Here is a 61,402-nt window from a genome sequence, read left to right as displayed (position 1 = left end):
ATAGATAGATAGATAGATAGATAGATAGATAGATAGATAGATAGATAAGATAGATAGATAGATGAATGGATGTAAGGGAAGGTAGATGGTACAGTGGATAGAGCGCCAGGTCTAGAGTCAGAAAGACCTGTACTCAAATCTTGCCTCAGAGTTTTACTGTGTGACCCTGGTAACTACTTAAACCTCGTTGTCTCAGTTTCCTCATTTGTAGTTCCATGAGCTAGAGAAGGAAATTTCAAATCACTTAGCACTTTTGCCAAGAAGGACCCAAAATGACCTTAAGAAGAGTCAGATACAACTAAAATGACTAACTCAAAATATAATTGATGGATAGATATCAGATAAACATATATTATGTTACATATATATGTATACCATATATTACATAAATATATTACTAGTATATGCAATTTCAGGGATATTTTTTGTTTGTAGTAATGGAGAACAATTATGGATAAACTGGAAAGCAGCTTGGAAGTCATCTAGTCCAGTTCCCTCATTTTACCAATAAGGGAACTGAGAGCCAGAAAAAATGAGTGACCTTCCCAAGACTATACAGATAGTAAGTGGCAGAATCAGTATTTGAACCCATGTCTTTCTATTCAAATCCAATATTCTTTACCTTTACAATCCAACTTTTAAAATCTCTACTTTATGTGACCTTGACTTTTAAGCCTTTGTGAATGGATCTATATTAATATCTATAAATATTGTACCTCTTCTTTGCCCTTTGAATAACATTTTTAAATGGCTCATCTTCATGTATACTTTGGAGTTATTTTAGGAGGACCAGAGCACTTAAAAAACAAGACACATTTCTATGAGGAAAACATTTTTATGGATATGCTTCACAGTGGTAAACCAGGATCATTGCAATATTTTTAGAGAAAATAAAACATTACTCCATACAAAGAAAACAATATTCCCTGTGAGGTAGCTTGTAATGCTTGGAATCCATTATATTCTGTCTGCCTTTTCTAGAATGCCAACTACATGCATATTAGTTTAACAATTTCATATTTAAAAAATAATAATTGGAAGGCGGAGCCATGATGTAAGAGTAAAAGCACAAATGGCAATGGGCTCCAGCTGCAACCATTTTCAATACCTGTAAAAAAAAATAATCTAAATAAATTTTAAAATTACAAAACCCACAAAGTGACAGAGAGAGACAAATCTCCCTCTGAAGGCAGCCTGGCAGGGCAGGAAAGGTCTATCACAGCACACTGGGAGCTAAGCACAGTCCCCCTTGAGCCAAGGTTCCAGCCCCAGGGAAGCCCGGACAGGCCAGAGCAGACCCCAGGAGAGGGAATCACCAGCAGCTGTGGCAGTTTCTAGACTTCTCAACCCAAAAATGCCAAAGAGAAAATAAAAAGTCAGTGGGGAACTCTCTTGTAAGGGTAAAAGAACAGTGTGGTCCAGCCCCTGCCCCTGGGACAAGAAGCGGCAGAGGCACAGTGGCTACAGCTGCCGCTGCATCCAGATCTTCTGGCCTGCAGATCGTAAGAGGACCAAGTGACCATTCAGAGGGTAATCGCTCTTGCTTTGACCTGCTTGGATCTAGATCGCAGGCTTGGGTGGTGGTCCTGGAGTGTGTGTCCAGTGCGACAGAGTTTTGGGGGGTTTTGGGGGATTGTAGAGAGGGTGCCCAACTAACAGCTCCAACAGCTACAAAAACCCCAGCAATTTGGGACAAAGCTCTCTACATTCTGGAAGCAGAGTTCAGCCATGGCAAAGAGCTCAAAAGTCAAGTAATTGGCAAGGTGAGCAAGCAGAGAAAACACAATCCTTTTTGGGGGACAAAAAAGATCAAAACATGGAACAAGAAGAAGCCAAAAAAGGCAAAACTCCTGCATCAAAAGTTTCCAAGAAAAATATTAACTGGTCACAGGCCATGGAGGAGCACAAGAAGGATTTTGAAAATCAAGTAAGAAAAGTGGAGGAAAAATTGGGAAGAAAAATGAGAATGATGCAAGAAAATTATGACAAGCAAGTCAATAGCCTGCTAAAGGAGACCCAAAAAAATACTGAAGAAAATAACACATTAAAATGTAGACTAACACAAATGGCAAAAGAGGCCCAAAAAGCCAAATGTGCCAGATGGAAAAGGAATTTCAAAAACTCACTGAAGATAATAATTTCTTCAAAATTAGATTGGAGCAATTGCAAGCTAGTGACTTTATGAGAAATCAAGATATTATAAAACATATCCAGACAAATGAAAAAATTAGAAGGCAATCTGAAATATCTCCTTGGAAAAACCACTGACCTAGAAAATAGACCCAGGAGAGATAATTTTAAAATTATTGGACAACCTGGGGTGGCCAGGTAGCACAACGAGTAAGAGCACCGGCTCCAGTGTTGAGAAGACCTGGAGATCGAATCCCGGGCTCAGACACTTAGCACCCACCCAGAAACACCTGGCCATGTAACCTTGAGCAAGTTACTTAACCCCAATTGCTTAGGGGCGGCCAGGTGGCTCAGCGAGTAAGAGCACTGGCTCCAGTGTCAGGATGACCTGTATCAAATCCGGACTCAGATACTCAGCACCACACCCAGAAATAACTGGCCGTGTAACCTTGAGCAAATTACTTAACCCCGATTGCTTTAAAAAAAATTATTGGACAACCTGAAAGTCATGATCAACAAAGAGCCTAGACATCATCTTTCAAGAAATTATCCAGCAAAATTGCCCTGATATTCTAGAACCAGAGGGCAAAATAGAAATTGAAAAAATTCACCGATTGCCTCTTGAAAAAGATCCCAAAAAGAAACTACCAGTAATATTATAGCCATATTCCAGAGTTCCCAGGTCAGGGAGAAAATACTCCAAGTAGTCAGGAAGAAGCAATTCAAGTAAAGCATCAAAGGGCATAGAATATGATATTCAGGAGGTCAAAGGAGCTAGGATTAAAACCAAGAATCACCTACTACAAGAATATACACAAAACTGAGTATAATGCTTCAGGGGAAAATATGGTTATTCAATGAAATAGAGGATTTTCTTGATGAAAAAACCAGAGCTGAACAGAAAATTTTACTTTCAAATACAAGAAGCAAGAGAAGCATGAGAAAGAAGGTAAACATGAAAAAGAAATAATAAGGAACATATTAAAGTCAAACTATTTACCTTTCTACGAGGAAAAACAATAATTGTAACTCATGAGACTTTTCTCAATATGAAGAGAGTTGAAGGGAATATAAATGTATATATATATATATATATATATATATATGTATCTATGGGAGGGTGTATGTGTATATAAATATATATGTGCAATATGTGTACATATATACATAGAGGGCACAGGATGAGTTGAAGATGAGGGGATATCTAAAAAATAAAATTGAGAGGTGAGAGAGGAATATATTGGGAGAAGGAGAAAGGGAGACATAGATTAGGGTAAATTATCTCATATAAAAGAGGCAAGAGAATACCGTTACAATGGAGGGGAATGGCAGGAAGGTGAAAGGGAATGGGTCAACCTTACACTCATTGAATTTGGCTTAAGGAGGGAATAACATACACATTCAATTGGGTATCTTACCCTACAGGAAAGAATTGGGGAAAGGGATAAGAGGGGGGATGATAGAAGGGAGGGCACATTGGGGGAGAGGTAGTTAGAAGCAAACACTTTTGAAAAGGGACAGGGTTAAAATAGAAAATAGAATAGGTTGGGGTGGCATAGGATGGAGAAAAATATAGTATTTCACAATATAACTACTATAGAAATGTTTTATGTAACTACACATGTAAAACCTATATTGAATTGCTTGTCTTCCCAGTGAGGGTGGGTGAAAAGGGAAGAAGAGAAATACTCTGGGACTGAAAGTTTCAAAAATAATTGTTAAAAAAATTGTTTTTTACATGCAACTGGGAAATAAGATATACAGGCACTGGGATATAGAGATCCATCTTGCTCTACTAGAAAGTTTGGAGGAGGGATGAGGAGGATGGAAAAGAGAACAGATTGGGGGAAAGGGTATTCAGTAGGCTTGCTATTTTGGGGTGGAGTAGGGGAAAGACAAGGAGAAAAATTTGTAGCTCAAAATCTTGTGGAAATGAATGTTTAAAACTAAAAATAAATAAATAGGAAAAATAAAGAAATAGTAATTGGAGCAGGTAGGTGTCATAGTGAATAGAGCAACAGCCCTAAAGTCAGGAGGATCTGAGTCCTCAGGCACTTGACCTCAGGCTCTTGACACTTAACTAGTGGTGTGACTTTGGGCAAGTCATTTAACCACAATTGCCTTGACTTCCTCCCTCCAAAAAAAGAAAAAGAAAAGAAATAGTAATTAAAAACCTAGTATATTCACAGCTTACAAAGATTAAATTGGACACTGTTCCTGCCCTCACAGAATTCCCATTCTAGTAGGAAAGTAATAAAAAAAATGATAGAAGGAAAGAACAAGTTCATTGTAAACCAATAGCTTAAAGAGGGAGAGGAAAATAGTTAACAGACTCAATGTTACCAGAAGTCTTCATGGAAGAGGTCATTTGAATGAGTAATGGGAATGGATAGGTGGGAATGTAGAGTATGGTATTGTAAATGGAGGGAGAAGTGTGAGAAAAGACACAGCAGAGGGGAACTGCAGGATGTATATAAAGGATAGCAAAATTTTGCACTTGACTGTGTCATTTTACCTATGAAGGTAAATAGCATAAGGTAAATGTGGAAAACTAGGGAATTGTCAGATTGTAGACTTGTATAGTAGTGCCAAGGAATATGAATATGACTTAGGAAACAACAGAAAGTCATTAAAAGATTTTGAACAGAGAAAGGACATGATAAAATCCATTAATAAAGAAAGGCTAATTAAGCACCAGTATGGAGACTTGATAGGAAATGGCAGGGAGGAGGGTTTAGAAATGGGAAAAACAGTGAGGAAGCTATTGTAATATACAAATAGATTACTGATAGCCATAGTAAGATAATAGCAATGGAAATAGAAAGGAGACAATTGTGAAAGATATTCATCCACAAGAAACTGAGGCCCAGAGAAATTTAAAGACTCTTTCAAAGTTTTTCAGGTAGAAAGTAGCTATCAGGGAAGGGTGAGGGGAAGCAACCATTTATGTAGTGCTTACTATGTGCCAAGAACTGTGCAGGTACTTTACAAATATTATCTCATTTGATCTTCACAGAAACCCTGAGAGGTAGGTGTTGTTCCTATACTCATTTTAGATTTAAAGAAACTAAGGTAGATAGAAGTCATGACTTATTTAGAGTCACAAAGCTAGAAATGTGAGGACAGATTTGAATTCGGGTTTTTCCCAATTGCAGGCCAAATGCTCTATTCGCTGCACCTCCCACCCGTCTCTGACAGAATTAATAAGATATTCTACCTCCAGGAGCCAAGATGGCAGAGTAAGCAGGAAATAGCCATAACTCTCCCATATCCATCTCCAAACAAACCTAAAACAGTGCACCAAAACAAATCCTAGAATAGCAAATCCTGCAAAAAAGATGAGGTGAAACAATCTTTTAACCCAAGAAACTTGGAAGGTCAGCAGAAAGGTCTGTCTCATTCTGGTAAAAGGAGAGTGTAGTCCAGGACTAGAAGCATCCCATCATGTCCCACCTATGGTGGAGCAGGAAAATGTCAACACCAGGACCCTATGTACTTAGCATTGTGAAGGGAACTGGAAGATGCCAGCCCTGAGATCCACCATGTTCTTCAGCATAGCCCCAGGAAAATAGGTAAGCACCAACACTGGGACTGTACTAAGCAAATGGGCAGACACAAGCATGGGTACCCAGCTCAGCATCAGGTAAACTGCCAGAACCCTATGGCCTCCAGTGGCACCAGCTGCCCCCCTCCCCCCTGCCACACACACCCTTACTCCTTCAAGGCAGTATCAGATATGAGGGTACCCCTTCGGCCTCAGGACAACATCAAGGCTAGTACCCAGTAAATTGTCAGGACCTACAGCCCCTGGAATGAGAAACCCAGGACAGTGTGTTCCCTTGACCCCTAGAGCAGAGCAGCACAAACTTAAAAGTAAGAGAAAAGCCTGAAAAAGGTGAGTAGAAAACAAGAAAAAAAGAATCTGACCATAGAAAGCTATTATGGTGACAGAGAAGATCAAGACACAAACTCAGAAGAGAACAACAATGTCAAAATACCTATGAGCAAAACCCCAAAGACAAATGGGAAGTGGAAAAGGAGTCAAGATGGCAGGGTAGAAGCAGGACCTCCCCATGGCTCGGGCTTCCACTTTCCTCAATCCATGTAAAAAGGGGACTCTGAACAAAATTTGGAGCTGCACAACCCACAAAATGACATAGAGAAGCTAACCTCCCGCTGAGGACAGCCCAGCAGGCTGGCAAGAATGGGCCAGTGCAGCTCTCTGGGAGCCAAGCCCAGCCCCACACCAAGGCTTTAGCCCCGGGGTGGGCCTGACCACCCTCTGGCCAGAGGGACTCCAGATCACCAGCAGCTGTGGCCATTTCTGGATTTATCAACACATCGATGCAAAGGACAAAGTGAGAGGTCAGTGCAGTCTGGATTTTGGGACCCAGGAAGTGGGACTGCTTGGCTTTTGCCCCCAGGGTGAGAAGCTGCTGAGATGCCAGCACAGCCAGCCAGTGCCACGTGGAAGCTTCAGCTCCTGGCCTGCAGAGTGTAGGGGGACCAAGCACCAGTCTGAGGGGTAATCGCTCTTGCTTTAACCTGCTTGGATCTGGATTGCAGTCTAGGGTGGAGGTCCTAGAGTGTGTGTCTAGCTTGCCAGAGCATGTGGAGACCTCAGAAAGGGCATCCATCTAATAACTCCAGCAGCTGAGAAAACCCCAGCATTTGGAACAAAAGCTCCTCTGTCTAGTGGCAGAGTCCTACTGTGGCAAAAAGCCCAGGGGTCAAGAGACTGAGGGGCGACATGACCATGCAAAGTAAACAAAGCAGACAGAAGATTCCAACATTAGACTCCTATTTTGGGGACAAAAAGGAGCAAAGCACGGAACAGGAGAAAGACAGTGAAGTCAGAACTCCTGCACCAAAAGCTTCAAAGGAAAATATGAGCTGGTTACAGGCCATAGAGAACCTTAAAAAGCAGATGAGAGAAGTGGAGGAAAAATTGGGGAGAGAAATGAGAATAATGCAAGAAAATTATGGAATGAGCATCAACAGCCTGACTGGGGAAAATCACACCTTAAAAAAATAGAGTAACTCAAATGGCAAAAGAGGCTCAAAAAAGCAATGAGGAGTAGAATACCTTAAAAAGATGAATTTGCCAGATGGAAAAAGAATCTCAAAAGCTCAATGAGGAAAATCATTGCTTCAGAATTACATTGGAGGAAAAAGGAAGTTAATGACTTTATGAGAAATCAAGATGCTGTTAAAAAAATCCAAACAAAAAAGAATAGAAGGCAATGTGAAATATCTCATGGAAAAAACCACTGACCTGGAAAATAGATCCAGGAGAGATAATTGAAAAGTTATTGGACTACCTGAAAGCCAGGTATGATCAAAGTAAGAACCTAGAAATCATCCTCCAGGAAGTTCTCAAAGAAAACTGCCTTGATGTTTTAGAACCTGAGGGCAAAATAGAGGTTGAAAGAATCCACAGACCACCTCCTTAAAAAGATCCCCAAAAGAAAACTCCTAGGAATATTATAGCCAGGTTCTGGAATTCCTAGATTAAGGAGAGAATATTACAAGCAGCCAGAAAGGAACAATTTGAATATTGTGTAAACACAATCAGGATACCCAGGATCTGGCAGTTTCTACACTGAGGGATGGAAAGGCTTGGAATATGATATTCCGGAGGGCAAAGGAGCTGGGATTAAAACCAAAAGTCACCTAACCAGCAAAACTGAGTATCATGTTTCAGGCAAAATATGGTCATTCAGTGAAATAGAGGACTTTCAAGCATTCTTGCTGAAAATACCAGAGTTGAATAGAAAATTTGACATTCAGATACAAGAACCAAGAGAAGAATGAGAAGGTAAACAGGGAAAAAAAATCATAAGAAACTTATCAAAGTTGAACTATTAACATTCCTACATGGAAAAACAATAATTGTAACTTATGAAACTTTTCTCAGTAGTTAGAGGGAATATATATATATACATATATATATATATAATGTCTATTTATGAGGGTATATGGGCATATGAATACATATGTGAATGTGTGTATATATGTTTACAGGTATACATAGATAGAGGGCACAGGACCAATGTAACAGGAAGGAATGATATTTAAAAGGTGAAATTAAGAGGTGAGAGAGGAATATAATGAGAGGAGATGGGGAGAGACAGATTAGGGTAAACTATCTCATATAGAGGAGGCAAGGGAAAATGGTTAACATGGAGGGGAAGAATAGGAAGGCAAAAGGGAATGGGACAACCTTATTCCCATTGAATTTGGCTTGAGGAGGGAATGAAATACACACTAAATAGGGTATCTCACCCTCCAGGAGAGTAGGGGGGAAGGGGATGAGAGGGGGAGTGATGGAAGGGAGGGTAGGCTGCGGGAGAGGGAAGCTGGAAGCACCCACTTTTGAAAAGGGGTGGGATCAAATGTGAGGTGGGATAGGAGGGAGGGAAATGTAGTCAGTCGTTTACAATATATTTACTGTTATTATTTTGCATTAGCCACACATGTAAAACCTATATTGAACTGCTTATCTTCCCAGTAAGGGTGGGAGAAAAGGGAGGATGGGAATGAATCTGGAATTCAAAATTTTAAAATAAAATATTCATATATATATATAATTAATACTATTTTACATGTAATTGGGAAATAAGATATACAGGCCCTGGGGCATAGAGATCCACTGGAAAAGTCGAAAGGGGTATGGGAGAAAATATGGGAGAGAGCAGATTAGGAGAATTATGTATAAGTATTATGAAAAAAATCAACATCTTGGAAAAAGAAAACCACTCCTTAAAAAGTAGAATTAACCAAATGGAAAAGGAGATACAAAAATCCACTTAAGAAAACAACTCCTTAAAAAGTAAAATTGGCCAAATAGAAATGGAAGTACAAAAGCAAAGGAAGGCAACTCCTTAAAAGTTAAAATTGAGTAAGTGAAAGCTAATGATTCCATCAAGAATTAATCAAACCAAATTATAAGAAGGAATAAATAGAAGAAAATGCAAAATACCTCATTGGAAAAATGACTGACCTAGAAAACAGATCACAGAGAAATACTGTCAGAAACATTGGACTATCTGAAATCCATAACCAAAAGCAGGATCTGGATAGCATCTTTCAGAATTATTAAGACATGATAACTGATTAGTTATATAGTAGATGTGAGGTGAGGAAGGAGAAGTTGATAACAACACCAAGGATTCAAACATGGTTCCTGGGTGAATCGTGGTATCACTGGCAAAAGTAGGGAAGTCAGAGAAGGTAGATCAATTTGAGGAAAATAGACAACCTGATTATTTTGGGGATATGTTGAATTCATGGTGTCATCGAGATATCAAAGTTAAAAAAGCAACTTGGTGATATCGTGGTTGGATCACTATGCCTGTAGTCAGGAAAACCTAAGTACAAAATCTGCCTCAGACACGTATTAGTTATATGATCCTGGGTAAGTCATATGGCCTCTATCTGTCTCAGTTTTCTCATCAGTGGGGACATTTTAGCACCTACCTCTCAGGGCTTTGTGATGGTTAAATGAAATCATATTTATAAGGTACTTTGCAAATCTTAAAGCACTATTCAGTTATCCCTACTACATCGTGACTTTCCCCATTGCAGTTTTGCTATATTATGTGTTGGCATAGAAATTAAGTGGAAATTGTGGGGGGGGGGGTGTTACAGAAGATGCCAATGACACAGAAAAAGTTTGGAAACTCAGAAATGCATAAAATATATGTATGGTATTGTATAATATCAACATATTTTATCTTTTAATATCATAATAATTCAACTTATTCTCTGGTATGAAGGGAGGGCAAAACAATCATGTAGATTTTCCAGATAACAGGGTGTGAGGGTTGGGGAGGGTGCCACATCCTTAACTCCTACGATATGGAAGGAATACCTGTACAAATATGGGCTATTATTGTGATCATAATGATGATGATGGCAATAACAATGACGATGATGATGATGTAATGTGGGTATTTTGAGATGTACATCTGAAAAAATAGGATAATGTCTAGAGTTGGAGAAATAGATTGGGAGTTAGTTAATGACAGTTAATAGAAATTGATAGTTATTATAGAGGCATAAGGGTGAGAAAAATTGACAAGGGAGAGAGTATAGTGAGAGGGAATACAAATGCCTGTCCATATAATGTGCTAAAAAGAAAAAAAATTATGAACAATTAGAACTCTTAGAATAAAGAGAAGAGTAAATTCTTCCCTTCGCCCCTACTATAGATCTTTTGCTACAAGCTGTACGACCACTTACCGAGTAAATTGTATAGTGTATTCTTGTATGTCACCTTTAACTAGGTGTTTTCTAAGGTACCTTCCAATTCTGAGATGCTGTATGATTACATGAAATATATATATATATATATATATATATATATATATATATATTAAGGAGTCAGGTAGAGAAATTAATGAAGAAGACAGAGTCAATAGAGGAATGTTTATTTGGTGGGGTAGAATCACATCAAAGATAGAATAATCTGCACAGAAATAAAGGATGCTGAAGACAGAAGCAGCCTTTGTAGTTAATGACAAGGAGGGAAATTATCAGCTACATTTGAGAAAATCATTTCCATTTTTTGTTCATTTATTTTTTTACTTTTATTTTACAACATTTGGTTCCACAGTCCCTTGAGTTTCAAATTTTCTCCCCCTCTCGCTCCTTCTCCCCCATCATGGCGGCATGCACTCAAATATAGGATCTACAAATATCTTCACATTAATCATCAGTCAGGTTATACAGAGGGATTATAACTGATGGAATGATCAGTGGGAAAGAGGAAACACAACAAAACAAGAGAAAGAGAGCAAGTAATTTGTTTCACTCTTCACTCAGACTCCACATCTCTTTCTCTGGATGTGGGTATCTCTTTCAACGATGAGTCTTTTAGAGTTGTCTTATAAATTTATATTGCTGAAAGGGACCCATTATATTGAAGTTAGTTGTCACACATATGTTGTGTCTGTGATTGTGTAGAGATTTCTCCTGGTTCTGCTCTTCTTGCTCAGCATCAGTTTATATAAGTCTCTCCAGGTTTTTGTGAAGTCCGTCTGCTCCTCATTTCTTATAACACAGTAGTATTCTATTACATTCATATACCACAAGTTGTTCAGTCATTCACCAATTGATGGGCATCTCCTTGATTTGCAATACTTTGACACCATAAAAAGAGCTGCTGTAACTATGTTTTTTCAGATGGGTCATCCACTTCTTTGTTCTTTTTGGTATACAACCCTAGGAGTGGTATCGCTGGGTCAAAGGGTATGCACTTATTTGTAGTCTTTTGGGCATTGTTCCAAATTGTTCCCCAGAATGGCTTGATCAGTTCACAACTCCACCAAAAATGCATTAGTGTTCCAATTTTTCTACATCTTCTCTAGCATTTATCATTTTCCTTTTTTGTCATCTTAGCCAATCTGGCCAGTGAGATGTGGTACCTAAGAGTTGTTTTGATTTGCATTTCTCTAATCACTAGTGATTTAGAACATTTTTTCATATGGTTATAGATATCTTTAATTTCTTTCCTGAAAACTGCCTGTTCATACCCTTTGACCATTAATCAGTTGGGGAGTGGCTTGTATTCTTGTAGACTTTTGGGATTTTTTTTTGTTTTTTTTTTCAATTAACAAACATTTATTTTTCTCTCTCTCTCCCATGTATCTCCCCCTCCCATTTAAAAGAAAAAAATTCCCAAAAGGCCCTTGTAACAAACACACATAGCCAAAAGAAACAAATCCTGATATTGCCCAAGTACAAAACGTGTCTCCTTCTGCATCGTGGGTCTGTCATCTCTGTCCCAGGGTGGGGTGGTTCAGCATCTATCCCCTTGGATGATAATAACAACAATAGTAAGCATCGATATAACAACTCAAGGTTTTTGCGATGCTTTACAAGGATGATCTCGTTTTATCCTCACAACAACCCTGCTAGGCAATTGTTATCATCATGCCCATTTTACAGATGAGGAACCTGAGGCTGAGCGTCCCACAGTTAGTCATTGTCTGAGGCTGGACTGTGAGCTCAGGTCTTCTTGACCCCTAGCCAGATGCTCTATTCACTACCCTCCCTAGCTGGGTGATCTTTGTTTTGATCAGAGTTTTTAAATTCCTCAAAGATTCTTGTCTTCACAATGTTGTTCTTATTGTACACATTGTTCTCTGTTTTGTTGCTGCTGTTTTTCCTTTGTCCTTCGTTCTTTTTTTTTTTAATTTTTTTAATGCTTTATTAACTTCTGATTTACATCATTTGTTTCCTCCAGATTTTGAGTTACAAATTTTCTCCCCATTTTTCCCCTACCCACTGCCCCAAAATAGCAGTCCCTCTAGATATCCCCTCCTCCAATCTGCTCTCCCATACCCCTTTCTACTTTTCCAGTAGATCTCTATGCCTCATTGCCTGTATATCTTATTTCCCAATTACATGTATGCATATATATATAAATATAAATATATATATATATATATTTGAATACTTGATTTTAAAACTTTCAATTCCAGATTCATTCCCTTCCTTCCTTGTCACCCACCCTTACTGGGAAGATACGCAGTTCAGTATATGTTGTACATGTGTGGCTAATGCAAAACAATAACATAGTAGATATGTTGTAAAAGACTGACTATATTTCCCTCCCTCCTATCCCACCTCACATTTGTTCTATTCTCTACTTTGATCCCGTCTATTTTCAAAAGTGAGTGCTTCCAACTTCCCTCCCCCCCAGGCTTCCTTCCCTTCTATCATCCCCCCTCTCATCCCCTTCCCCCCCCATTCTCCTGGAGGGTGAGATACCCTATTTAGTGTGTATTTCACTCCCTTCTCAAACCAAATTCAATGAGAATTAGGTTGACCCATTCCCTTTTGCCTTCCTATTCTTCCCCTCCATTGTAACCATTTTCCCTTGCCTCTTCTGAGATAGTTTAGATAGTTTAGCCCAATCAGTCTCTCCCCATCTCCTCTCATTATATTCCTCTCACCTCTTAATTACACCTTTTAAGTGTCATTCTTTCCTGTTAAATAGGTCCTGTGCCCTCTATCTATGTATACCTGTAAACATATATGCACACATTCACATGTGTTCATATGCCCATATACCCTCATATATAGACAAATATATATATATGTATATATATATATATTTCTAATCCCCTCAACTACTGAAAAGTTTCATAAGTTACAATTATTATTTTCCATGTAGGAATGTTAATAGTTCAACTTTGATAAGTTCCTTGTGATTCCTTTTCACTGTTTACCTTCTCATGCTTCTCTTGGTTCTTGTATCTGAATGTCAAATTTTCTATTCAACTCTGGTTTTTTCAGCAAAAATGCTTGAAAGTCCTCTATTCCACTGAATGACCATACTTTCCCCTGAAACATGATACTCAGTTTTGCTGGGTAAGCAACTCTTGGTTTTAATCCCAGCTCCTTTGCCTTCCGCAATATCATATTCCAAGCCCTTTGATCTCTCAGTGTAGAAGCTGCCAGATCCTGGGTTATCCTGATTGTGCTTCCACAATATTCAAATTGTTTCTTCTTGGCTGCTTGTAATATTCTCTCCTTAATCTGGGAATTCTGGAATCTGGCTATAATATTCCTAGGAGTTTTCTTTGGGGGATCTTTTTCAGGAGGTGATCAGTGGATTCTTTCAACCTCTACTTTGCCCTCTAGTTCTAAAACATCAGGGCAGTTTTCTTTGAGATCTTCCTGGAGGATGATTTCTAGGTTCTTACTTTGGTCATGGCTTTCAGGCAGTCCAGTAATTTTAAATTATCTATCCTGGATCTATTTTCCAGGTCAGTGGTTTTTCCCATGAGATATTTCACATTGCCTTCTATGTTTTCATTTGTTTGGATCTGTTTAACAGTATCTTGATTTCTCATAAAGTCATTAGCTTCCATTTGCTCCAAACTAATTTTGAAGCAATGATTCTCCTCATTGATTTTTTGAGATTCTTTTTCCATCAGGCAAATTTGGCTTCTTAAGGCATTCTTCTCCTCATTGCCTTTTTGGGCCTCCTTTGCCACTTAAGTCAATCTGTTTTTTAAGGTATTATTTTCCTCAGTCAGGCTGTTGACTCTCATTTCATAATTTTCTTGCATTGTTCTCATTTCTCTTCCCAATTTTTTCCTCCACTTCTCTTATTGGGTTTTCAAAATCTTTCTTAAAGTCCTCTATGGCCTGTAACCAGCTTGTAGTTTCCTTTGAAGGTTTTGGTGCAGGAGTTCTGACTTCACTGTTTTCCTCCTGTTCCATGCTTTGCTCCTTTTTGTCCCCAAAATAGGAGTGTATTGTTGGAATCTTCTGTCTGCTTTGTTTCCTTTGCCTGCTCATTTTGACACTCAATTACTTGACTTTTGGGCTTTTTGCCACAGTAGTACTCTGCCACCAGACAGGGGAGCTTTCGTCCCAAACGCTGAGGTTTTCTCAGCTGCCAGAGGTATAAGATGGGTGTCCTCTCTGAGGTCTCTGCACCCTCTGGCAAGCTGGACACACACCCCAGAACCTCCACCCTAGACTGCAATCCAGATCCAAGCAGGTTAAAGCAAGTGTGATTACCCCCCAGACTGGTGCTTGGTCCCCCACACTCTACAGGCCACGAGCTGAATCTGCCACAGGGCGCTGGCTGGCTATGCTGGCGTCTCAGTGGCTTTTCGCCTTGGGGGTAAAAGCCACACACTCCCACTTACTGTTCCCAATGTCCAGAATGTACTGACCTCTCACTTTGTCCTTTGTGTCTATGTGTTGATAAATCTGGAAAAGCCACAGCTGCTGCTGATCTGGAGTCCCTCTGGCTAGGGGCTGGTCAGGCCTGCCCTGAGGCTAAAACCTCTGCATGGGGCTGGGCTCAGCTCCCAGAGCCCTGTGCTGGATTCCTGCAGGCCTGCCGGGCTGTCCTCAGTGGGAGGTTAGCTTCTGTGTCATATTGTGGTTTCTGCAGCTCCAAAGTTTTTTTAGAGTCTCCTTTTTTACATGGATTGCGGAGGGTGGAAGCTGGAGCTGCAGGAAGGTCATGCTTCTACTCCACCATCTTGGCTCCGCCCCCCATTTTTTTTTAATTTTACTATTAATTTCTTTGTTTACCTTTAGTTTGCAAGATTCAATCCCACAATTCCTTGAGTTTCAAATTCTGTCCCTCTCCCTCCCTTTCACCCCCATAGTGGCATACAATCAAGTACAGGATCTGCAAATACTTTCACTTTATACATTAGTCAGGTTATGAAGAAAGATTTTATCAGATGGAATGAAAAATGGTAAAGAGGAAATAAAACCAAACAAGAAAAAGAACAGGTAGTTTGCTTCAATCTGGATTCAAACTCAATTCTTTCTAGTTCTTTCTCTGGATGTAGACATCTCTCTCCATCATGAGTGTTTCGGGATTGACTTATATCACTGCCTTGCTCAGAAGAGTCCAGTCTGTCAAAGTTAGTCATCACACATACATTGTGTCTGTAACTGTACACATTTCTCCTCAGTCTAATCTTCTCACTCAGCATCAGTTCATATAAATCTCTTCAGGTAACTGTGAAGTCCATCTCTCCTCATATCTTATAGCACAATAGTATTACATTACATGCACATACCACAAATTGTTCAGCCATTCCCCAATTGATGGGCACCCCTTTAATTTCTAATTTTTTGCAAGCACAAAAAGAGCTGCTAGAAATATTTTTGTACATATGGGTCTTCCTCCCACTTCTATGATCTCTTTGGGATATAAACCTAGAAGTGGTATTGCTGGGTCAAAGGGTATGAAATTATTTATAGCCCTTTGGGCATAATTCCAGATTGCTCTCCAGAAAGGTTGGATTAGTTCACAACTCCACCAGCAATGCATTAGTGTTCCAATTTGCCCACATCCTCTACAGCATTTGTCATTTCCCTGTTTTGTCATCTTAGCCTCTGGCTGCTGAGATGTGGTACCTCAGAGTTGTTTTGATTTGCATTTCCCTAATCAATAGTGATTTAGAGCATTTCTTCATATGGTTAGAGATATCTTTAATTTCTTTCCTGAGAGCTGCCTATTCATATCCTTTGACCATTTATCAATTAGGGAATGACTTGTATTCTTATAGATTTGACTCAATTTTCTGCATATTTCAGAAATAAATCCTTTATCAGAGACATAGATTGTAAAAATTCTTTCTCAATTTCCCACCTCCCTGTTAATCTTGGTTCCATTGGCTTTGTTTGTACAGATGCTTTTCAATTTAATGTAATCAGAATTTTCCATTTTGCATTTCATAATGTTCTCTAATTCTTGTTTGGTCATAAAGTCTTTCCCTCTCCACATGTCTGATAGGTAAACTATTCCTTGTTTTAGGAGGCTGCTTACAGTATCAACCTTTATACCTAGATCATGCACCCATTTAGACTTGATTTTGGTATATGGTGTTATATAATGGTCTATGCCCAGTTTCTGCCGTAATATATTTCAGTTTCCCCAGCAGTTTTTGTCAAGTAGTGAGTTCTTATCCCAAAAACCAGGGTCTGGAGGTTTCTCAAACAATACATTACTATAGTCATTGTCTTCTGAATCTTGTGTGCTTCATCTATTCCATTGATCCACTCCTCAGCCAGTACCAAGTAGTTTTGATTTCTGCTGCTTTATAATACAGATTGAAATCTGGTAAAGCTAGTCCACCTTCCCTAGCATTTCTTTTCATTAATTCCCTTGATATTCTGGACTGTTTATTCTTCCAAATGAATTTTGTTACTATTTTGTCTAGGTCTATAAAGTACTTTTTTGGTAAATTAATTGGTATGGCACTAAATATATAATTTAATTTAGGTAAAATTGTCATTTTTATTATATTAGTTCGACCTAGCCACGAGCAATTGATATTTTTCCAATTAGTTAGATCTGACTTTATTTGTGTGAAAAGTGTTTTGTAGTTATGATCATACAGGTCCTGGGTTTGTTTTGGTAGGTAGATTCCCAAATATTTTATAATGTCTACAGTAACTTTAAATGGGATTTCTCTTTCTATCTCTTGCTGTTGAATTTCATTGGAAATATATAGGAATGCCGAGGATTAATGTGGGTTTATTTTATATCCTGAAACTTTGCCAAATTTATTTATTGCCTCAAGTAGTTTTTTACTTGATTCTCTAGGATTCTCTAAGTATATCATCATATCATCTGCAAAGAGTGATAGCTTGGTCTCTTCTTTGCCTAATTTGATTCCTTTGATTTCTTTTTCTTCTCTAATTGCTACTGCTCACATTTCTAGTGCCAGATTGAATAAGACGAACGATAATGGACACCCTTGTTTCCCCCCTGATCTTATTGGAAATGCTTCTAGCTTATCCCCATTACATATAATACTTGCTGATGGTTTTAAATAGATGCTAACTATTATTTTAATGAAGGCTAGCTCCATTTATTCCTATACTTTCTAGTGTTTTTAATAGGAATGGATGTTGTATTTTGTCAAAAGCTTTTTCTGCATCTATTGAGATAATCATGTGGTTTCTGCTAGTTTTTTTTTTAAGTAATTGGGGTTAAGTAACTTGCTCAAGGTAACACGGCCAGTTATTATTTCTGGGTGTGGTGCTGAGTATCTGAGCCCGGATTTGATCCAGGTCATCCTGACACTGGAGCCGATGCTCTTACTCGCTGAGCCACCTGGCTGCCCCTAAGCAATTGGGGTTAAGTAACTTGATCAAGGTTACACAGCCAGGTGTTTCTGGGTGGGTGCTAAGTGTCTGAGCCCGGGATTTAATCTCCAGGTGTTCTCAACACTGGAGCCGGTACTCTTACTCGCTGTGCTACCTGGCTGCCCCGGTTTCTGCTAGTTTTATTGTTAATATGATCAATTATAATGATGGTTTTCCTAATATTAAACCATCCTTTTATTCCTGGAATAAATCCTATCTGATCAAAGTGTATTATACTTGACATAAATTGCTGTAGTCTTTTAGCTAATATTTTATTTAAAATTTTTGCATATATATCATGAGGGAAATTGGTCTATAATTTTCTTTCTGTTTTATCTCTTCCTGATTTAGGTATCAGTACCATATTTGTGTCATAAAAAGAATTGACTTAATTCTTTATATGTTTAAGAAATGAGGCCTTTATCAGAGACAATGGTTTTAAAAATTCTTTCCCAGTTTTCCACTTCCCTCTTAATCTTGGTGACATTGGCTTTATTTGTACAGAAGCTGAGAAAAACATTTCCAAAGAATGGTGGAAGTAGAAGTTAGATTGCCAGGAGTTGAGGAATAATAGGGTGGTTATGAAGGAGAAGTAATGGGTGTAGATTGTTTTAAGAAACACAGCTACGTCTTTATAAGTATGAATATTAAATGCCCTGAGGTAGTCACATTCTTTGAATTTGTACTGCATATTTCCATTAGATTGGAACCAATTCCCATAATTTACATAACTGTAACTTCAAACACTGTGGATTCAAATACATGAAACCATTTTAGGAGAACCATAATTTGCACTAATCAAGAGTGAACTGAATATTGACCTAGTAGCTTTTGTTTTTACATCACTGTCATTTCCAAATGCACACTTACCATACAATATTGGACCTTGCATTCTAATAACAACAAAGTGTTACAAATAACAAAGGCCTCTAACATTCTCTATCTATATAGATATCTATATCTATCTCCAACATTTTACAAGAGAAAGGAAGTGCTTTCTCTGTCTATGTAGATGACTGAGTATGCAATCTAATGAAATCGGAACATAGAGTTGAACATCCAACTTGTGATTATTTCATACTATAAACATATTTTTCTATTGTTTTCTCTCCTTTAACATAAGATGAGTTTCTCAGTCATGCCTTCTTCCCATCTCTCACCTCCTCAAAATCTAGAAAGAAGCCAATCTATCTTGATACCATTTAGACACTATCGGGAGAAAATATCTCATTCACAGCTCTTTCCCTATCTTCCCCTTTCTTCACCCTCAGCAAGATCATTCAAACAATGTGTCCCCCATGTTTTCTTTGTCTTTCACTTCTCAGTGATTAAATAATTGGACCCCTAATTTCTACATATGTGCATATATCCTTTTAAACTCTTTTTTTTTTCCCTTCTCATCCAACTCTTGGGCAGTTAAGACAGAAAAATCTTCCCCAATCCCTTCTTTATCCTTCTCTGCTGTATTTCTTCTCCTATCTCTTTTTATTCTATGTATGAATCCCAAACAACCCCAATAATTGTAAGGATTATGGAAATAATATGTAAAATATTAGGATAAAAGAAAGTCATATCACAAAAGGAAATGAGACATCATAAACAATATGTTTGCCAGAGGTCTCCAAAGATCTTGAAAATGCCCAGAAGCTCACTTAGGTGGTTCATAAAAGTCTCCATACACCTTTCCTCCCTCCTTCAAGTAACTCTGCTTTCCCTCATATATGAGCATTCCAGGGAGGTTTAAAGATAAACTACTCTGTAGGTAATTTTGTGGGTTTTCTGTTTTCATTCCTAGTATTACAACTGTACAGTTTTCTATTATTTTTCATTGCAAATGTATTGTATTTCAGCTACATCATGGGCTAAATAAGCTATTGTGTACTAGTCAGGGATCTGAACTGCAATGTATAACATTATTTCTGTGGGAAAATGCATTCCATGCTCTGAACAACAGACTTATGAATGAACTTTTGGAACACAACTCATTTGTAAGTTGAGACCTGCATATAATCATACCTTGAACTCTAGATGACACCTTTCTTCTAAAGAGAGCAAACTGCTTTCATATGTAATATGCCACTGAGTCTTAAACATTCCAGTGAGGTAGATAAAGGAAGAATTATTATCTTTATATTGGAAATGGAGAAATTTAGGTAACAAAGTATGAACACAAGACATTGAAAAAATTGAAAAAGCCCTTGATCTGGAATCAAAAGCCCTAAGTTCAAATCTTGCCACTACCTACCTTGGTTTCTTTATCAAGTCACTACCATTCTCTGGTATTTACTTTCTCATTTATAACATTATACATTGAATTAGATGAAATCTAAGAACATTTTAAACCTCATACTCTAAGTTGATGCCAGAATTAGTACAAACCTAATTCATACCTGCTTGCTTGTTTATCTAGCCTACTTACATTAGGAATACAAAATGACTGGAAGATTTAGGCTCCCAAATCCAATGTTGTGAATAAGGTTCTGATACCAAATAAAACAACACAAAATTAAATAAAATCCTAGAAGTTCTAGTCTCTGTCATTCAAGCAACTTCCTTAATAGCCACTACTTCATCCAAACATATGCCAATCAGGAAGAACCACATGGTCAAGCATATTAGCACCATATATACAAATCTCATCTTAACCATTTATTCTTTAGGACAAATGATAGGTGCCTATTATTAGAGAGTGGTGTGCTGATAAATGTTTAACAAATGACTCTCTTCACAATGTACCACAGACTTTTAAATTAAATCTATATTATTAACATTTTCTCCATCCTTTTCTCAAGTCTGGACAATTGACAAAACAATGAATCATGACCTGACTTGTAGTTTGCCAACTTCTGACATGTAAAGACCCATAGCAAAATTTTAACTTTCTGGGGTATGAGTTTCTCTAGAACACTCTTTTCATGAGAATCATAGAACCCTAGAATTAAAGGTAGAAGGAATCTTGAGTTTAACTCCTTCACTGTTTAGGGGGATAAGGAAACCAAAGTTTGGAAAGGTCAAGTGACCTACCCACAGGTGACATAGGTAGGATTTAAACCTAGGTCCTCTGAAACCATACCCAGTGTTTTTGTTTGTTTTTTTTGTTTTGTTTTGTTTTGTTTTGTTTACTGTTCTAGGCTACCTGCCATTTCCTAAGAATAATTAGGTGCTTTACACCCTAAGAGCTTATTTCACTCTGACTTACTGAATACAAAGTCAAGTAACCACACAACTCTTCTCTAAAGGACATTTTTTATAGTCTAGCATGTTTTACTGCTTCTAGTCCACACTACAACTGAGACTATTATAAATATATATTTTGTCAAAAAAAATTGAATTCTTAAGGATTTGTTTCAAATTTGCTTAGTCTTATTTCCTCTGCCATGGAAAGAATGCTGTATCTGGAATTTGAGGGCTTGCATTCAAATTCTGATTCTGTTATTTGTGACTTGTGTGTAAAATAAAATATGATATTATCATATTGTTAATGAAGACATCATTTATTGTTTCATTCAAAGTTGATTCACAGCATGTGAAGGCAGTTAGGCAACTCAGTAAGTAGATTGCTGGGCTTGGAGTCAGAAAGATTCATCTTTCTTAGTTTAAATCTGGACACTTACTAGCTGTGTAACCCTGGGCAAGTCACTTAAGCCTTTTTGCTTCAGTTTTCTCATCTGTAAAATGGGCTGGAGAAAGAAATGATAAACCATTCCCATATCTTTGCCAAGAAAACCCCAAGTAGGGTCACAAGGACTCAGACATGACTGAAAACAACTGAACAACAGCAATCACAACATGCATGGCATGTACAGAACATCTCCATAATCCTATTGTATGCTAAAACATTCCCTCATTCATCCCCTGATTTTCTACTCTTCATTAAAGGCCTTGTATTTTTCAAAGTCTACTTTTATAGCACTAAGTCCTATTTCACATGAATATGAAAAGAGGGCACCCATATGATAAATTTCTTAAATAGAGACATTATGCCCATATGTCATGGCAGCAAGGTGATATAATGCATAGAGTGTGGGACCTCGAGTCAGGAATATCTGAGTTCAAATCTGGTCTCAGACAATTTACTAGGTCTATGACCCTGGGCAAATAACTTAAACCTGTTTGTCTCAGCTTCCTCATCTGTCAAATGAGGTAGAGAAGAAAATAACAAACTATCTAGTATCATTACCAAGAAAAGGCCAAATGGAGTCACAAAAAGTCAAACACAACTGAAAGTCTACATAACAACAAATGCTTATATGTTGCAGAATCAGAATCATGGAATCACACAATTTAAGATTTGACAGACAGCTTGGTGAGCTGATTTATGGGACCGTGGGCAAATCGCTTCAAGAATCTGAAGTTCAGACTCTCATCTGCAAAATCAAGAGGTTGGATGAATTGACCTCTATGGTCCCTTTTAATTTTACATCTGATTCTCTTTTTCCTCAACAGAACTGTAAAAATACTATGACTCTTTATCCTAAATGCCACAAGAGGATAAGAGTTTAAAGAAAGATTATTTTTTTTTCTTTTTGTATGGCAATTGGGTTTAAGAAACTTGCCCAAAGTCACAGGGGTAATAAATGTTAAGTGAGGCCGAATTGAACTCAGGTCCTCCTGACTCGAGGGCCAGTACTCTATTCACTCCACCACCTAGCCGCCCAAAGAAATATTATTTTCAAGGCAATTCCAGGTCACATAGTGACAATAGGCAAACTCCACATAAAAGCAATAATGATATCCAATAGATAGGTGCCAGATAAGCAAGTAGGTATAATTTCAAAGGTAGCTATAATTCCAAAATGAAAGTAATTTCATGATATTCTCTGGGGGATCTATGAAACTAAAGGTTTTATTTAGGTTGAGGACCCAATTTAGGAAAAACTGCCAAAAATAATTAAACTCAGATTCTTTTTTTTAACATTTTTATTTTCAACTTTTTGTCTGATTAAAATTGCAAACCTTTGTTGTTTTTCAGTTCTATCTGACTATTCCAAACCCCGTTCAGGGTTTTCTTGGCAAAGCTAATGGAGTGACTTGCCATTTCCTTCTCCAGCTCACTTTACATATGAGGAAATTGAGGTAAACAGGGTTAAGTGGAAGACAACAAGCGATTAAACATTAAAAGGGTTGTCAGATCAAATGGGAGGTGGCCTTCTTCTATTTTGCCTCCATAGGGCAGAGTAAGGAGCAAGAGGTGGAATTTAAGGAGAGATTTAGGATCCTTGAAAAGAAAAAAAAAATTCCTCATAATAGGAGTTATCCAAACCTTGAACAGACAGTCTAGGGAAGTAATAGAGGTCTTTATTATTGGTTATCTTCAAATATAGACTGGATGGCAACACCTCGAGGGAAGTGTTTTAGAGATGATTAGGACTGGAAGAAAAGTCGCTGAATTCTTCCATATCTTCAATTATGTGACTCAATAATACTGATTGTGTGTGTGTGTGTGTGTGTGTGTAGGCATAGTCTACAAGAAACTTTGTATATTTACATAAAATGGGACTTAATAATAATAGCATTTAATAACTCTGTTAAGTAAACAAGTTACCTTACGAATATTACTTCATTCTCCTCTTACAACAACCCTGAGAGATGGATGCTATTTTTATTCCTATTTTTCATAAGAGTAAACTGAGGAAAACAGAGTTAATTGACTTACCAAGGGTCATACAGTAGTGTCTGAGTACTTCAATTCAGATCTTCCAGACTCCAGGTCCACACTATATTTATTGTTCCACTGATTTTGCTTTGAAAATAGTCTACACAAGTTGTCAGCTGACAAAATCAAAAGCAAGGGTAGGTTGTGGCCATATTGGGAGTTTGCTAGTTTCACAATTTACAAATACCAACTTCTGGTGCACAAGGAACAACAAAAAGTCTTTTTTTCCCCTTTGAAACCCATTCCTAATAAGCAAAAAGGGATCGTTCTGGTTTGAGATGGTTATACTAAATATTTCCTATAGCACTAGAAGCACAGTCCCAGTTTGCATTTATTTCTTGGAAGGAGGTGAAAATCTGACAGCTCACAATGAAGTAGAAACTCAAGCTAAAACAGACACCATTTTGTGCCCACTCAGTCTTCATCTTTCCAGGGTCATACATGTGTAAGTAGCTGTTTGTTTATAGTTGAGACCTTCTGTGGGTAAATCTGGCAGGATACCAAAGACATTTAGCATAGATATTTCCTTTTCAATGCATGTGTTTGAATATTCTTTTTTCCTGTTGATGAACTAAGTATAGCAAATGCAAAGTGATTTTCAGGAATTTATTTTAAACCATAAATGCTTCCCCTCCCTTCCTTATGGGAAGGATTCATATTTGGTAGAAAACTGCTTCCTTCCCTCTTATGTATTCAACCCCCATTTCATTCAGTGGTTTAGCAGAATAGAATATTAGATTAAACTAATATTCAACCTCTCTTATCACATCATAACAATAGTTGATAATCAGGAAATAGATCTTAACTATTAGTGTAGCAATTTTAATTCCATATGTAACAAATTCATGTTTTTATTATTTTAAAAATTCATATTGTGTGATTTTTTTTTGTTTTTAAATCACCTTCATTTTTCATTAGATATACTTCAGTAACTTCAGTGAGACAGACAGGTGTTGCAGAATATGAAGAGCTGTGAAATCATGAAGACCCAAGTTCAAATTTTGCCTTAGAAACTTACTAAGTGTGTGACCACAGTCAAGTCATTTAACTTTTCTTGGTCTCTAAATATAGTTATTCAAGCAATCAATCAATAAGTATCTAAAGGCCCAATGCAATGCAAATTCTTCTTGGTGGCAGGAATGAAGAGGTATAGAAAAGTCTTTTTCATTTGAAGCAAGTGAGTATTTATTGTCAAGCCTGGAGGAAAGAAAACTTGAGGAACATGAAAGTCACCTTCAAGTATTAAAAGTGTTGTCAAACAGGAATTATCCTTGTTCTGCATGGCCCCCACAGTGGGGATGTATATAAAATGAGAGGGTAACATTAAAAGGACCCTTCTAGCTCTAACTTAAAAGTCCTATGATTTTCTCCCTCCTCCATCAAGAGAGCCAATATTTATAAAAAGGAAGAAAAAGTATGTTTTTGTCTCCATCATTTATGATAGAGAGGTAGGAAAGCAGGAAGGAAGGAAGGAAGGAAGGAAGGAAGGAAGGAAGGAAGGAAGGAAGGAAGGAAGAAAAAAATAGCAGGAGATGTATTCTTTTATCTCTTCTAAGCTAAGCTTGGTCATTATAATTACACAGCATTACGTTTTATAACTCTTATTCTTTCCATTCAATTTTTTGTAGTCATTGTGGATATATTTTTTCCTAGTTTTGCTTTGTATCACTTCCTATAAGTCTTTCTATGTCTCCCTGATTCCTTATATATGTATCTTTTATAGCACAATATATCCTAGTATACAGGATTTCTTACTCTTGATACATAGCTTTTATAGCACAATAATATTCTGGTACACAGTATTTCTTACTCTGTCAAAAAATAACATAAAATCCCACAAACTCTTTCCAAAATAGTCCTCAAACTCTTTCAGAATCAGCCCTATGAAAATTTGTGAAGACTTGGAATTCTGTCTTGGCATATTTGAGCTTTTCTTCTTAGTACCATTTTTACCTCTCTGTAGTGTATCCATTCCAATCCCATTACCCCTCCAATCCCATTACAGGAGCTGAATGAGACTTTCTCACTTGTCTATTGATCAAAACCTGCTCTCAGAACATGGGACAGTAGTCATCATTAACAAGTTGGTGGGCACTCAAGTCAAGGTGATTCCCCTCCTGTCATTAGAGGTAGAACAAAAAGTCATATGACTCATTTGAAAGGAATTTTAGCTTAGGAAGTAGTCATGACACTATGCCCTTCCTTTTTCAATGCCCCTAAAATCATATCACATGTAATCCATGGCTAAGGCTTGGCCTATTAAAATCTTGGCATACATGCTCCTCACACAAATCAGCTCTGTCCAACAGCAATCAGTGAAGTAAAGAACTGACAACGACATCATCTTGAACATAGGTAATGTCACCAGATAATTCAGAAATAAATGTAACTATTCTGTTTTATCTGGATCAGTTGGTTATATGGCCCAAATTCAGGGGCTATGTGCTAATGCATTTCATATGTACATTTTATATATACATGACCAGAAAGAGAGAAACTAATCCAGAAGAATTAAAATTGAAAGATATACACTGACCTTGTTAGGTCATCACATATTAAGCAGACTAAATGGTATTAAAAGTATTATGTGAATCATTCAGCAGTTATGGGTTTGGGGGGGGGAGTGTTATTTTCATAGCAACACTTTCAGATTACTATTCCACATACATGCCAATATACATATACATACACAAGCACCTCAAAAGGCTATGAAGGAAATCTGGAAAGTGAACCAACAATTTATAAAGAATGAGTAGAAAAATAATGGAAGCAAATTTAATATTTTGCTCTTAATAAAATGTCATCCTCTTATGAATTTTCTTCTTCCCACACAGTTTAAATAGCAATGAGTACATTTCATCTGGCCTTCCAGATCTCTCAGCACATGAAAAAATATATTATTTAAGGCCAATCCTACAACTGTATTTTCTTGGAGAGAGAGCCTGGGGTGGGGAGAGGGATGAGAGAGAGAGAAATTCATCATAGACACATTTGCTGAAAAAGTCTGGCAGATGAACAAAACATGAGTTTTTGAGAGGCTCTGTAATGGATAGTTCTTTTTTCTCACTTATGTACTTATGTGAAACTAGGAAAGATAGTAAAGTGCAAAAAAAAACCCTACCAACTTAAAAAAATACAAAATCTTAGCAGTTTCCACTGTAGCTACTTTTAGATAACTTATCCAAATGCTCTTAAAGCTGCCTTTTTATTTCCTTGAATTTTGACACCATAATATAATGTTTCATTTCTCAGAATTAGAATCAGAATTAGATAGAGATGGCAAATTGATAAATACCACAGCTTTGGCTTCTTTTTCTGCAGGAATAATGATGTGTCACATCTAAAGGTCAAAAACCATTAGCCATAAAATATTAAAATTATTAACTCTAAACATTTCTCTTATGCCTCTCTGCCTTTTTCGTCCATGAACTATGGGAAACCTTATATATTTCTTTCACATGTTAGTGATGGGCTCTTATTTTTGAGAAATTTCAAATAAATATTCTTTTTTCAAGTAGGTTTTACACAATTGAATCAAAATGTAGTTGAGCCAAAGGGCATTGCAAAGATTAATAGTAGGTTGATGTAGGCTGTATTGTATTAGCAATGTTGATTTCCACATTAAAATGGTGTTAAAATCATAACAGATATGTATGCCTGCAAATGGAGGAAAGATGGATAGATTAGATAGAGAGTTAGAGACAGAGAGAGGGAGAGAAAGAGAGACAGAGAGACAGAAAGACAGAGACAGAGACAGAAAGAGAGACAGAGACAGAGAGAGAAGTCAGACAAGGATTTACCATGTACCAGCTATTGTGCTATGTTCTAGGAATAGAAATATAAGCGAGATGGAGAGTATGTACCCTCAAGAAACATTCTAATGAAGGAAGACAATACACAAAAGGGAAGTGATGAAGAATGTGGAGAGGTGGAATGGGAAATGTTAATAATGCCCAGGTTTCTAGCCTGCATGGTGTGGAGACAACCAAGAAAAATGAAGCAAGAATGGACAGCTTGGTGACCACTAACTTTTACAAAAACTAGAGGAGGAGTTCCAATATAACAAAGGTTGCAATGTAATATTGATGAAAGGAAGAGCAAAAGGAGAAGGAAAAGGAAAAGGAAAAAGAAAAAGAAAAGGAAAAGGAAAAAGAAAAGGAAAAGGAAAAAGAGAGGGCCATGTTCTGCTACCAGTGGAATGAATAATCACATTCACGAAATCTCTGGTCTATAAACATACAAATCACAATATTTTATCATGGATATAAACTACATACCAAAATATATTTTAAAATATGTGGGTGAAAACAATCTAACAAAATTATATCATATTTAATAATACTTCCACACCTCTTTTTTTCTTATTCATCTTTTGAATGAACTGTGTGTGAACTGCTGTGAATACTGCTGTGAACAAATACTGTAACACACTGAGGGACACATGATCTCATCAGTGTGGGTATTCTCTCCACTGGGACAGACTGCAGCAATTAATACAACAAAATATAGGGCAAATCTTCACATAATTCCTTAAAATTCAAACTATTTACATCCTGATTAAAATATCCAAAAAGTAATATACATTTCAGCCAGTTAAGAACAATAATGATTTGTTTGTTTTTTCTTTGCATTTTTTTCTGAATATATCTGTGTACTTAAAAAGTTCTGATGGTTTTGCGTTTTCATATTTTTCTGAGCGAACAAAAAATATTATTGCTTTAGGGTGAATACAACTAGTTAATTGCTCTCTTATGCAAGTAAGATGACAATAATAATATTGCCTTCCCAGGTAAAAAAAAAAAGGAGAAAGAGCTTCATTTCAAGGCATCCCTACTTTCTTCTTCCTACTCTGCCACATCTATTTCTCTGTTTCTCAAAGCCTGTGAACCTAGCAGTGAGAAGTAGCACAAAACTGCTAGCAAAAGAGAGAGGTTGTCAGTAATTATGTAAATTTTGGAGGCACCATATGTATGGAGGTGGGGTATTGGGAATGGAATTATAGACCAAACAAGTGATTGTTGAGTCAGCCATGAATTTTGATGATATGTGTGCAGTCAGTGAAAGAACTTGGTGCAGGACATCTTGACAGGCTAGATAGAGCATTGGGCTGAATATGCTCTGATGAAATTTAATTGGAATGGATATAAAGGGTTTTACCTGCATCCAAAATAAATCAGCTTCAGAGGTACTAGGTGGGAGAGGCATGGCTGGACAATATTTTGTAAGAGAAATATGGAGGAGTTTTAAAGGACTGCCAACTAAAAATGAGTCAATAGTGTGATATGACAATAAAAACATTAATTTGCTCAGGATTCATTAAAGAAGCCCAAAGGGATGATAGTTCCTCTCTACTCTGTCCTAGACATATCACATCTGGAATCTGTTATTCAGTTCTAGCCAATAAAAAGTAATAGATCAGGAGGAGAACAATTTAGGGTACTGAATTTTTTGAGTGTATGTCATATAATAGTGAAGATAATAACAATAACTGCATTTCCATTGCACCTTCTTTGCAAAACACTTTTTCATTATTTAATTCTCACAATAATCTTATGAAGTAAGTGATATCATTATAGTCATTTTACAGATGAGGAAACTGAAGCAAAGGCACTTTAAGTGATTTGCCCAGGGTCATAAAGCTACCAAGTGTCTGAGGAAATTAATTTGAACTTGGGCCTTCCTGACTCCCAGTCTAGCACTCTATGTAGTGGCCTGCTGTGAAGACCTACTTAAGAAACTGTGGATGTTTATCATATAGAAGAGAAGACCTAATCATCTCCGTGTATTAGTTTCACATAGAAGGGAGATAACAACATTTATTCTTATTTGTCCCTGAAGACAAAATCAATAACAATATCTAGAAATTTTTTAAATGTCAGAAACAAAAAAACAACTCCTAGCAATCTGAGGTAACCATAGATGAAATGGGCTGCCAGAGCAGTTGGTAAGTTACCTCTCTTTGGACCTCTTCAAGCAGAGATTGGATGACCATTTATCAAATATTTCGTACTGAGTATTCTTTTGAGGGATTGCATTTGACTAGATAGCTACTGATGTAGTATTCAACTTTTAACACCTTGGATGATTTTAAAATCTCAATTAAATCCAGAAATGTTTGCATTGGATAGCACAAATTATATATGTATGTATCTATACATAAATGCATTCAAATGTATATCCATGTGCATATATGAATACATAACACATGTCTGTGCACATATCAACACATCAGAATTACACAATAGACAGAGAGAGAGGTTTTGTGTTGGGAAGACAGCTTCAAGTCCTTTCTAGAATACATGCTATGGGTAAATTTCTTAAACTTTTACTATCACAGTTGACTCTCTTTGATTGTAAGTTACAGAAGTTACCTATCAGCACTATTAGATGGATTTTTCTCACCAGAGAACTCCCTGCATCAATGAAATCATAGGTCTAGATAAAAATAATTAGGTAGATATTCCCATTGGAAAAGCAGCATGGTGCAATGAAAAAAGCATTGGCTGTAGAGTCAAAGGTTCAGATCCTTATTTCACTTGCTATATATGAAATCTTGGGCAAGTCATGGGGATCTATGGGGATCAGTCTCCTTATTCATTAAAAGGGGGAAAGGGTGATGGATTAGATGATCCTTAGGGAAACTTTTAGCTTAAATGCTACAATCCTAAACAACAAACAGAAAGTCCTGGAGTTGGCTGGTTTGAGAGACTGCCTCAGCTCCAGCAATAGGAACTTTTGCCCCAAAATAATGAGGGGAGTTGGGCATCTGAGCCTGGGAAGATTGAGGGAACTTCTGCTAACAAGGAACACCAGAACCAACTTTGCTGCGAAGAGCAGTGGGGATGAGATGGAAATATCACACACCTGGTGAGAACAGAAGCAGTGGAGCAGAAAGCCCCTGGATGTGGGCGCTTATAGGAGGTTGGAGGTTTGGCTTTGGTTCTAGGCTAGAGGGGAGAACTGAAGATCTGGGGCAAAAGGCACTATTTCTTGATACTGCAGGGCTAGAGATGATTGCAAAAATTAAGCTATTAACACAAACAAATGCACAGGCAAAGGAGAAATAATCCAACCATAGGAAGCTATTATGTGAATAGAGATGGCTGGGGTTCATCTTCAGAGGAGGATATTGAAATCCCCAAAGAATAACGTCAAATGGTTACCTGCCCAAAAAGAATTCATAGAAGATTTTTTAAAAGACTTTAAAATCAAATGACAGAGATGGAGGAAAAACTAAAAACGAAAATAAGAATAATCCAAGAAAAATAAGAAGGCTATGAAAGGAAAGTTAACCAATTAGAAAAGGAGATCCAGAATCTTAATGGAAAAATGACATCTTAAAAGCTATGATCCTATTTATCCATAGACGTTTTGTTAATTTATTTCATTTCTGAATTGTCTAAAAGATATCACTGTACAAGGAATTCCCCCTGTACAGTTGTATATGTGCATAATGGATACCTTCACAGCCATGCAAACACAGTCTTCCTCCCCATCCCTTGTATAGGTGTGCTGTGTATGATAACTAAGAAGGCTAGCCAAAAGTCAGACCTTTTCACCTCTCCAACAGGTTGTGACACTCAAAGGTCCCAAGGCATTGATCTCGAAGTGAAAGCTGAGCTCTTTAGGTATAAAATGTCAAAGAATGACTTAGAAACGGTTATTCTCTATCCAACTTTGCATTGGTATTAGGTGATAAAGGCCTGTGATATGAGCCCCCTTCAGAACTAGAACAACCACAAGTTTGGGTACAAGATGAAACCTAGACAGTATTGGCTGACTGTAGATGTTTACATGTGATTACAAGCATTGATATTTCCATGCAAAGCGGACTACTTTGTTCTCACTGCTGTACAAACTTTGGAGGTATAATGGTAATGTAGTTTCAATTTGAAGATCCCTTTGTGTTGGCAAATGTAGCACATACTTAGCACTTAGTAATTGATCAAGCCTCTGCTGGGGAAACAGAAGCTATGAACTCCTGTATCTTGTTGCCAATGTAACAGGAAGGAGTTGGCTGAAACAGGAAGCTAATGTTGCATGTATATAAGAAAAGCACCAGAGAGGCACAGTCAGAATTTCTTGGGACCAGCATCTGGTGGCAGAGCAGCTACAGAAGAGAGAATGGAGAACTGAGCCAGAATTTCCTGAGAACTTGTGGTGGCGGAGCTTCTTCTAAACAGGAGGCCAGGAGCCAGGAGGCCAGGAGCCAAGAGCCCAGGAGCCAGGAGCCCAGGAACCCAGGTGACAGAGGAGCTCAGCCCAGGAGAAGACTGAGGAAGAAGAAGACTGAGGAAGCATGACCAGAATGCAGGGACTTTGTCTGTTTGTGGCTTGGTTGAGCCTTGAATTCCCAGGAGCAGAAATTGTGAAGGATTTGAGATGGACTGGACCCTGTGAACTTCAATGTGGAGCAGGACCTACCCAGGGAGCTGGACAAAGAACTGGGAGTTGTCTGCCATTGAACCCAGGACACAGTCTGCTGAGTCCAGGTAGAATCTGGGACCATGGAAGGGGAGCCAGAGAATCTGAGAACCAGCCCCAAGTCAAGATGAAAAGACCTCTCCCTGGATATTGAGTAATGATGAAATCATAGTTTACTAGTGACCTAGGGGAGGAAGGTTTGTGTATGATACTTAGAAATTGATTGCAGAGTGAGTGACTGATTGAGTTAATCAAGTGTGCCCCATGAGTGGAAGACTTTGACTATTGTATTGAAACAATGGTTCTTTGTTCTAAATATTGTCACCACTTTGATGAAAACTATGTGGTCATTTTAATGATAAGCTATTGTGAATACTATATTGTGATTTTCTGTAATAAGTTGTAATATTGTGAATGCTGTACCTTGATTTTCTGTGGATGTTTGGCTTTGATTTGTTATGAAATAGAGTGTTCACTATACTGTGTAATCAGAACCTTAAAGGCTGGTCACAGTAGCATTCTTCTGGAAAGCTGTTCTTGCATGGCATTACAGGAGGCATGGAATGAGTATTGTATTCCCTCTTTCTGGTACAGTATGAAAGCTAGCTACTTGCCAGCCCCAAACACTACATCTTGTTTCTGGTCACACCAAATTTTCAATTATATATCAAATCTCTTTATAGTGAATACTGAAAGACCATCCAAAATTATTTCCTGTCTTGTAAATTTGCTATATGAACTATGGATGGTGCCAACAAGAGGTCTTTTGATTAGGGCTAGGGAATCTTTTTAAGGTTGCATTGAAATTTTGGTGGTAATGACATTTGTTTTAATAAAATTTGATCTAAGATAGGGCTGTGATTATGTTTATAAATTTTCAGAGCACAGTCATGTAGACTGCTTCGTGTCTATGAAGAAAAGATGATTTTTACCTTCTTAAACCTATGGAGGGATACGATTATCCCTTAGTTATATTTTGATAACAAGCCAACCTCCTTTCCTGGCTATTTCAAGTAAGACAGAATTAAACTGAGAGAAAGAGATTTACTTTTTGAACATAATTATTCCTGCAAGCTCCATAAATCAGATCTACCCCATGAATCTAGTCAAGTCACAGACTTTAAGACCTTTATTCCACATCAAATTAGGTTTTGTTGTAATTAAGAAATCAAATGTGTCCCCCAAATAAGTGACAGTCTCAGAAAAAATCCTAGATGCAATGCTGACTTACAAGTGAAAACATTTATTAAGTGCCTATTATAGAGCACACATTGCAATAAGGGGCAAGGTGAAAAAGACAAAGGAAATCATATTACTTTTTGCTTCCACAGTTTGTAAAATTGTGTGTTGTTAGTGTGTGTGTGTGTGTGTGTGTGTGTGTGTGTGTGTGTGTTTGAAGTTTGGATTTGGGAGATTTCGGAGACCTTGGGTTCAAGTGTTTTTCTAGAAATGCACTATGGGCAAATCACTTAACTACTTGAGATGCTTGCTTCACAACCACCCTGTGAGTTAAGTATTATAAATAATATTATCGTTTTTGAATATTATGAAACTAAATCTCTGAAGAGTAAGATGACTTGTAGTTATCAGTGCCATCTTGACTCCATGTTTAATGCTTTTTATGCTGCATCATGTGGTTTCACGTAAGATAAGTGAAAAGAAAAATTTTTAGGACAGAACAATCATTTCCACCTGGTGCTCAAGTGTGTCTTGGAGGAGGATACTATAACAGAGAGGAAATCTTAGTGGAGGAAGTAGCACTTAAGTTGGGGCTTGAGGAAAGTAGGGCCTTCAATGCACAATACATTCCAGGAATTTACAAAGCTATATGGATAAGAGAAGATAGGGTTGATGCCTCACATATCTTCCATGTGTGTACCAAGACTACATGATTCCCTTGGCTATGCATGCCCACTGGGTATTCTACTCCCAACATGTTCCCCTGGTCACATATTTTCCTGATATATCTCATCTCCTATGGGTGGTACAATACCCTTTACAAAGTATAATGCATATATGGATGGGATGCAATCTTTATCAGAGTGTATTTTATTAGGCTGTTTGTTGTTTGCTTTGAAATAACACAGAAATACATTGGTGAGGGCTTCTGGGCTATAGTATTTGAATACCTGCTGACCTATGATGTGTCTTCAAGTTGATGTGGATTTCAGGCTACTCACATGTAAAGTGAATCCTGGGTGTTAATGAACATAGCCACAAAGAGTTAGAATTTAAGATTTTGAGAATTTCATTCTAGCTATTCATGCTTGATGGAGACACTAAATACATTTTCATTTTATCTGCAAATTTAAGAAAGAACCATACAAATGTATAGGGATGCCTTAAGAAGACACATACAAGAATAGTATGTCATGCAAATGTTCACAATAGTAACAAGGGTAGTATTAAGGCCTATGATTTTTTTTCTTTTGCCAATTAATTTAACATCAGTATTGAATCATTTCAAATACTTCATAACACAACTCTACTAATCACTGACAAGTGTGGCCCAGTTCAGGGAAATCCATATGTCTCTTTAAATCCCAGCTCTGAAATGCACAGCTTTATGAAAAGTACATCCTACTAATGTCCATATGTAGGAAGACAATAATTGGAGTGATTGATTTCATATTCTTTACCTATTTTGCCAATATATGTAACCAACTTTGTGGAAATTAAATATAGTATTTGAAAATCTAAATCAACACAAGTATATGAATGAATATATGTATATATGCACATGTATGTATATACAAAAACACTCAGCACTGGACCTATGATTTCATTGGTATAAGTAATTCTAAATAGAGTTTTCCTTCTACCAATATGAATTGTCACCTGCTCCTCAATTTGTAATCTTAAAGAGTTGACTAGGGGGGCAGCTAGGTGGAGCAGTGAATAGAGGTCCTGGAGTCAGAAGGACTTGAGTTCAAATCCTGACTCAGACACGCAACATTTACAAAATTTGTGACCTTGGGCAACTCACTTAACCCCAATTGCCCTGCCTTCCCCCCTCCAAAAAAAGAAAAAAAAAGTTGATTATAGCACTAAGATTTTAAGTGACTTGCCAAGGTAATGGAATTCGGAGATCCCCCTGTATTGGCTTGGTTTTTGGTTTGTGTTAAAACCCAGAGCTTGTTAATCCCACTTGTGGGATGGACTTGTTGACATGAAAAGATAGGGCTGAACTGGGAGGAGCTGGTGATGTAAATTTAGAGAGACACAAGAAAAGAGAGAGGCAGAAGAACTTTTTGTAATCAGCATCTTGGAGGCAGAGAGAGACTGAGAGGATTGCTGAGGACCACTTTGAATTGCCCAGGACTTTGAGAGCTGCCACCCAGAGCTGCCAAGGACTGAGGAGTCATGGCTGTTATGCTGGTACTTTGTCTGTCAGTTTTGATATTGTTTTGCCAGATTTGTCCACTGGTGAAGGACAGTGCTGTTGTTGCAGAAGTTTTAGAACCTTGCTGTTGGTTCAGAAGCCCTGAAGAAGGATTTTCTTGTTGTATGTTTACAGAAATCTTGGAAGAGGGTTTTGCTAATGTTTTCAGGGGTCCTACAACTGTTCTGCAGACAGAGAACGAATTAATGAAGAGAATGGCAATGTATCTTGTGACCTTGCTAAGCTTTGTCTCCCCAGGAACAAAGATTGCTGAGAACTTGCCTCATGTCAAGATGAAGAAAAGACCTCCATTTGGGTATTAAATGATGTGCTTAAACTTGTTGTAACTCTGGGGTAGATTCTGATCCAAGGGTGGGGAACTTTTGACCTTTTTGTGCTCTGTGATTGAACAAATGAATGTACTTTACTTATGATTGGAAACTAATCTCCATTTGAGAACAGGGGCTTTGTGATGGACTAAATGAATATACAGCCTAGGGGTGGAGTAGTATTTAGAAGAGGGACTTTGTGATTGATTAAATGAATGTAATGTCCAGGGGTGGGGTAGCACTTGATTAAATCACACTTGGGGGTGGTACTTGGAGATTATTGAATCACACTTAGTAAATGCTGTATTTTGAATGATGTCATATTTTGATCTTCTCTGTTCTTAATTTTTCACTGAATAAAATGGAGAGCACCCATGCTGGTATTTTGAACCTTGGGACGTTGATTTTGCTTTGCATTACATTACACAAGGGTCACATATTTCAGAGACAGTCAGTCGATCAATTAGTCAAAAATATTTATTAAGCACTTACCAAATGACAAAGCTAGATTTGAGCCCCTGTCTTCCTAATTCCTAAGACTGGCTCTCTATACACTATGCCATGTTGCCTCTTTAACATATAGATGCAATAAGGATACAGTGCTTCTCTTTTTTTAAGGGTTTCTTAGATTCTGGGCTCTGAATCATGAAACCTGGATTCTCCTGACTGCTTTGTAACTGAATAAGTAGATAGCTATTGGTCAAGTTACTTAAGTGTTTGACTCTCCCAGTCTCAAATTAATAAATATGCAAAACTTTGCCAAAGGAAATATACTATATTAACTGGGGATGTCATTTGTATTTTGATTTCTAACTAGGTATGAGCAGCTTACTTTGTAGCTCCTTAGCAACCATACAATATATAGTGTATCGAAAAGACTAGAAAATTGTGTCCAGGGCACCACATTTTGGAAGAGCATTGAGAAGTGGGAGAGCATCCAAAGGAAGGTTACCAGAGTGGAGAGAGAACTTGAGAATACATTCTAAATGAAATATGGTTGAAAGAACTTAGGGTTCATAGCCTGGAGAACAGAAGACATATGCAGAGGGAGGGGAGGGAATGACAGCCTTTTCAAGCATTCAGAGGATTTTTATATGGAATCAAGACTAGATTTTTTTTTAATTTTGCCCCATATGTAGAACTGGGTGGAAGTGGATAATAGTCAAATTAAGGTTTAATGTAAGGAAAAGCTTTCCAATAATTAGTGTTCTTCAAAAGAAGAATGATACATCAAGTGAGGGACTCCTCTCAATGGAAGTCTTTAAAAAATGGATCATAGAGAGAATAATTTCTTATTCAAGTATGTGTTGAACTAATTATTTAAAATGCTGGGATTGTAGGGTGTTTTTTTTTTTCATTTCTAAGTGTCCTCTGAGACAAGCCAAACTGAAGTTTGTTTTATTTATAATCTTGGGTGGTCTGGGGAACCACTGATCCTTCCCATTAAAGTATATTTAAAAATAACTAAGATGGTTTGAAAAGGACATGTTGGGTATCTCCTAGTAAATAAGGTAGTTGTTAAAATTTCTCTCATCATATAAGAAAAAAACATAAACTGTGATCAAAAATCTATAGGACTATAGCTAGATACAGTTGCAAAAAAAAGATAAAAACACGATGTTCATAGATGTTAACTTTTTCGTTGTGTCCAAACAGTGATTTCCTTTTGGTATACTGAGAAAATAGAAACGTTGGAAAGATTGGCTGTATTTTCTGATTACTAAATGCCCATAAGAGCTGACTGCACAGTGAGACGAGTGTATTTATTTGGCAATGTGTTACACACTATTGATAATGATTTTTCAATTGAAGTTGGTATATTTGTGTCTTGCTTAGTAATGTTATAAAGTTTTTAAATTATCTTTATAAATGAAGAGCAGTGGTTAGTGCTGTTTGTACTCTGTGAACTGATTATAATTATAATAAAAAGTAAAACAGTTATAGAAATGTAGAGTTTAAGAGACTGCCTTGACTGATCTAATCAAACTTACACCCTCATTAAATCTCTACTAAATAATCCATGAAAAGAGGCCTTTTGGACTGTCTTAAAGACCTATAACCAGCCCTAAGGAAACAAATTGTTCTTTTATGGATCACATTAATTTTTAAAACTATTTTTTTCATTTCAATTCTTAGTGTTACCTCAGATTTTTTTCAGATAAATTACTCTCTAACTATGTATGGCAGAAGGAATGTTCTTGGGTAGTCCTTCCTTGTGAGCTTGTCTAGTCCATTTCCTTAAAAGGAATTGAAACTTGAATGATTTCAGGGGAACAGAGGCTAGGACCAATGATGTAGTTTTCTGGTTTCCTGAATATGAAAGTCAGAGTACTGTTTCAGTTCTTCCTTCAAACTTCTGATCATAGACCTATAACAACATGGTATACAGTAGCACAATAAATCTATGCTAACTGAACCAAATCTTTTTTTTCTTCATTTTTTTCATTAATTTATTTTTAGTTTTCAACATTCATTTCCACAAAATTTTGAATTACAGTTTTTTCTCCCTGTCTTTCCCCTACCCCTCACCCCAAAATAGCAAGCCTACTGAATACCCCTTCCCTCAATCTGTTCTCTCTTATATCCTCCCCCATCATCTCCCCCCAACTTTCTAGTAGGGCAAGATGGATTTCTATACCCCAGTGCCTATATATTTTATTTCCCAGTTGCATGTAAAAACCATTTTTTTTCTTTTAAACATTTGTCTAGAACTTTGAATTCCAGATTTTTTTCCTTCTTCCCTCCTCACCCACCCCCACTGGGAAGATAAACAATTCAATATAGGTTGTACAAGTGTAGTTACCCAAATCATTTCCATAATTGTTATATTGTGAAAGACTAACTATATTTCCTTCCATTCTGTCCTGAACCCCACTTATTCTCATTTTCTCCTTTGATCCTATTCCTTTTTAAAAATGTTTGCTTCTAACTAACCCTCTCCCCCAATCTGCCCTCTTTCTATCATCCCCCTCTTATCCCCTACCCTCCCCATTTTCCTGTAGGGTAAGATACCAAATTGAGTATGTATGTTATTCCCTCCTTAAATAAAAATCAATGAAAGTAAGGTTGTCCCATTCCCTTTCACCTTCCTGCTCTTCCCCTCCATTGTAACAGTTTTCTCTTGCCTCTTTTATCTGACATATTTTACCTTAATCTATCTCTCCCTTTCTCATCCCAATAAATCCCTCTTTCACCTCTTAATTTAATTTTTTCAATATCATCCCTTCATATTCAATTCATCCTGTGTCCTCTGTCTATGTATACATGAACATACATATGCCCACACTCACATATATATTTTTATACATATATACCCTCCTATACATACATATATATATATGTATGTATACATATATATTCCCTTCAACTCTCCTCATATTGAGAAAAGTCTCATGAGTTACAGTTATTGTTTTTCCATGTAGGAATGTGAATAGTTCAACTTTAATAAGTTCCTTATGATATCTTTTTCCTGTTTACCTTCTCATGCTTCTCTTGCTTCTTGTATTTGAAAGGCAAATTTTCTGTTCATCTCTGGTTTTTTCATCAAGAATGCTTGAAAATCCTCTATTTCATTGAAAGACTATATTTTCCCCTGAAGCATTATACTAATTTTTGCTGGGTAGATGATTCTTGATTTTAGTCCTAACTCTTTTGACCTCCAGAATATCATATTGCAAGCCCTTCAATCCCTTAATGTAGAAGCTGCTAGGTCTTGTGTTATCCTAATTGTGTTTCCACAATACTCAAATTTCTTCCTGACTGCTTGCAGTATTTTCTCCTTGAACTAGATAATCTTGAATTTGGCTATAATATTCCTAGGAGTTTTCTTTTTGGGATCTTTTTCAAGAGGCAATCTGTGAATTCTTTCAATTTCTATTTTGCCTTCTGGTTCTATAATATCAGGGCAATATTGCTTGATAATTCTTGAAAGATGGTGTCTCATTTTTTTTTATCATGGCTTTCAGGTAGTGCAGTAATTTTTAAATTATATCTACTCTATCTATTTTCCATGTCAGTGGTTCTTCCAATGAGATATTTCACATTGCCCTGTATTTTTTCCTTTGTTTGGATCTGTTTAATAGTATCTTGATTTCTCATACTGTCATTAGCTTCCAATTGCTCCAATCTTATTTTGAAGGAATTATTATCTTCAGTGAATTTTTGAAATTCCCTTTCCATCTGGCAAATACAGCTTTTTAAGGCATTCTTCTATTGGCTTTTTGGGCCTCTTTTGCCATTTGGTTAGTCTATTTTTAAGGTGTTATTTTCTTCAGTGCATTTTTGGGTCTCCTTTAGCAGGCTGTTGACCTGCTTTTCATGATTTTCTTGCATCATTCTCATTGCTCTTCCCAATTTTTCCTCTACTTCTCTTACTTGACTTTCAAAATCCTTCTTGAGCCTGTAAGTTCCATATTTTTCTTGGAGGATTTTGATGCAGGAATTCTCACTTCACTCTCTTCCTGCCACTTCATGCCTTAATCCTTTTGGTCCCCAAAAAGGATTCCATCATCTGTTTGTGCTTCCTGTGCTTGCTCATGTTGCCAGCCAATCACTTGACCCTTGAGCTCTTTGCCACAGTAGAATTCTGCTTCCAGAATGGAGAGGGCTTTGTCCCAAATCACTGGGGTTTTCACAGCTGCTGGAGCTATTAGTTCGAAGCCATCTTTACAGCCTCCACAAGCTCTGACTCACTGGTCACACACCGCAGGACCACCACCCAAGACCAAGATCCAGATCCAAGCAAGTTAAAGTAAGAGTGATTACCCTCTGAATGGTCCTTTGGTCCCCTTACAATCTGCAGGCCAGGGGTTGCTGAGGCAGCCATGTGGGGGCCACAGCCCCTCCACTGGCTTTTCACCCAGGACAACAGCTCTTTCTTCCCCTCTGTTCCAACAAATTTCCACACTGACTTTTTACTTTGTCTTTGGCATTTGAGAAGTCTGGAAGTTGCCATGGCTGCTGGTTATTCACTCTCCTTAAATCTGCTCTGGCTGCTACTGCTCAGGGCCACCCTGGGGCTAGAACCACACAACTCCTGCAGGACTGCACTAGGCTCCCAGTGCATGGTGATAGACCTTTCCTATTGGCCTACTGCCTATCTTCAGTGGGAGATTTGTTTCTCTCTGTCACTTTGTGGGTTCTGTAGCTTTAAAATTTGTTTAGAGTCATTTTTTTTTTACAGGTAGTGGAGTTGTTTGGAGCCGGAGCACATACCAAGTTTGTGCTTCTACTCTGCAATTTTGGCTCCACCCCCTGAACCAAATCTTTATGCTTAGAGAATATCCTTTCTCTGACCTTAATACCTGAATATCTTTCTCCTGATGTGGGGAAATAGATCTCCTTTTCTTAACTGCTAAATATTCTTTATTTCATAAAATTGCAATCTCAAATGTGAAATACCAGATTTGTCTTGTCAGGTCTATTTTTCCACATATCTCCACCCCCATCTTGTACTCACGAAGTTGATGTTTAAAGACAAGATTTGACATTTTGCCCCTATTGAAACTCATTGTCTGAGATTCAGTCCAAGGCTATAGCATGTCAAAAGCTTATTAGAGTTTGACTCTCATATTCAACCTGTTAGGTATCATTTCAAACCTTGAGTCATATGCAAATTTCATGAACATTCAATAATACACCTTCATCCAAGTTCTTGAAAATAAAAAGTTAAACAAGCAACAAACATAGATCCTTTAAGTACTCTGTTGAAGACTTTGGTATTGAGCTATTAATGAGTACACTTTGGCTCTGAATATTCAATGAATGCAGAATTCATCTATTTGTATTTCTCTCTCAGTCTCCCTCTCTTCACACACACACACACACACACACACACACAATTGATATGGCGAAAGTAGCTTCAGTTCTTCAAGGATAAATACATGCTGTCCCCTTACTTATCTCAGATATCAGTGGGTCAGCTATTTTTATTCTGCCATTTTCAGTACAAAGGTAATTTTCCTAGACAGAGAAAACAGTAGTACAGAATTGAGCAACTTTGTTAAATCCCTTTTGTCACTAAAATCAATCACACTGGGCACCCCAATTAATAGCCCTACCCCATTTTCTTTTTATTAACTATATTTTTACTTCATTTATAAATTCTCTGCCTCCCTTTCTCAGGACCCTTCTCACCCACTGAAAAGGCAAGAAATATGATACTAATTATACATATGAGGTCATGCAAAATATATTTCCTCAGCCACATTCTAGAAGAAGAAGGTGATAGGAAGCAAATACTAAATTCTCTCTCTGTGGAAGTGGATATTATTTTCATCATGAGTCCTTTGGATGGTAAATCATTGTGCTGATCAGAATTACTAATTCTTTCAAAGTCAATTATTTTAATATTGTTGTTACTTTGTAGATTGTTGTGACTCTGCTCACTTCACTTTCTATCAGTTCATATAAGTCTTCCCAGGTTTTTCTGAAGCCATCCCCTTCATTTCTTACAGTACATAGCATTCTATCACATTTATATACCATCATCTCTATAGCCATTCCTCAAATGATTGGCATTCCCTCAGTTTCCAATTCATTGCCACTAACAAAAAAAAAAAGCTGCAAATATTTTTGTACATATGGGTCCTTTTTTTTTTCTTTGATATCCTTGGGGTATAGACCTAGTAGAAGCATCCCATACCATTTTCAATTCAATATTTATCCAGTATAACTAACTATACCTTCATTTTGTTAACCTTAACTTCATCAGCATCACCTCCCTCTGAACTTCAAATATTTTAGGTTGTACTCTCCTGAATACTTAAAAGTAAATTGTCCAGAGTTGTAACACAGCTCTCTGTGTGTGAGCACCTCAGCCCTTGAGAGGAGTTGTGTGCTGGAACTGGGCAATGTGGCAGGGACCAGGCCCTGTGGTAGTATGATTGGCAGTCCATCCCATTATGTGGCTAGGATGCAGGTACTGTTTTGGAGCCACATCAAAACTAGAGAGTTCCTGGTGCACAGTACCAAAGTGCCTATGGTGTCCTGGAGATGTAAGCGGTGCTGCCTCTAATCTTGTTTCTTTGAAGAGCTGGTCAACATCTTGCTGCTTGGGAAGGATCACTTGGCAAAAGAAAATAGCTACAGAGGGCATGGGGACAGTGTGAATCAGCTTTGTTGGCATTACAGCAATCCAGACCTCTTTGTTCCTGCATCTGGGACAAAACTATTCCCATCTGGGATGCTAGAACTACCAAATGCATCACCACTATGAATACTAAAGGGGGGAATGCTAACATTTTCTGGAATCCTGATGGGCAGACTATTTGGTATGGGCAGCAAGATGATGTGGTAACTTTCAGTGATTCTAAAACTCACCATTCAAAAGCAGAGGAGCATTTTAAATTTGAAGTCACCGAAACCTCCTGGAATATTATTAACAATGTTTTCTTCCTGACTAATGACCAAGGTGGTATCAAGCTTCTAATCTATCCTGAGCTGAAGCCTGTGCAGTCTTTCAAAGCTCATCCTCCCTATTACATCAGTATCAAATTTGACACCACAGGGAATTTGTCACAGGAAGTGATGATGGTTAGCCTTTGGGATGTTGATGAGTGGGTATGTGGGGATGTTTTTCCAGATCGGTCAAGCTAATGAGAACCCTGTTTTAACCATGATGGAAAGATGCTTGCATCAGCCTCTGAAGGTCACTTTATTGACAGTACTGAAGTAGCAACAGGTAATAAACTCTAGGAGACAGAGCATTGTGAGTCCCCGAGAAGGTTCACAGTGACCTGTCATCTCAAAAGGCCTCTGTGGCATTTGCTTGTGATGACAAAGATGGAAAATATGACAGCTGCAGAGAAGTAGAGACTGTGAAGTTGTTTGGACTTCCTAATGACCCTTAAAAGAAGATTGCAAGGTCCAGTACAAACTGACTCCACAAAGAGGCAGGAATAAAGGCCTGGGGAAGTCAAGAATCATTTTGTCTAACTTATTTGGTCTGTTTCTCCCTGAGCACATTCTCCCCAATCCATAAATTTCCCAGTATAAAAATAAAAATGTTTCCTTGTCCATCCATTTGAATACAATACCCCTTCTGTTTGCAGTATGGGGATGGGGAAAGTGGTAGAATTTCTCACATAGTAGTAATCTGTTCATGGAAAGAGTGCTGAATTTAGAGTCAGGGCTTTGGAAAGAACACTGAATTTGTGATTATAAGCCTCTGTTCAAAACCTAGCTCTCCTACAACCTAGAACTTTTCCTCTATGGGCCTTAGTTCTCTTAGGATTGGATGGTCTAAATCCTATTACATTTTTTTCGTCAGGTAATGCCCTATGTACTTTAAGAATCCTAGGAGTTTCTACAGAAGCTAAATAGTCTAGTAAGTTTCATTCCTTTTTCCTTATTGCCTTTAATTCTGAGAAGGTGTTGTAAAGCTACATTTGGTAACCTTTGCTGACTCTAAAATTTGTTGGTCTTAGGAGGTGACAACCTCACTTCTTGATCAAAGATGGCATGGCCCATACTAGTCAGTAACTGCATCTTGAATAGAAATGAAAAAGAAAGACTCGTGACTTAGTACCACACTCCTGAAAGTAATAGCTTCCTCCTCTGTAAAGAGAGAGGGTTGTATTAGATAACTTCTAAACCCCTGTGATCCATTTTTATAGGACTTGGTTTACAAAATAATTTCCTCACAATAATCCTAAGGGGAGGGGGAGAGGGAGGTTATTCTCCCCATTTTTTTTTGTAATGAAACTATGGCATGGAGAGGCCATGTAATTTACCCAAGGGTCATATAGCCAAGTAAAGTAGGCATTTCTTCTGGAGTGACTGTAGGTGGTAGAGAATGCTTTCAAGATCCAAGTTACTACCTCAATTGTTCGTATCCCCATGTGTGATATGTGTCTTGACAGCTGTCCTCTGTTCATATTCTACCTGTGGGGTCAGGTGGTGAAGAGGAATATAACATTTTAAGGAAAGTATACTTTAAGAATAATTTTGATATTTCAGTTTTTAATAAAAAGTAATATTTAGAGACATACTTACATTTTTTAAAGTAAATTGTCCAGTATAAAATGTTTCTCGGATTGTCTTCATGTATTAAAAGATATCCTTTCTCCTCCTTTTTTACTGTATGGAATGGGAATCCCACGATTTATTTTTCTCCCTGACCTTTCAGTTTACTTATTTTCCACTATATTTTACTGTAACATCATAGCCTCTTGGAAAGACCACTGGTCAGATGGAACTTTGGCAGCCCCAATGCTGTTATAGTACTTAAATCCTTTATTCCTTGGATTTTCAATTGTGAAAATATGGACATTAATAATTGGAGGAATGGGATGGGGCAGTTCATATTTTATGAGAATGAAGTTCAGAGTCATCTCTATCTCTACAATATATTAATTTACCAACAGTATGCAAATATCAGGCTCTAGTAACAAATTATTTTCATATTTTTGTGCATTATATGAAGATAATTGTGTTTTTTAGTACATTAAATGAAGGGTTTGGGTTTTTTTTTTACTTTAAATGAAGATAATTGTATTTTTCTTCTATCTTAAGCCAACAGTTAGAATCAAACAAATGACTTAAGGGCAGCTATGGAAAAGATAATAATGAAGAAAGCAACATTTTGCAGTGGCTCTCTTGTGTATTTCACTCCTTGGGTATAAATAGGATTAAGCTGCCTCAAAGTATAGGGGGAATGTCACAGTGCAGAACAATTAATTGGGAGTCAGGAGACCTAGAGGCTAGTCAAAGAGTCACAAAATTTCAGAGTTGGAAGAAATCAACCAAAGCCCAATGAAAAAAATTCCCTCTATAGGATACTCCAAAAATGACCATATAGCTTTTTCTTGAATATTTCTAATCAGGGGACAGTCGATACCTCTTGATACTGTCAATTAAAATTTTGGAGAGGTCTAATAATCTCACTTTTGGGGGAAAGCATCATTAATCCATGCCACACAAAAATTCATGTCAAAGAATTACAATGAGATGTCAGTAGAAATGGTGAGAGGAAGATTGTCACTAATGACCCTTCCGAGAACAAGGAGAGAATACTGTAATATTAATGAAGGGTTGGTCTTGGGAAGCTATTAGATATCTTAACAAGAGGTTATTTCTTTAACTTTTCTACTATTTTCCTTATCTGTAAAAGAAATTTTAAAAAATACAGGCAGTCTGTCTACTTTGAATGCATGTTTATCTGAGAAAAATATGTACCCAGTGCTTTGAAACCTTTTTTTGTGGAAGACTTTTTTAAAAAGCTTATATTTGTAAGAGGTTATTGTATCAGAGCAGCTAGATATCAATGTCCAGTTTATTAAAAGAATAGAAAGTGCCTTAATTATTTCTTTGTTATAAGGTAATATAATCTGGTGGGAAATAATCTGGTAACCACTATGATGTACACAAACAAAAAAATATTATTCTGGAGATGAAGCACTGCTACACAAATTATTCTGGCTTAGAATCAGAGGAACTGATAAATCCAGATCTCGCAGTTACTACCTGTGTAATCTTTGAAAAAATCACAATTTCTCTAAATCTCCCTATACTCATCTGTAAAATGGGTCTAAGTCAGGCCAGACAATTTAGAAGGTCCCCTCCAGCTCTAGGCCTATGATGCAGCTATATCTCTTTAGATACATAAGAATACTTGGAATGAATTTTGAGTTTTGCTCATTAATCTATTACTAGACTGAGGTTACCGTTTTTATTTCTTCACATGAACTTTTTTTTTTAACAGAAAATTTCTAACGAAATCACTTATGTCCTGAATTAAAAAAAAAAGGGGGTGACCTTTGGTCACAATCCTTTTGCAAAGTAAAAAGGTCTTTTTTAAAATCTATCAAACAGAAATGGGAACCAGAAAATTCTCACAGAACAGATGCCCTTGCAATTGTAAATCATTTCCTCTAATAATGCTTGGCATCATTTTTGTTAGGTTTGTATCTCTGGTATAATTACATGATGATTTTAATGGAAATTATAAAGAAGTATTTTACAAAGGAATGGCATATTTTATGTGCAGTTATATGTAAATTTGCAGTTATAAATATGCAAGTTTTCTTTCTCACATGGGTATTTGCTTAAGGATCACTCTGATAAATGCAAACAAGACTCATATTATTTATTAAAAGATTGCTGAGATATATAACAGTAATTGTTATGCCTCTCAGTAGAATTCACTTCTGGATTCAGCTGTAATTCCTCCTGACTGATAGCACATAGCAAAGATGTAACATTTCAGAGCTGTTGAAATATTAAAACCTGAAAGTTATTTTTTTTCCTTTTCCTAGGATGCACAAAGCTTTTGCTATGTGTGTGCTTTGAAAGTTACCCTAACTGGAAAAAGAAGGTAATCACTTGAATTTTTGCCATTAGATTCTGAAGTTCATGTCCATTTAAGCACACTAATAACTAAGAGAAAAAAGTTTCCATTCATCCCTGGAATATTGTCCTTTCTAGTGTGGAAGGACAGCAAGGAACACTGCATGACTTGATTTCTTCTCCCAAGAATGAGTTTGGAGCTGTGAAAAAAAATCCATTTCATAACAAAGTTATGCAAGACATTTTTTCTTTTTGTACATGAAATAGCCTACTAGCCCTCAAGACACTCCTCATTCAGTTCATTTCAATTCAATTCAACCAATATTTGTTGCACTCTGATCATGTGTCTACCATTGTGCTAGGTGTTGTCAGAGATTCAAAAGAAGGAGAAGACATCTTTTTCATTTCTTGAGAAGCTTATGATTCCATTGGAAAATACAGTAAAGTAAAAGATCACTCAAATTAATGTCTTTGGAAATCATTTGATTTGTTTGGAGTCTCAGGCTAGTTCCTGGCAGTCACTATAAAATTTTGATATTTCTTGAGTAGTTTCAGGAATGGCATATGGCATCTGCTTCCATCCTAATTATTTGGCTCTTAGGGAACCAGGATTTAAACCTGAATAATTTTGTGCAAAACTCTTCTAATGATGGAGAGAATGATGACTGAAAGCTCCATGCCTGTGTGACAGGCAGAGATGGTAAACTTGTTTTGGAGAGGAGAAATATTCTCTATTTTTTTTCCTTGAGAGAGACATGGCTACAGAATCTATTTAGAGATAAAACCTTAGGGGCAGCTTGGTGGTACAGTGAATAGAGCACTGGCCCTGGGGTCAGGAGGACCTGAGTTCAAATCTGGCCTCAGAAACATAACACAAAACTAGCCATGTGACCTTGGGCAAGTCACTTAATCCCAATTGCCCAACCTTCCTTCCTCCAAAAAAAAAGTAAGAGAACTAGAACCTTGGAAAGAAAAAATTCTGGAAAGCTGACAGGTAGGGGAAGATGTCATTGTCTCCTAAGTGATTTTTGTGATTTATACTTGGGTAAAATCAAAATCAAATAGAGTAGGATTCCAACCTTCTCCAAACTAAAGAACTCATTAGCCTCCATGTATTTTTGGGTATATTCTAACCTGTAGAGCTTCACCATCTTCTATTTGCTGCCTGCTTGAATAAATGGGATTTCTTGCTAGTCATTAATTGTGAGGGATATGTAAAGCTGCAGATCCTTTCATTCTCCAGGTTGCAGGTTATACTCAATTTTATCTCTCTAATTTGGAGTGTTATCACACAAGCATATTACAATAGTTCTCCAGAACAGGAAATAAAATAAAGGATGAACTGCTTGTGGTAGGTCTCTCCGTTTCTGTGTGTGTGTGTGTGTGTGTGTGTGTGTGTGTGTGTGTTTTCTGTTCCATCATGTTGACTCTTGATTGAGAGAATTCTACCTCCAGCATATTGAGTTAAAAGAATTCTCATTTCTGGTGGCCTATCCCACACAACTTGTTGTAATATCTTCCTGATATTGGATCCTTAACCTTTCCTCTTCGGCATCCTACAAAAGGCACCTCCCACCTTCCTAACTTTTTCATCTCTTGGATGCCTTTGAGCCCCTCTCATGATTTTCCTGTAGCTTAATTCTAAGAATTCCCTTAATCACCTGCCCTGATTATGATCTAATGCTGAGGTAATTCTATTCAAGAGAACATTGTACCCCAAAACAATTTAGCTAATAGTGCCAATTCATTATGCAGAATAAACACAAACACAAAAATCTAATGACCAGTATTGTAATAGATCAAAGGGCAAAGAGGATTAAAATTGTCCATTATAAATAGGACAAATATATTGTGCATAGTATTACACTATTATACTTAGAGTAATAATTTTAAATGTTTTCTTACCTAAATTAATTACTTGAATATTTATTCAACAACATTTAATAGGTCAATGGAAATCTTAAGGAAAATCTATAAAGATTTTTAGGACCTTACTCTCTGAGATTAAAAAAAATCAACAGCAACATAACCTCTTTACATAGTGTTAATAGGGGTTGCATGTGTCAGTGATGTCCTTAGGATTTCAAAGGAGCACAGGAAACTTGAATGACCACCCAGTCTCCTTACCTTCATTTGGAAAAGGGAAGAGCAAAGAGTGGCAGCAGAGATACGTTATACCCACTACTTCCTTCTCCAAGACTTTTATAAAATTTCATCTTTTTATCTTCTGGTTTTAAAGACTTGACATTTTGGCGGCAGCTAGATGTCACAGTGAATAGTACACCAGCCCTGGCCTCAGGAGGACCTGAGTTCAAATCCAGCCTCAGACACTTAACACAAAACTACACGTGTGACCTAGGCAAGTCACTTAACCCCAATTGCCCTACTTTCTCCACTCCAAAAAAAAAATACTTATATTTTAAAGGATGTGTCAGTACTGCTACTAAATTTAAGTATAATAGTGTAATGCTATGTGCAATATATTTGTCTTATTTATAACGGACAATTTCAGCAAAGACATTTTAAAATATAGGTCCCTGTTGCTAACTGTTGTCAGGAGTTAGCCCCCTACATCAATCTAACCCAGAATTCACAGGAATCTTAGCTGTGAGGTAGTTTAACAAATAAGTGGACAAGGAACCACATAACTTTCATGTAAGAGATTCTTCTCCTAATTGGTAGACACAATGATGACTCAAAAGTTTCATACCTTCCTGTGGGGCAGAGATGGTGATAGAACTGGTTATGCTAGGAAGTTACTAAATATTATCTCCAAAACAACTTTATTAAAAAGATACTTGTCATATCCAGCTCCTTATTTGGGTGCATGTGCCTCTTTAAGTTCCAGGTACCATGTGTCTGTAGTTTGATGAAGTAACCACTAGATGATGCTTTTAAATTGATAAAAGACCTATAGGTCTACCCATAAAGTAAGTGGAAAGAGTAATGGGATTGGAAGGAGGAATACTCATCTTTCTGAGTTCAAACCAGGCCTGAGATACTTCCTAGCTGTGTAACCTTGAACAAGTCACTTATTTTTTTTGACTCAGTTCCCTGATCTGCAAAATGAGCCAGAGAAGAAAATGGCAAACCAGTTCAGTATCTTTAGCAAGAAAACCTCAAATGAGATCACAAAGAGTTGGACATGGCTGAAAAACTACTGAACACTGTAGGTTTCTAGGTTAATGCAACAGAATAATTTATTTATAAACCATCAAGAAATTTGTGTGGTACAGTGAAAGTACAGTAATATCAGAGGACATGTATTCAAAGCCTGTCTTTTATACTTATTTCCTGTGTGACTTTGGTTAAGTCACTTAACTACCCTGAGACTCAGCTTTCTTATTGAAGTGTACCAGTGCTTTTTGATCGGTAAACCCTTTTCAATATAAAAAATGTATTGTACATCTCCACGGTAATTTAGTATTCTACTCATAACATAATTTCAGATTTATTCATTAAGTACTTCCAATAATTACAATGACAATTCTTTTGCCCAAAAAAGCTCCAAATTAAAATTTACTATATCATAATTATAAAATATAAAATTTAATTCTACCTATAATTATGAAAACTCGAAATATAAAATTATAAAACTCTAATTATAAAATAACAGTATTTTATGTGGGACATTCTGTAAGTATTAAAAGAAGTAATCCTGTAAGACCTCATATGCTTTCTATTATTTTCAAGACACTTTATTAAAATTCTTTATTTTACAAATTGTATTGAATATAAATAACATTTTAATGAAATTAGTTACCATCGGGAAGATTTTAATATAATATAATAATCTTATATAAACTTAACTTCAGTGTTGGACTTTTTTATTTGAACAACTATTTTCAATATTTGGCTCAACACCAGAAATATACTATCTCAAATCTTGTTCCACATTAAGTTTATTTCCATATTTTTACTTAAAACAAGATAAAGTGAAAATGCTCACACACAAATAAGTGGTTTAAAAATAGCAAGATAACTTTATGAGCTCTCTGTTCAAAAGACAGGTTTATTTTTAGCCACATAAACAATCAATGAAAATGAATACCTAGTTACAATATAAAATAATTACTTTTATCTGTCTAATGACAGATGCTATTAAATAATAACTGTACTTAAATTTCATTGGTATATATTGCTTTGTTTGTAGCCATATAAACTCACTCTTTTAAGGGAAAAATCTTTTCAGAAGTTACTTTCTTCTCTTCTACCATAGCACATGAGCTACAGTCTTATAAAAAAGTCTATTGAATGACTGACTAGAGTTAACAAGTTCATTTGAAAATAGATAGGAGAATATTGTAAGTGGAAAATAAATATAAATCATAAAAACAGCTTTAATTATACAATAAGAGGCATTATAATATTTGTTTCTTCAGAATGCTTGATCCATGGTGGTTTCAAAATATCTTATAAATTGCCTCCTGAGAGTTTTCTTTTTCTTCCTTTCTTTTGTTTTTAATTAATTTATTTTTCAATTTTATTCTAAAAAAATTTTATTTCCAAGTTTTCTTCCTCTCTTCCACTCCCTCCCCTGTTCATTGAGACATCAAGTGATGTGTTATCAATTATGCATGTGTAGTGAAGCAAAATGTATTTTGATATCAACCATGTTACAAAAATAAATAAATAAGAATGAACAAAGTGAAAAAAGTGTGCTTCAATCTATACCCAGATCTCATCAGATCTCTCTGTAAAGGTGGATAACCTTTTTCATCATAGGTCTTTTGAACTTGTTTCAAGTCATTTTATTGATCAGAATAGCTAAGTCTTTCACAATTCATCATTGTTATGGTATTACTGCTACTTTGTACAATGTTCTTCTGGTGCTGCTCACTTCACTTTGTATCAGTTCAGAGTAGGGGAAAGGGGGGTGGAGGGAGTGGACCCACCAAGTGGTATAATAGGTCTAAGCCACCTTAGTTAATGTATGAAGTAAGTGGCAGTAAGAGAACAGGACAGAGGAAAAAAAATTGGCATTTATATTTATGTGACTCATAAATCTAATGTTTTTAGCCCATAAGAACTTTATTGTGCAATGCTGTAAGGAAAATTTGATATATTCATAGAATTCTACAACTAGAAAGAACCTTAAAGATCATCTAGTCTAAACCTCTCATTTTACAAATGAGAAAATGGAAGCAATAAGGTAAAAACAATATATATTTCCCCAAGATCAAACAGTCAGGTAGTGGCAGAACTAAATCTAAAATCTTGGCTTGTCAAGGTTCACCAATAATTCAGAGTTAAATATATGGAATTAGCTTAAATTTGACCTCAAAAGTTTAATAGTTTTCACAATAAAAACTATTACTGATACAGAGAAAAATATTTTTGCTTATTAGCTGAAGCTATTTGAAGCATTCTAGGCCATCAAAGACAGATTGAGCTGAGTCCAAATTGGTTATATATCCATACAAAAAGCTATAGTTATATTTTTGTATGTGTAGATGTCGACATCTATATCTGTCTATAGTCATATCGACTTACATATAAATATCTATTTCTAAGTCTATCACTATGTCTATATTGGTATCTATTATCTATGGCTATAGGTATAGATTTTCCTGTTTGGGATATCCAAAGACTGGAATCGTATTGCTTGGTTAGGAAATGCTAGTTTTGATTATTGGTCTTTCTCCTTACCTCCTTAATTGCGGCTCCTTTTGTATATCAATATCTATGCCCATGAATAAGTCCATATTCATATCTATTTATATACTAAAGTATTGTTATGTATGCCTATATATCAGTGTCTGTGTCTGTCTGTGCCTATCTACATCTATATCCATTTCTATGACTATAAATATGCCTATCAATGCCTATAGGGCAACTAGATGGCCCAGTGGATAGACTGCCAGGCTTGGAGTCAGGAAACTTCATCTTACTGAGTTCAAATCTGACCTCAGATATTTATTGGCTGTGTGACTGTGAACAAGTAATTTAACTTTGTTTGACTAAGTTTCCTCATCTATAAAATGTGAAGGAAGTGACAAACCACTCCAGGAGATCATAAAGAGTCTGAAATGACTGAAAAACAACTGAAATCAATACCTGTATGTATGTATGTATGTAAATTTATCTCTCTTTCTATACCTATTTCTATCCCTCTATCTATATATCTCTATGTCTATCTATGTCTACACACACGCCCGCACACACGTTTATATTGCAACAGTTCCTCAGCTGCATATCAACCATAGAATATTCATTATTGATAATAGTGAAAAAGAATCCAAAAGTGAGCAGCTAGGATTTTAACTGTGATATCAAAGACTAACAATTAAAAAAATATATCATCCATTTGACTATGTAAACAAAGAAAATCTGATATGGATGAGAGAACAAATACAGTAGGATTTTGTAAAAGAGTTACTGTTTTGCCAAAGCCATGTGCAGGCCTTACTAAAAAAGGTTTAGGGTAGAAAATGTACTCCTCTTATTGCCATCTTAACCTCACACACAATTATTTAAAATGAAAGAAATATATACTTAGCAAACAAGGAAGATCGATTGCTAATTGTTCACCAAGTATTCAGTTCCCTGTTAGAGTAGCCACTTCTGTAAACTCTGTCAAACATGCCGACCCAAACGCTTCTCTAGCGATTTTCAACATCTGGCTTAAAAGCTTCCCTGTAATTATTTTCATTTTGAATAAGCAAGACTCAGTAAACCCTGCATCTGTGGTGGTGATGCACAAAACATATATGTTTGGAGGAATTCATTAGATGGTGCTGAAGCAAACAGACCAGGGCTCCCAAGCCCTTTAGCTGCTACACCCTTTGGCTGATTAGCCAGCAGGCCAGTCTGGTTTTTGTTGTTTTTTTTTTTCATGTCTCAAAAGAACATCCTCTGAAAATGTTGTCTTCCCAATTTTTCCCCTGGAATTTTGCCAGTGCATTTAACATATGTAAATTTATGGTGCAACAAATTTGCAAAGATGTGATTTTTCGTAGATGCCTCAGTATTTTTTATTAGTCAAAGAAGAAGAAAAAAATCAGTGCTATCTGAAATTTAAGAGTTGACCTTAGGGTTAGTATATAGCAATGATTTTTATTACTATTATCTCAGAACTTTGACAAAATTGCTTTTTGTTTTCCCTCTGTCATTCCCAAATATAAACAGAGAGAAGATCATGTAAGATCCTTTGAAAAACTGGAAAATATTGTTCACCCCATTTTATGGCTGGGTAAATTCAAGCACAGAGAAACTATATGAATTTCTTCAGATGAAGAAAAAAATCTCCCCATTGGATATATAATTTGTTCTACAAAGCATCACTCCCTATGTATATGTCAGAATGTCTCAGAGAAATACAAATTGCTTCTCTTCTTATTAGCCTTACCCCATGAAGTGCTTAGGATACTAATTCTTGGACCTGTTTTGAATATATTTTTATTTTCAAAGCTCAATTTTTGGAGGAAAGATATTTCTCACAACCTGTTTTAGGGAAACTGGAGCAGACTAGGTTGGATGATGTATGTTTATTAGCTTCAAAACCACATCTGTGTGCTCAGATTGGAGGAAAGGTCATAAACACAATGAATGTTGCTAGGAAACCATGCCTTTTAGTCAATTTAGTTGTGAAGATGAAAGGGTTTTCTTTGCTTTTTTTTTCTTTCTTTTTTTGTACAAAGATGGGCTATTTGGATAGTACAATGAATAATCATTTTATTTTGATCTTTAGATTTATCATTTTAAAATAATACTTTTTATTAGCTGTCCCCTCCCCTATTTTACTGTGTACTTTCTTTTCAAATGTTTGAAATTATGGAAATGAATATCATTTTCTTTGAAAAAAAGATCAGTTATAATTTAATTTTCAGGAAACCAATCTATTAGGGAATTTTAGGGGTGTCTTTATTCTTTCAGACAAGGCATATGAGTCACCAAAGACTAATATACAAATAATAAATGTCAAGGAACAAGTAGCTAAGTCCCTAGAAATCTCCATTAAAAAGATCTTTGAGAACATAAGTGCTATAAACAACCTTGGCACATCTTTGTATATTTTAAGAACTACAGGACTGTGCTCTTTGCAACTTTTCATAAAGATTAACTGAAAAGAAAACAGACACATGTTTTACTGGCCCTTTGGGATTAGAAGATGTTTTGACAAAACTGAATAACCTAATTGAACAAGACTGTATCTGCCCATTTAAACATCTCATTAGAAGCTTATGTTAGACATGAACATGCTTATTGATTTTGACCCAAATTGTAATTTCAATTAGGTAATTTATTTTTTAGTTTATAGGATCATAAACTTAGGAAAGTGACCTAGATCATCTAGTCCAATCCTCTTATTCTGCAGAAAAAGAAATTGAGGAGCAAAGATGCTACGTGACATGCCCAAAGTCACCTAGATAGGAAGATAGGAAGTATCTGAGCTGGGAATTGAACCCAGTCCCTCCAATGCTGAATGTAGTATTCTTTTCATTACCCTATAATGCCATATGAAGACTTAAATATTACTTGTTGATGATGAGTATAATAAATTGAGCAGCCTGAAATTATGCAAAAATGAGATTCACTTGAAAGGAGCAATGTGCAGTGGATTTCTATTTCAATGTTTTAAATTTAGGAATGGTGTTTTTTAGACTTTTCTTTTTCACCATCTGGGCCATTTCAGTCTTCTTCATTGACAGCTGAATAGCAGCCATAAGATTTGTGCCTATATTGTATCTTAATGACTTCAGATTCTAGACAGTATGCTATAATATTAATGGATGATGGGCATTAATGGATGATAATCTTTTTGATCAGCTTTTTGACAAGACATCCTGATGAGTTCTTTCTCAGTCTGACATCATAAATAAGGATCAATAATACCAAAATGACTACTTCATTCTTTGCTGTGGAATCAGTTTCTTAATTTCAACTTTATAGTTCACTACTTGAAAATTTCTATTAGTTCATTACTAAGAGCATATCCTTACTGACTCTAATAATGACTCAACTTTCCTGAGTTGTTGTGATTTTTAAAAATACTTTTAATGACTTATATTTGTATGAAAGACTTCTCTGAGTTTTCTTTGAAATTTGAAGCATAGTGGTGTAGTGGATAGCATTGGATGGCTGAGAGTCAGGAAGACCTGAATTCTAATTCTGTCTTAGTCACTTACCAGTTGTGTGACCCTGAGCAAGGCAGAATACCTCTGCCTGCCTACATTTCTTTATCTGGAATGTGGGAATGATAATAATAGCATCCAACTCCGGAGGGTGTTGTGAGGATCAAATGAGATATTTTTTATAGTGCTTTGCAAAGTGATAGGCATGAAGAAGGAATAGCATGTCCACACCTCAAACTATATTATAAAATAGAAGCCAGCAAAAATATTGATAAAAAAAATACTGGGAATCACTAGACAATGTAGAATCAGGGGCAGGGGGAAATGAAACTCAAACCTAATGTTCAGCAAACCAGAAAACTTAATTTACTTAGAAAGAATTCCTATTTTTTTTTAAAAAACTGATAGGAAAATTGGAAAGATATCTGGCAGAAATTGGGCTTAGATCAATACTTTATACTGTGTTCCACAATACATCCAGATGACTGTAATATGATAGTTAGTACTATTTTAAAAAAAAACCTAGATGTAGTTCATATGCCTGTCCAAACTATGGATAGGAAATACATTCTTAACTAAAAAAGAGAGAAGCAATTACGGATGAAATAGAAAATTTTGATTGCATGTACCTGAAAAGTTTCTGGACAAACTAACACATATAGGATAAGAATGGAAGACCTTGAATAGGAAAACACTTTTGTATTAAATTTTATATTAAGGGTTTGGTATCCAAGAAACACAAACAAAAACAGATGTGTGATTAAAAGCAATTCCTTAATCTATAAGTAACCAAAGAATACGTATAAAGAGTTCTGCAAAGAAAAACAATCTATTAGCAACCAAATGCAAGACTGTTTCAAGTCACTAAAAATGAGAAACATAAATCAAAACAAACCTGAGGTTTCACCTCACACCCTACAAACTATCAAAGACGAAAGGTGGGAATAGTCAATGTTGGAGGAGTTGTGGTATTATAGGTGTACCAGTGCATTGGTTGCTGGAATTGTGAATCAGGACAACCATTTTGGAAAGTAGCTTGGAATTATGCAAATAAAATTTTAAATTGTCCATTCTCTTTGACCCAGTGATTCCACTGTTAGGCTCATTTACCAAGGAAATCCTTGATAAAGAGAAAGTTCTATAAATACCAACATATTTATGGCAGTATTTTTGTAATAGCAAAAAATTTGTAAACAAAAGAGATGCCTATCAATTGGGGAATGGCTAAATTTGTGCTAAAGAATATAACAAAATATTACTGTAGTATAAGAAATGACAAATGTGATAACTATAGAACAACATAGAAAGATTTACAAGAACTGACGCAGAGTGAAGTAAATGGATAGATGAGAGCAATATTCCTAATTACTGCAACAATATGAGTGGAAATAACCACAAAAGTGAATTTTGTGAAATTATATAGAACAAGCATAACTTGAAAGAAGAGATTTCAGAAGACACGTGCACACACACACACACACACACACCTTTGCCAAGGAATACAAACATTTTCAGTCTTTTCTATGTTTTTTTTCAGTAATATTAATTTTAATTTCCTTTTTTATAATTTTTTTGTCTTCAAAAATATTATTTATTTTATGGGATGGCTCTCCATAAAAAGAGGAAGAAATAAGATACAGGGAAAATCTTAATTTTTTCAAGATCTCAATAAAAACTGGCTAAAAATAGATTAGTCCTGATATTGAATATTATTGACACAAAGTACTCTGCCATGTTTATGCAACCAGGAAGGACATGTGAGATATTTTCATAAAATTTGCCTTGTAATTAGTGAAATAGTCCTTTCTTAGTAAAAGAATCTAAGTTGAGTTTTAGTCCATATGCTGACCCTTTTGATGCTAGAGATTTCTTGCCCAAATTGTTTCTTATCTTGACATTCCAGTGTGTTTAAAGACTCTCTACAAATTTAAGAAACACACAAGTCATCTTGAAATTCTAACCTGTTTCTGGACTTTGCATTGCCCCCTTTTGGTGGGGAGGAGATTACAGTATAGTCACTTTCATTTTACTGCTCCTTTAAAAAAAAAGCATACAATAAAATTTTGCACTTCACCAGTTTCATCAAAAATATTCTAACAACTGAGATATTTCATCTGTCTAAAACACTTTTTTTGTAAAAAAAAAAACAACCTTATTTGTTTTATTTCCTCTTAAAAGTAGTTTTTGCCTTCATAATTAATCAAAAGAGGACAATTTGTTGATCAAAATACTCCTCTGAGATGAGAAGATAATTGTGAAGTCTTCTACCTGGTCATCTAGTCCCCATATTTTACAGATTAGGGAACTGAGGCCCAAAAAGTTGAGCAAGTTGCTATAAATCATATAGGTGATGATGGTGATGATGATGATGATGATGATGACAATGATGATGATGATGATGACATTTATATAGGACTTTAATGTTTGCAAAATGCTTTTCAAATTTTATTTCATTTTATCCTCAAAACAATCTTGGGAAGGTGTTATTATAATATCCCCATGTGATAAACATGACAAATGAGGAAAATGAAGCAGGCAGAGACTGAGGGACTTACCTGAGGTCACAAACTTAGCAAATGTCTGAGATTGAATTTGAATTCATGTCTTCCTGATACCAGATCCATAACTCTAGTATGTCAACTTGATCCCTCTAAGGTAACATTTAGGATCTGAACTCAGGCCTGTTGGCTTCCAATCTAGTACCCTTTCCACCATATTATATGGCCTCCCATAAGAGCTGAGTTAGTTTAAATAGTACAGTATTGTATTGTGGACAGTGAAATAATTGTAATAGCTTATATTTTTATACTACTTTAAGATATCCCTCAATTTCTCCTGGGGAATGTAGTTGATAGATAATTCATACCTAGTGGGGAAAAGGTCATGGGTTGGCAATTTGTTTAATATTTAGTTAATTCTGTCAATTTTGAAAAAAGGAAGACTTCATGGTTAATCTATCTTCTTAAGTGTGTCATTAGAAGTGAATCACAGAGTCTTTAATCTGGGAGAGTGTTCAGATATTACCTAACTAATAACTCATTTTTAGTGGATGAGCAAATTGGAAACAATTGAACAACAAAAATTTATAGGAGCACTTTTTATGTGAAGCAATGAATTAGAAACAAAGCAGAGGGCCATATACTGTGGAATATCTATCCAAACTGTATATAATAAATATAATAGAATATTAATGAGTTAAAGGAATTGAAAGTGATAGAGAGAAGCATGGGAAGATCCATATGAACAGATGCAGAGTGAATAAGCACAGTCAAAAAACAATAAACACAATATCTACAACAGTGTATACAGAAAGAACAACCACACACCCACAAGTCAGAAGTAAATATTGCAAAATTATAAAAAGCAATTGTAACAAGATGAAGGACGATTGTTAAAAAACAATGGAACTCAATAACCCAGTGTTTGCTAAAGTGGAAAAACATGAATAATCTAGGAAAAAAAATCCTTATTTGATAAAAAAAAATGCTAAGAAACCTAGAAAGCAGTCTGGCAGCAATTAGGATTAAACCAAAATCTTACACCAGATTTCAAAATACATTCTAAATAGATATGTGATTTTAATATCTAAAAAATCATGCTACAAAAGAATAAAAGAGAAATTACAGAGCTTTTAAAACTATGGGTATAAGATGTGTTTTTAAACAAAGAGATACGTACTTACAAAAGATAAAAAATGTAACTTTGATTGCATGAAACTGAAAACCTGCAAAACAAAATTAATGCATCAGTGATAAGAAAGAAAGCAATCAAATGTGGAAATTTTTTAAAAAGAAAAAAATTAACATAAGATTATTAATCTGATAAAGATTTTTTATCATGTACGTAAAGTAGGATACACACAGCCATTCTCCAATAGATAAGTAATCAAAATATATGAAAAAAAACAGTTCTCAAGAGTTCTCACAACCATATGAAAGAATGCTCCAGCACAGTAAAGTAACCCTGAGTTACCTCATGCCCCACAAAGTAGAAAAAGATGACTTAAGATGGCAATGGTCAATGTTGAAGATAAGTATTATTCCTACCCTCTCCACATTACCATTAATAATATGTTTCTTCTCTAAACTAAATATTTCTTATTCCTTTGAGCAATAACTATGACATTGCATCAATTCCCCTCTTGTATGCCTGTATCTGAATATAGATTAAAAACTGAAAAGTGCCTTAGAGATACCCAGTTCAAATTTCTCTTTTTACAGATGAGGAAACTGAAGACTAGAAAAGTTAACTAATTTACCCAAGGTTACACAAAAAGGAATTAGAATAATCAGGATTTGAACTCAGCATATCAGACACCTTAATACCTAGTATACTTTTCTCCTAGTATACTTTTTTTTACTATACAAACAACAGTTTTTTAGTGCCCTTCTTGAAAAAAAATGCAATGATAAGAACTGAATATAATACCCCAAGATTGGTCTGTCTGACTTCTTCTCAACCAAATTGTGGGACAGAGTTTTCAGGCTAATTGACTTATATGAATTAAGAGGGTTAAGAACAATTATTCCCTTAACAACCCCTGCTATACTATACCCTACTATATTCACTTCACCCCAAAAATGGTGGATTGCTTGTCACTAGTTTCATTGGCTGTTGACAGATTGATGAGTGCTGTGATTCCATAGTCAAGAGCTCTCTGTGGATAAAATAGATCCCAGGCTACTACTATTAATGCTTCTTCACAGCCTGAATTGTACTATCACTTACAGACTGAAATGGGACAAGATGGAATTTTGTACAGGGTTATATCCCAGGCTAGCTTGTGTCTTTTTAAGCTTCTATACGATAACATAATAAAATGTCACTCAATTCTATTTTAAGATATTTATAATTTTAATAAACTATGGGCATTAAGATGGACATAGTCATTGACAGAACAAAAGAAACTAGTAGATAAAGAGGGATAGAAGGTTAAAGAGAGATAGGAGGTGATTGAAAGGGAAGGACTACATTCCAAGAGGATATGAGAAAAGATGAGATCCTGGAACAAATAGTAGAATTGATGTTGTCAAGAAGAAATATGTCTTCTTCAAAGACTGGAGCAAAATAAATACAATGTAGAAAGATGTTGAGGCCTAGGGGCAGCTAGGTGGTTCAGTAAATAGAGCACTGGCCCTGAAGTCAGGAGGATCTGATTTCAAATCTGGCCTTAGACACTTAACACTTACTAGCCATGTGACTTTGGGCAAGTCACTTAACCCCAATTGCCCCGCCTTCCCCCCCTCCAAAAAGCAAAAAAAATTTAAATGTTGAGGCCTAGAATCCAGGAGAAGAAAGGGCTCACAACAGAAGGCTTATATTTTCTTGGTAAAATAAGAGGCGAGAACCTTTGCTGAGAGGAATAGGAAGGGATTGTATAAATGGTTTGAAGAGAAGAGAAATGCTTTGGACTAGACACTGTGGAGAGTTAGATAGAAACAGAATCGAAGTTAAGTGAACATTTTGCCATGTAGCAGTT

At 36.3% G+C, this 61,402-nt stretch overlaps 1 pseudogene; it reads left to right on the top strand.

The window, feature by feature from the left end:
* The first annotated feature begins 10,013 nt into the window (after positions 1 to 10,013).
* LOC138175273 (THO complex subunit 3 pseudogene) lies at positions 10,014 to 43,413 on the top strand (annotated as a pseudogene).
* The last annotated feature ends 17,989 nt before the right edge of the window (positions 43,414 to 61,402 follow it).

This window comes from Petaurus breviceps, unplaced genomic scaffold (genome assembly GCF_028583685.1).
Source record: "Petaurus breviceps papuanus isolate PSGF00001 unplaced genomic scaffold, PetGlider_PUasm1.0 77, whole genome shotgun sequence".
NCBI classification, from domain to species: domain Eukaryota; kingdom Metazoa; phylum Chordata; class Mammalia; order Diprotodontia; family Petauridae; genus Petaurus; species Petaurus breviceps.
The sequence above is the reverse complement of the archived record's forward strand: the minus strand, read 5'-3'. Positions and strand labels throughout refer to the sequence as shown.